At 56.5% G+C, this 69,127-nt stretch overlaps 2 protein-coding genes and 1 long non-coding RNA gene across 12 annotated transcripts; 1 reads left to right on the top strand and 2 right to left on the bottom strand.

Moving 5' to 3' along the window:
- Window positions 1-11,745: 11,745 nt before the first annotated feature.
- On the bottom strand, window positions 11,746-22,759 carry LOC147912504 (uncharacterized). The gene is made up of 3 exons (XR_015549683.1): window positions 21,214-22,759; window positions 20,849-20,949; window positions 11,746-20,139 (listed from the first exon to the last, which is right to left on the bottom strand). It is a non-coding gene; the product is annotated as an uncharacterized LOC147912504 (long non-coding RNA).
- An 862-nt stretch (window positions 22,760-23,621) lies between these two features.
- On the top strand, window positions 23,622-35,454 carry RNH1 (ribonuclease/angiogenin inhibitor 1). Of its 8 annotated transcripts, none has more exons than XM_087422376.1 (10): window positions 23,622-23,787; window positions 29,467-29,568; window positions 30,984-31,154; window positions 31,627-31,797; window positions 32,335-32,505; window positions 32,586-32,756; window positions 32,938-33,108; window positions 33,409-33,579; window positions 34,896-35,066; window positions 35,169-35,454. In XM_087422376.1, exons 2-10 carry the CDS (start codon window positions 29,483-29,485, stop codon window positions 35,254-35,256), a joined length of 1,371 nt encoding a protein of 456 aa, XP_087278502.1. In that variant the 5' UTR covers window positions 23,622-23,787; window positions 29,467-29,482; the 3' UTR covers window positions 35,257-35,454. The 8 variants fall into 8 exon arrangements, with proteins under 8 accessions (XP_087278502.1, XP_087278497.1, XP_087278498.1 ...); XM_087422371.1 differs by lacking the exon at window positions 23,622-23,787 and adding an exon at window positions 23,836-24,241; XM_087422373.1 differs by lacking the exon at window positions 23,622-23,787 and adding an exon at window positions 27,178-27,225.
- A 1,685-nt stretch (window positions 35,455-37,139) lies between these two features.
- On the bottom strand, window positions 37,140-67,000 carry PTDSS2 (phosphatidylserine synthase 2). Of its 3 annotated transcripts, XM_004441100.3 has the most exons (12): window positions 66,810-67,000; window positions 60,139-60,240; window positions 51,689-51,771; window positions 47,245-47,312; window positions 40,948-41,082; window positions 40,291-40,341; window positions 39,717-39,830; window positions 39,342-39,460; window positions 38,798-38,912; window positions 38,578-38,723; window positions 38,297-38,482; window positions 37,140-38,059 (listed from the first exon to the last, which is right to left on the bottom strand). In XM_004441100.3, exons 1-12 carry the CDS (start codon window positions 66,983-66,985, stop codon window positions 37,885-37,887), a joined length of 1,470 nt encoding a protein of 489 aa, XP_004441157.2. In that variant the 5' UTR covers window positions 66,986-67,000; the 3' UTR covers window positions 37,140-37,884. The 3 variants fall into 3 exon arrangements, with proteins under 3 accessions (XP_004441157.2, XP_087278506.1, XP_087278507.1); XM_087422380.1 differs by lacking the exon at window positions 40,291-40,341; XM_087422381.1 differs by lacking the exons at window positions 40,291-40,341; window positions 40,948-41,082.
- Window positions 67,001-69,127: the final 2,127 nt, after the last annotated feature.

The raw sequence follows: 69,127 nt of genomic DNA, 5'->3' as shown, positions 1-69,127 counted from the left end.
ACCACCTCACTCCAGACTCTGCCTCCCATTCACACTGCCCCCTCCTCTCTGTGTCTGTCTCTGCCTCTCTCTTATGAGGACACTTGTGATGGCATTTAGGGTCTACCTGGCTCATCTGTATAGTCTCCCCATCTCAAGATCCTTTACTTAATTCTATCTGCAAAGACTGTTTTTCAAAATAAGGCAACATTCACTCTTTTGTTGTGTAAGGTAATACTCACATATTCCAGGGATGGACATGGACGCATATTTTGGGGGCCACCATTCAGCCCACTGCAGTCTATCCTCTGGCCTCCAAACACTCACATTTGTCCCATGTGCACAGTACACTCACCCCATCCCAGCACCCCACTGTCCCAGCCCATCACAGCGTCACATCAGGTCTGACGTTTCATCTAAACATCAGCAGCTTGAGAATCTCAAATCTCATCAACAAAATCATCGGCATCAAGTAGGGGAGATACTTGGGTGGGATCCATCCTGGGGCAAATTTCCCCTTCACCTTGGACCAGTGAAAGGAGAAAATAAATTGTCTGCTTCCAGAGCACAATGGTGGGACCCCCACAAGTCAACAGTATGGACATTCTCCCTCTGAAAGGGAGGATGGAAGGCAGGCAGCTGAGTGGCTCTGTGGGCCTGTTTCCTGCTTGGGGAACTTTGGAAATCCCACAGCCTCTCTTACTACGTCCTGCTTGATTCCCTCAGTCTGGGCAGCAGTGATTCTGCTGACCAGTGTTCAGAAACCCTCATGGGTCTCCCATGGCCACCGTCTGTGTTGGTAGCATCTGGACCACGTGATGACCCTGACCTCCAGGCCCACACGTCTGACCATCCCTGGATACCTCCACTGTGACGTCCTGTGGAGACTGTGAATGTGCTTGTCCTTGTCCCTCCAGACTTCTCGTTCCTCCTGTGACAGGCAGGAGTACATAATGACCCTTGTGACCCTCATCCTCCTGTAACCTCCTCTTGAGCATGGGCAGAACCTGTGATTACGATGAGCTATCACCCCTGTGATTTGTCTACTCTACAGCAAAAGAGCTGTTTGCAGGTGTAATTAAGGCCCCTAATCAGTTGAGTTTCTTCAAAAGGGAGATTATCGTGGGTGGGCCTACCCTAATCAGGTGAGCTCTTAAAAAGGGATTCTAGATGCTGGAGACAGAAGAAATCAGAGAGACGCACTCCCGCAGGCCTGGAAGGAGTCAACAGCCACATCGTGGACAGTCCATGGGGCTCACACCTCAAGGAACTGTGGGTGGCCTCTAGCAGCTGAGGAAGGTCACTGGCTGACTGTTCACATGAAAATGGGAAACTCAAGCCTGCAATCATAGGAACTTCATCCTTCAAACACACTGAACGGGCTTGGGAGAGGTCCCAAGTCCCAGAAGTCCCCAAGTGCAGCTGCCACCTAGCCTGCAGCCTCGTGACGCCCGAGGAGGGGACCCAGCTTTGCTGTGCCCGGACTTCAGACCTGCAGAAACTGTGATGACGAGCGAGTGTTGTTTCAAGCCTCCAAGTTTGTGGTAGTTCGTTACACAGCAATTGAAAACTAATACCCCTCCTCTTAGTGTTACCGATCAGGACCTGCTGCCCAATGGGCACGGAAGCCAACACTATGGCCCTGGGTTTTGAGAGAAGAAAGAGCTTCATTGGGTGGCTGACCAGCAAGGAGACAGGAGGCAGAGCTCCAGTCTGTCTCCTGAGCTGAAGTGGGGACAGACCTTTAAGGAGTTGGCAGTGGGAGTGGTCATGCAAGACACTAGCTTGGAGGAATCTGATTGGAGGGTGGGAGGGTAAGGGTCTTGTAAGTCTGATGCGCTACAGATCGAGGGGCCCCTCGCCTTAGGTTCCCCGTTCCACTTTCTCTTCACGTTGAGTCCCCTGGTTGGGGACCTTTTGGTTCCCGGGCGGCTGGAGGTCGTCTGAGGACGAGGTTTCCATCTTCTGAGCGTCCTCCAGCTGCATGACTTGCAGTTTTTGCTCGTTGCCCTGCAACACGACTTCAATACATCGTCACTGATACAATAGGAGCCAACAGGGCCAGTACAATTGGTCTCTGATGGTTACATTAGCATCAAGTGTTCCATGACCAGCACCTTCCACTCAGCCACCCGGACCCCAGCCTCGTCCCATCCCGCCCTCATCTGACCAAATGCCAGTCCTGTAAGGTCAGCTCCCTCGTTATCTGTTTGTTCCACAGTATCAGTTGAGGCTTTCAATGACCCCCCACGTCCCAGATGGACTTCCCGAAACTCCAGACACCCCTGCTTAGGGTCGTCTGACGGCTCTTGCGCTTTCATTGGAAAGACCACAGTCCTCTGCAGGGAGTGCCTGGCCGGCCCCCCACAGCTCTTCACTCCACTCGTCGCCCTCCATGAGCCATGATGTTCTCGATGCTGCGTGTGTGTGTAGCGGGGTGGGCAGCATGCTGAGCACAGGTGCGGATCAGACACGCAATCATCACCACAACACTGCGGTGGACACCCACACCTCCCCGTTTACAGACGAGGAGAGGGAGATGCCCAGAGGACATGTTAGAGGTCCAGAGGCCACACAGTGTCTGTGCTGACTCCGCGTGCCAGGGAGTGTGTCCGTGCCCTTGGCGTCCTCTCCCCTGAGCCCCACATGCCCCCACCCAACTCTGTACCTGAGGACACCCTCTCCCCACCCCCAGCAGGGGCTCCCCCTCTCCTCCAGACGGCCTGGGCTTCTCTCTGCGAGTCTCCTTCGCGCTGTCCTGTGGGGGTCATGCACTCCCCGCTCTGCAGGGACTCTGTAACCAGGACTGGAGCAGGGCCTGCGCACAGTAGGTCTGCCAGTGTAGGAGTGAATGAGTGAGTGCACGGAGCAAGATGCTCGGGGAGGCAAAGACATGGATCTCATTCATTAGATAAAAGAAATTCACCAGGAGGACATGTCTTGTGCAGAGGGAATGTGTTTATTGAAGGATTTCACAGTGCCCAGTTTGGACCAAAACATGCAATGAAAAGGAGTGGGAGTGACTGAAGAGCTGGAGGGGCAGGAGGGCCCTGGTGGGGCGTCGGGGGAGTGGAGTGAGGTGCTCAGAAGCTGCGAGGTGGGGAGTGAGGAGCAGGGCTCACCTTCAGGTGGTGCTGGAGGGGGTGGGCCTTCCATCACCAGGGATGGGCCTGACTGCATGCCCTCCTTTAACTGTCTTCATCTGTAGCCGTGCTGAACATGCAGCTCTGGAGACAAGGAAAGAATGTCCTGGAGGATATGATGACGTTACAGCTTCAGGGCTAAGACACGCAGCCGGGGACACATCCTGAGAAATCTGAAAGTGGGGAATTGCCCGTGTCCATACCCAGAGCCTCAGATCTTGCATTGGCAGCAAAAGGGGGATCAGCAGCTGGAGCCACAGCCTGCAGAACAGCCACAGCAGCCCATGGTCCTGGTTGTTGAGGGTGGAGCAGGTCAGAGGAGCAGGTGGAGAGGAGAGGTGTTCAGGTGTGGAGCCTGTGCATGTGTGAGCAGTGCATGTTGTGTGTGCAAATGTGCACGTTAATGTGTGCACGTGTGTGCTATGTGTGCAAATGTGCACATGTGATGTGTGCACATGTGTGTATATGAGGAGGTGCGTGCTGTGTGTGTGCAAATGTGCATGTGTGAAATGTGCACGTGTGTGAGCAGGCACATGCTGTGTGTGTGAATGTGCACATGGGAATGTGTCCACATGTAGACGTTTGTGCGCACGTGTGTGCAGGTGTGCACGTGTGAATGTGTGCACTGTGTGAGCAGGTGTGCACTGTGTGTGAACGCGCACGTGTGATGTGTGCATGCGCGTGTGAGCAGGTGCATGCTGTGTGAGTGCGCACGTGTGTGTGTGTCCTGGTGTGTGTCCAGCTCCTCCTCTGCACCCGGCTGACCCGCCCGTGAGCACACAGCATCTCATCACGGTCACCCCCTCAGGATGTGCTGGAGATGCAGACGGAGGGTCTGGAGGGCACAGGCCCCATCCTGAAGCTCGCCCACTGGCCAGGAGTGAGGCAGGCAGTGTGTGCGGTGCCAGGTTGGCCCAGCAGGGCAGGAAACAACACACCTCCCCATCACTCACGTCTTGTCCGACCCTCCTCACTGGCGGGGGGCTCTGAGACTCAGAGGATGAACCCTGCCCGAGGCCACACGATGGGAAGTGCAGGAGCCAGGTGTGAGCCAGGTGGCGAGGGGGACAGTCGGGGCCAGGGCCGGCTGACCAGGCCCTGGAGGTGGAGGTGGTGAGGGGGCGGGGTGAGAAGTCACCAGTCGGCCTTCAGCTCCTGCCCTCGGGAGGTCAGGTGGGCCTTCCTGTTCCGCCATCTCCCCTCTGCAGTCACGCGGCCACTGGAAATGAAACAGAGGAGCAGCGGGATGAACTGGTGGCTGCGGCCGGTCCTGCCAGCCCACGGCCCTCCCTCTGCACAGCCCCGATCCGCAGGGACTGGTGGGGTGGTGACGGCCCCAGGTCCTCACTGTCCTGGGCCCAGGCACGCGGTCCCTCAGGGACGAGGGGCGGCCCTGCTCAGGCCTCCCCCAGGGCTGTGCCAGCAGCAGATCCCCCTCGGCCGCCACCCTCGCGCCTCCTTCTGCTCTCGCCCTTTAACCTTTAGCCTGGCTCCGGCACAGACTGTGACCCAGAGACCCCCAGTCACATGTCCATCATGTCATGCCCTGCTCAGGACGGCCATCGGCTTCCCCATCCAGACGAGACCCTCAGGTGGCAGAGAAGCCCCTGCCCTGTCCCCCCGTGGGAGGAGGGGGATCCCTGCCCACCTGTGGTCTTGGCCAGGCCCTCCCGGTTGCCCCCCAAAGCTGCAAGCCCCCACGTCCCCTGCTCTGGTTGTCTCTTGAGCACTTAACACCGTGCAGCGCCCATTTATTGCGCCGGTGTCCACTGTTTCCTGAAGTTCCCGTGGGCAGGGTGGCGTCTCTTCTGGTCTCCACACCCTGAACTGCTTCTGGACACACAGCAGAAGCCCCCAAATAAAAATAAGTTTACAAACATCTGACTCCAGGGCATTCTGGTGCCGGCCTTTGGGGGAATAAAGACCTGTGGTCTCAGGCACAGGCTGCCCTGCCCGAGGCACCTCACCCACGCAGGCCGCCACTCGGACCCCGGGATCTGCGAGCCCCTCCAATGCTGGGGACCTGGGGAGCCCGTCCCATCAGGGGCGGGGGAGGCGGCGTCCATGACAACCCCCAGGGACCCTCTGAGTCGAGCCGGCCACGGAGGCCCACGGGACAGTGGCCCTGAGACCAGAGCGGGGCTCGCCTGTCCCCCCGACTCTGCCCTGCCCACCTGGCTGCACAGTGTCCTGCACCCAGCAGACGGCACAGAGCCGCAGCCTGGGACCACGCTGAGACGAAGCTGGGCAGAGGGGCCCGGAGCGGCCCCTGTGACCCACTGGGCACAGACGGGACCCTCACGGGCAGACGGAGCTGGCCCTCCCACTGACCCCACCTCATGGCTCATGACTCGTCCTGTGACTTTGCTTCTGCCGGACAATGGAGAACCGTCACTGGACCAGCCTCTCCCTGGGACCCTTGTTGGTTGATGGAGGGGCTCCTCCCTGGGCCCCGTGGTCGGGCATCTGACCCTCAGTCCAGAAATGAAGGTGGAGGCTGCACGGCGGGGGCCTCCCCAGACCCGGGCCCAGAGGAGCCCCAGCCCCGTGGCCTCCAGGCTCCGGCCACTGCCCGGGCTCCGCTGAGAAGCCGCCTCTCAGGACTGACCTCAGGGCCTCGAGTTCCAGGGGAGGCGTCACCCAGCTCCACGCGCAGGGCGGCCTGCGGGGACAACCGACCCCGAAGAGAAGTCTGGGAGCTCCAGAGGGTGGCGCTGAGCAGAGGGGAGGAGGGGCCGCGCGGCAGCTTTGACCCAGCAATCTGACGCCCAGGACCCCGCTGAGGAGACTGTCCAGAACAGGGCAGGAGCCGTGTGCAGGCAGATGCTTTAGAAGCCGATGGTGCAGGTGCAGGTTTCAGGGCGACCACAAACAACGTGGATGGACGTCCACCTTCAGACCAGGACGCTGGGAAGCTCGGGACCAAGCTGCTCGATGGGAAGAGGCCGGGAGGGGAGGAACTCGAGCATGGACGAGGCAGGGCGGAGCTCCCTGTGTTTTCTTCTAGGAGTGCACGCGTCTGGGTCTCACGCCAAAGCCCTGAGTGAGTCCGCGCTGGTTCGTGGTGGGAACGGTGTGTGACGAGGGGCCGCATTCGCTCTCCCGCGTGCACACGTCCAGTTTCCAGCACCGTTGTTGAGAGACCGTCCTTTCCCCGCTGGCTGGGCTCAGCTCCCTCGTCGAAAATCAGTTGATCGCATACGTGTGGGTTTCCTCCTAGGCCCTCGATTCTGCTCCACTGGCCTGTGTCTGTCTCTATGCCAGCGCCACACTGTTTTAATTGCTGTAGCTTCGTAGGAGAGTTTGAAACCAGGCAGTGGATGCCTCCAGCTGTGTTCTTCCTTCTCAAGACGGCTTTGGCTGTTCGGGCTCCTTTGTGGCTCCATACAAATTTAAGGATTGTTTTTCTATTTCTGTAAAATGCCATTGTGATTTTGATAGTGGTTGCATTGAATCTGTAGATCACTTTGGGTAGTATGGACATTTAACAACATTAAGTCTTCCAATCCATGAGCACAAGATATCTTTCCATTTATTTGTGTCTTCCTCAATTTCTTTTGTCAATGTCTTGAAGTTTTCAGCCCACAAGTATTTTGTTTTCTTGGTTAAGTTTATTCCTAAGTATTTTATTCTTTTTGATGCTATTGTAAATGGGATTATTTTCTTAATTTCCTTTTTGGATAGTTCGCTGTTGATGTGCAGAAAGGCACCAGATTTGTATATGTCAATCTTGTATCCTGCTACTTTACTGAAGTCATTTATTAGATCTAACAGACTTTGTGGAGTCTTTAGGGTTTTCTACTTATAAGATCATGTCCTCTGCAAACAGAGATAATTTTACTGCTTCCTTTCCAATTTGGATGCCTTCTATTTCCTTTTATTGCCCAATTGCTCTGGCTGGGGCTTCCAGTACTAAACTGAATAGGAGTGGAGAGAGTGGGCATCCTTGCCTTCGTGACATCAGTCTTGGTGATGATTTTTGGATTTGACACCAAAAGCAAAGGCAACAAAAGCAAAAATAGACAAGGGGGTGTACATCAAACTAAAAAGCTTCTGCAAACAAAGGAAACTATCAACAGAGTGAAAAGGCAACTTACAGAAAGAGAGCAAATATTTGCAAACTGTAGAACTGATAAGTGGGTCACATCCAAAATATATGACGGACTCCTACAACTCAATAGCAAAAGACCCACAAATAATCCAATTTAAAAAATGGGCAAAAGACCTGAATAGACATTTCTCCAAAGAAGACATACAGATGGCCAGCAGGTACCTGAAAAGATGCTCAGCATCACTAATCATCAGGGACATGAAAATCAAAACCACACTGAGATGTCACCTCACACCTGTCAGAGCGGCTGTTATCAAAACCAGAAAACAACAAGTGCTGGCGAGGACATGGAGAAAGGGAGCCCGCGTGCACCGCTGGTGGGAAGGTGAGTCGGTGCAGCCACTGTGGGAAACAGTATGGGGAGTCCTCAAAAAATTGAAAGTACAATGAAGACAGGACCTGGAAATCCCACTTCTGGGTATTCATCCAAAAGAGCTGAAGGAGGGTCTCGACCAGGCGTCTCCCTCCACGTTCACTGCAGTGATGCTCACAGAAGCCGAGACGTGGAAACAACTCACACGCCTGTCGACAGAGGAATGGACACAGAAAACGAGGTCTTACACACAGCGGGACGTCGTCAGCCTTGAGCAGAAAGGAGGTGCTGCCGCGTGTGACAGGTGGATGCCCCTCGAGGACACGGTGCTGAGTGCAGTGAGCCCATCACAGAAGGACAGGACTCTCCCATTCCACTCCCAAAGGTACATGGGGTCGTCACCATCACAGGAGCAGAGGGTGGGCAGTGGGAGCCTGGGGCTGGGTAGGGCGGGGGTCGTCCAGCAGGCACAGGGTCTCAGCCATGCAGGACGAGCACGCTCAGGAGACGTGCTGCCCACCATCCTGCCTGAGGTTCACAACTCTGTATCGTGCACGTAAAACGCATTAAGAGGGGAGATCTCAGGTGTTCTCATCACAATGAAACAAGGAAGAGAGAGAAAAGGCAAGGTGACAGGACGCACAGAGCAGGACGATGAAAACGACCCCGACACACGAGCGATCACAGTAGCTGTGCGGGGACCGATGCCCTGGCTGAGAGCGGGGATTTTACGCAGGGCGAGATGAAGTAAGTTCCACCTGAAGCTGTTTGTGACGAGCACACCTGAACGTGGGACCCGGGGGACGGTGGCCGTGGAGGAGGACGTGCTGGCAAGGAGAGCCCGAGCGGACCTGGCGGCAGAGCCGGCGTCGGGGACACGCGCTGTCTGGAGACGCGCTTCCCCGGGAGGCGAGGGCCCCACACCATGTGCATCCACAGCCTCAGCACACACGCACACCGACAACCGAGGGGCGAGTGTCTGACGACAGGAGAGGCTGGGGGACGTCCTGCACGTCGTGGGCAGTGAGTCACACAGAACTGGGTGGAGCCACGGACGGCGTGAACATCACGGGACTCACTCAGCCGGGTGACACACACAGAACGCCACCTCCACGTTAGAGGCTGCCTGTGCGTTTCACGTATGCGTGCGACCGTCACGGAAACTGATCAGACACCAGGGAAGAAGCCATCTCAGCAAACACTCGAGAATCAGGACCATCTGGACACCCCTTGAGCACAGTGCCATTGAGAGAAGAGCCATTTATGAAAAGATAACTAAAAACCCAGAGTTCTCCCACCCTCCCGCACTGGCCTCATCCAGGGATTGACCCAGAAGCCCATCCCAGCCTCTCCCTGCAGGGGCGTCAGGAGCCTGGGGAGGGTGTGAGGAGAGGGCACAGGCTTTGTGGGCTCAGGGCACGGGGGTCTGCACTGGGGTCAGCTGGACATCTGGGGTGGAGAGGGCTCAGCCCAAGCCCAGCCTGCGTCTCAGTCCCGTCCTGCCGACACCGGTGCTCTAGGGCCAGGAGGGCAGGGCCTGTCCAGGGCGGCACCTGCACTCAGCTGCGCCCCTTGTCCTGCTGCACATGACACAGAGGCTGGCCACTCAGGCCTGCAGCCAAGACCTCCTGCTGGGCTCTGCTTGGGGCCTCTGAAACCCGGAGGCATGTGTGGCCTTGTGGCTGGGCTGCCAGACTTCCCAGGGACAGAGGGAGCAGCTCCTCCTCCAGGAACCCCATGGAGCCCTTTGAGAGGTGGGAGCCAGGGGCTCAGTGCTGTTATCCCAGCTTACAGGTGGGGGAGGCCTGGGAGGCGGTTCTCCCAGAGTGTCCCAGCCCACGGCCAGCCCAAGCCAGGAAGCAGCTGGCCTGGGTGGGGGAAGGCACCCGCCTGTATGGACCCTTCCCTGGTAAGGGGGTGGGGGTGGCTGGCATCCTCGTCCAGCACCATGTAGTCTGAAGAAACTCCAGAAAGCTTCCTAGAGGAGAGGGCGTTGCAGTGCTGGGTGGCAGGGCTGTCAGAGCCATGAGGCACCCCTCTGCATGGGCCTGTGATCTTAACAAAGCGTTACGAGAATGTATTTTCTGATATTTGTAAAGAAAACTATGGAATCAAACCTTTAAATGTTTGTAAAACTTTTCAAAAACATGTGTAGCCCAAAATATGTATATTTAGTGGGAAGTGCTTTCTTGGGTATTTCCAGCACCCAGAACAGGGACTGGCTATGAGATGCCCTCAATAAATCCTTATTGATGATGGAAAAAACCCACCACCAAATAGTTCACGGGTCTAAGAAGAACCACAAAGGGAACTACAAATACTCAGAAAAGACGACACTTAGCAGCCCTCAGGGTGCAGCTAGAGTGCGTTCCAGGAGAACGTAGAGGGTCCTGCTGCAACTGAGAGACAGAGACACGACACCTCCGTGAGCGGGCGTCACGAAGGAAGTCACACGGGGGGCAGATCACGGAGCGGAGGGGAGGCCGAGGCAGAGAGGAGAGCACAGGGGCCACGGGGGTGGCAGGGCCGGGCTGTCCTTCCAAAAGGCCGGGAGCAGACGACGCTTCGGCTCACAAGAGAGCACGTGAGCGCGTCCACACACAGGCAGACGACACGGGCCTCCGGGCAAGGCCGGCTCCCTAAGACACTGAGAGGCTCCGCCACTAGGGGTCCTGCTGTCCTCACACACAGGTCCCTTTGCACACGTGTGAGCACACGTGTCTGCAGGAACCACCGAAGCAGTGGGACAACCGCGTCACGGGACGACGGAACCTGTGCACTTGCCGTTCTGGCTGACATCCCGTCCACAGTGCCCCTCGCCGCTGCCCCAACAGCGAGTCCTCGCAGCCCCCGCTCCATTGACCTGGCAGGAAGACGACAGCCCACACGGTGCTGGTCTCCGCCGACCTTCCGTGGAGAGTGAGGGCATCTCGTCACGTGCACAAAGTCAGCCATGGTTGCTGGCTCCCGGCCATGTGGTTGTTCGAGTGTGACGCCCACCAGGCAGCTGGACACCGGGATCCTGGGGAGAGCGAGGTGGGAGAAACGGTTTTGGGAGGCTTTGCGATGTGGGTGATGTTTAAACTACAAGCCAGGACTCGAAGGGCCGCAGGCCAGGCGGCCAAGAGGAGGACGGGACTCAGGGTGGGGGCGTGGTGAGGAGAGGGGTGCAAGCCGGCGGGGGGGGCACCTCCCAACAGGGGAAAATCCAGAGGTGCTGAGGCTACTCACTGGAAGCCCCTTTCGGCCCAGCCCCCTCCCCAGAGGGGCCAGAAGTTTCCAGAGATGTTCTACGCACGGGGATGTACACCCACGCATGTGTTTGCACACGTGGCGGCATGTGCACACCCTCAGGGGCGTCCGCTCCTGAGGACCAGCACAGGGAGGCCGGCCTGACTCCTGGGTGGCGATTTCCCCAGCTGCCGGCCGCCTTCTCGACGCTGCTCCCGGCTTGGGGCAACACTACAGCCCAGGACCGCGGCTCCTCAGGAGACGCCTGCTGCTTCTCCACCCCGACACCAAGCCCGGCAGAAGCCGGGACGCCACCAGAGGCCCCTGTGCAGAGGCCGCGACCTCGCCCACGACTGCCGATTTTCTGACACTAGAATAGTAGACAGTGCCAATAAAACCAACAGAACGCCCTACCCTGTCCTCAGAGACAAGAGGGGGTCCTCGTCCCTGCCCATGGAGCCGTGTGGCCCTCACGTGGCCTCTGGGGAGAGACACACAGAGGGTCCGGGACCACCACCGGGAGAGCCCTGGCTCTCAGGACGTGCTCGAGGCCCAGCTGGACGGGTGTCCTGGGCGGCAGGCACTGGCTCCCCGTGTGCAGAGGGTCAGTGCAGCCGGTCAGCAGGATTCCCTCCTCAGGTCACACCCGCTCCCTCTCTCTCTCCGTCTCTACCTGTCTCTCTCACTCGTCTCTCTGTCTCTGTCTGTCTTTACTCCACTAGCTCCTAGATTATGTTCAAATTCCTCACTCTGGCCTTCAAGGCCCGTGTCACCTGATCCTGTTGCTTATGTCCACCCTCACCGTCCACTCCAAGGCTGTGGAGCCCCACCACATTGTTACCACACATCACGACTAACACTGCACCGTGAATCACACACGGTGCCGTGTTCTGAGCCTCCACCTGGCAGTGCATGGACCTCACTTTCTTCCTGTCAACTTAAAAAGCAAATTTGCCTGTTAGTTTATCTCAAAAGGAGTTTATTCAGGAATAGCCCAAAGAATTGCAATTCAGGATGTACATGTTATGGCGAACCATAGACAAATCCAGAGAACAAAGGAGAGGAGCTGCTTTTATTGAGAAAAGGGGGGAAAGGGAGGGGCTCTTCTTAAAGAAAGTCCACTGGGGGAGAGTGACAGATCACGGCAGCAACAGCTTCTCATTGGCTGGACTGTGGCATTTCTCATTGGCTGGGCTATGGAGTTTCTCATTGGCTGGGTTGTTGCCGGGTGGGGAGAGAAGCTTCCTTCAGTAGGAAAGTAGTTGTACTTCCTGTCTGAGATGCAAGTGTCCTTCTCTTCCTGTTTGGTGACACTGACAATGTGTGATGGGTGTGACAGCTCCCCCTACAGGCCTTCCCGCCTCCAGTTTAGTTAATGTTTCTTTCATTAATTTCCACATTTTTCCCTTCTGATCAAGATCTTTCTCTGAAAGCATCATTGATCAGCAGTCAGGTTCTCTGCTCGTAGTAGTCTTGTCCCTCAGTTCCAGGAAGGACCTTTTCCAGTTGTCATGTCCCATGCTGGAGGGACAGTACATGGGGGTTGGAGACCATTCTGCCACATTTGAGAAACGAGGAAGGTTAGGAGGGAGAACTCTCAGGCATTTCTTATTCAAAGTCTATATTTCTCTGAGGTCGCAGGCGTTGGAGATCATCTTGAAGTGCTGAGCCAGCATCACCTTATTGAGCACGTCATTTTCACAGAGGTTTGAGGCAATAGGTACAGAACTTTATAACAAGTATACAGAGTAGGATTAAGAGCAATACTATAAGCCCAGTTGCAGGATGGTTCTAAACCAGGAGCCCAGACCTGAAGGTAACCAGCTGGACAAAGCAAAAGACAGTGGGTTGTTAGGTGCAATTAGTTGTAGCCAATGTGCCTGCTCTCTAATCTTATGTAATTAGGTTTCTATTTCCCCAGAGGCATTTACCCATGTGCACCAGGAGGTGTTCACCACTGCACAGACACCTCCTTGCTTAGTAAGTAGGTAATCAAGGGCTATATGATTATCCAAAACTACCTTGACCAATGAGTTAAGTGACCATTGCTGAGTTGAAATTGCTTTGGCTGTGGAGTCGGCCAACTCTTTTAGTGTCAGGGAGAGATTCCTGAACATTTGTTTGTCAGCACTCACTCTGATCCATGGGAAGAAAGCTCGTCCCATGGAGGCAAACCCAGAGTCACGTTTGCCTCCTGGAAGTTCTCGTTTAGAGCGACTATGGAGATTCAATGGGAGAGACCAATCAGAGGTCTCTGTTTGGTTATGCAGAGAGAACAGGACAGTGAATATGGCAAGGGCACACTGTCCTTGTATTCTCCGGCTGTCAAGGCAATGAGTTGTGCAAGCATAAAGGCCATTACTGAAACCTCCACAGCTGAACAGTGGAGACACCAGATCACACTGACCTAGTGAAGGTATAACCAGGGGGTGCACATAAGGCCTCTGCATAAGTGGGGGTATCTATGGACTCACTCATTGGCAGAGAGGTGTTAACGTTATCTAACCAAGGCTCAGATATTATGTTGTTACACACTGAGAGGTTGCCTAAATATATGGGTATATCAAGAAATTTACAGATGGCCTGATTTATAATGGTGGCCCCAAAGAATTTTTCATACAAATATTTAGAAGACCTTGTTTTCCCCTCCCAAGGCTGGGTCAAATTAAAGCAAGGAACAAGTTTAGGCAGGCTTAGCACCCTGAGTTGATAAAATGGGCCAGAAGCTCAATTTAGACAAACAGCAGCCTCTGGAATCCCAGTGAAATTGCTTATTGGGTGCACCACGGGGTCATTACTGTCTTGGACAGACCGAGGTTTCTCATGGCAAATCCAGCAATCAGAGAGGTTCCCCCTTTCACAAGGGATTGGAAAACACAAACAAGGGCATTGTCCTTCCAGGAGAGAGAGGGAGAAGATAAAGTAAGAAACAACAGTGGGAAGAGGGTACACAGGCCTGGTCCCATCATCTGGGGAAAGCTGCCTGCCTCGGATGTTGGCTGCCTCTCTTCCTGGTCAGTGTGATCTGGTGTCTCCACTGTTTGTTCAGGACCAGATGTCAGGTGGAACCTTCTTCAGCTGTGAGAGGTGCACCCAAGGCTCGCGTCCCTGAAGCTTGCCTGCCATCTGGGTAGTGAGGAGAGCCTAGTATAGTCCCCTCCAAGGAGATCTCAAGGGCAGTAAAATTGGAAACGTTAGCTTGCAGAGCTGCAGCCAGACACTTAAGAAAACTGGGATCCAGTTTAGGATCAGTCCAGCTTACACATATAACAAAACCTTAAAGACAATTAATAGGACTAAAATTTAATATCTACAAAGGTACAAACATAATTTCTCTCTCTACAATTACCCCCAATTTTATTAAAGATAATCATAGTTAAAACTAATTTGTTTGTATTAAACTTGGTATGATAAATGCAGCAAGAAAGGGTGATTGACCATACAAGCTTTCTTTCCTTTTTTTTAAGATTGCTTTGCTGGAACCTTGTAAGCAAGGTACTAGGCTGACTTTTCCAAGCAATCCTCAAAGTTATGTCATTTTTGAGTCCATGTACGTCTCTCTTGAAAATGAAAATTTGGTCAAAGCCTTCGTAATAGTAGCCAATATTTCCAATTGTGTCCTGTGATAAAGAGAACAGATTCTCACTGAATTTATGAAAATACATATATTGTCATGAAAAGAATACTTAAGAGTTGCCAAATTCTGGAGGGATCAGGTAGGGAGAAAAAGATAAATGTTTCAACCCCTGTTGCAAAGATACGCTTTGCCAAATTGCTGTAAGTTATAAGTAGCTTAAAGGAGAGAATAAAAAGGGGTCTTTTACATCTGGAAAAGAAAACATTAAAGCAATCAGTCTTCCACTCGAGTTCCAGAAATTTCCATCCAGTGTTATGATCTTAAAGTCATCAAAACCTGTATTCCAGACTACTTATTAAAGACCTTCCCATGAATCTCTTTGAAGATGAAACATATTTGTAAAAGCATCAGAGTAAAACAGTAACTGTCTGTAAATGACAAAACACTTTTTAGAAAAGGTGATGGGTAAATGCAATTGACAAGGAAATTTGGGTAGTTTTAGTGGCATACATTTCTAGATAGCAACTAGAACTACAAGTGATAATGTTATATCTATTTTACCAAAGTAAAATTAAAGATTTCAAAGGCAAATACAAAAGATTAAACAGTTGTGAGCAAAACTTAGCTCTTTTAAGAAGACTCAGTTTTCCTAAGTAATTAAAAACTTGATTTAAAAAACAACACAGGAAATTATTTTGATAAAACACAAAATCCCTGTTTTCTAGGCATATTATTTAAAAGGTAAAAAAGCTTTCACAATCTGTTACCAAAAGCAGACCAATAGCCCCCCAAAACCTTGTCCTTTTAACAAAAAAGAAAGCTGAATTTTAATTTTGCATCAGCTTACTTTTGATATTAAACTCATTCATTCCAATCTTGGCCAGTCCTGACCACATATAACATTCCTTTCCCAAGATTCCTTTCCACAAACCTTCTACAACTTTTTTTAAACATTCAAATTTTGTCCTTTGTTTTCCCTTGACAAAAATACATTTCCATTCCTCATACTTTTTCTTAGCAAAAACACACATTCTACTTTCCTTGCATACAGAGTTATCTCCCTTATTATTTCTAGTAGCTTTAAACAATTGTGAACAGTCTGTACCTAGCAAATTTATAAATACATTTCATAACTCCTAGAAGTCTATTTTCCACATGGTAACGTTTCCCATGTGGCACAAAACATGTTTACCAATAGGCCCAAATATCTTTAGTTTTCCTGCAACAGGAAGCCAAAACTAGGTAAACCTATTTTTAATCATGTTTCACTGTTTTATCTTATCTGGAAATTATCTAGATATTTAATGACTAACCATCATTTAGTTTAACTTAGCAAAACTCTAAAGTTTCAAGTCACCAAAAAGATTTGGGGAAGCTGTTTTCAAGCACACACTGATAACTCGGAAGACATACCTATTTTAATTAAAACCTAGCTTAAATTAGCTTTATTTACCAAAGATTATCCCAGATCCTCTGAACTTGAAAAACGTTTGGATTAGTTTATTATATCTCTGAGAGTTTTGCAAATACTCAGTTCATAAGAACGCTTGATTTTCTTTAAGGCAATTGAATAAAGCTGTTTTACAAGTTAATTTTGGCAATACCATCCAGAGGTAAAATACACATATATACCACATATCTATAGCATACAGACACAGACATACGTAACATGCAGGTAGACACAGACAGAGATCTCACAGCTGTTATTTTAAAACTTTAGCTATGTCTCAGGTAAAATAATATACAGCTCAAAAGAACAGTTGGATCCAAATTGTGTTTCTGGCATATAGACTAAGTTAAGATTACCTGCTCAGATGGCCAAAGAGTTTTTTTTCCCCTAAGGATTTTTATTTGAATGCTGTCAAATTCTAGAATTATTTCTCCCTTTTGAGCAGGATGGGTAACTTACCAAGAAGCATCAGCAAACAGACAGGCAGAAATAGAAAGCAAGTCTAGGGTAACTGCTATTTAAATTTTTCCTTCTAGTTGTTTATTTGCTCCAGTTAACTTAGAAATAGCAATTAGGGCCCCACGGCATAGCAGTTAACTGTATACGCTCTGCTGCTGGCGGGCCAGGTTCGGATCCCGGGTGCGCACCGAGGCACCACTTGTCAGGCCATGCAGTGGCGGCGTCCCATATAAAGTGGAGGAAGATGGGCACAGATGTTAGACCAGGGCCAGTCTTCCTCAGCAAAAAGAGGAGCATTGGCATGGATGTTAGCTCAGGGCTGATCTTCCTCACACACACACACAAAAAAACTGGCCAGGGTCCCTAAAGAAGGGCTGCCCTTAGAGCATTTAGATGATGGGAACCCATTTGTCAAATTTTTCCAAGAACAAAAGAAAACTCCTAGCTAGCCTGCTTCCAAAAGGAACCTAACCCTTTCAGTGCACTACCGTAAGGAAAATAACTGAGGACAAAGCCTTTCACCATCCCGAACAAAGTTGGAGAGCTCAAAACGCAAGGAGAGTGGAGCTCGGGACCCGAGTGGAGACTCGCCACACTGAACGTAGTCGGGAACTCACAGAAGCAATGTGTACGAGGGGCTCAGCTCGGGCGTCTCACTCAAGTCCAGGGTCGCTGTCTCTCGAGGTCGCCTCCTTCAGATCCCACTGTTGACACCATTTGAATGTCAACTTCAAAATAAAATAGCCAGTTACCTTACCAGCAAATGAGTTTATTTGAGAACAGCCAGGGCAATTGCAATTCAGAACACGCAAGCTATGGCAAAACCAGAGGCAAGTCCAGAGAACAAAGAGGGTTTTCTTTTATAGAGAAAAAGGGGGAGTGGGGAGGGGCTGTTCTAGATGAAAGTTCACTGGGTGAGAGTGAGAGCTCAGGGGGGCAACAGCTGCTCGTTGGCTAAGCTGGTCGCCGGGCAGGAAGAAGTTCCTCCCCCCTCCTGCTGGAGCAGTAAGGCAGCAGCCAACTTCCTGTTGTAGATGCAGGTCCCCCTCCTGCTGTTTGAGGTGACTGAGGACAAGCGTAGGGCGTGAGAGCTCCCTCTGCAGACCTTCTCGACTCCAAGTTTACCTGAGGTCTCCTTTATTAATTTCCACAAGAAAAACAAACCTGACCTGGCTGTATGATATTTGTATTACACTGCCCCAATGTGAATAAACATGGTTTTCAAGCACAAAAGTACTCACCCAAATCGGCCACATGGAGGACCAAAGAGCAAGTCTCAACAAATGCCAAAGGTTTGACATCACAGAGGGTCTGTTCCTTGAGCACAGTGGATGTAAGCCAGAAACCAATTTTTTAAAAATCCTGGGGCCAGACCGGTGGCGCAAGCGATTAAGTGCGCGCGCTCCGCTGCAGCGGCCCAGGTTTCACCGGTTCATATCCCGGGTGTGCACCGGCGCACCGCTTGGCAAGCCATGCCGTGGCGGTGTCCCATATAAAGTGGAGGAAGATGAGCATGGATGTTAGCCCACGGCCTGTCTTCCTCAGCAACAAAAAAAAAAAAAAAAAAAAAAAAAGAGGATTGGCAGATGTTAGCTCAGGGCCGATCTTCCTCACACACAAAAAATAAATAGAAAAATAAAAATCCCTATTAAAAAGGATTAAAAACTAAATAGTTCATTGGTCAAAGAAGGAATCACAACAGAAACTAGAAAATATTTTGAACTTAATGTTAAAGAAAAAAACCACAAGTCCAAACTTGTAGGAAGTAGCTGAAAGGGAATTTTTATCATCTTAGATGCATACATGGGAACAGGAAAACATCAGTGACCTAAGCATACATCTCAAGAGTTGACAGTAAGAAGTTAAGCCCCCGCATATTAGAAGAAAATACAAAATAAAGAAGAGAAACTAGTGAAATAGGAAAAAAATACAAAAGTGAGGATCAATAAAGCCAAACATTAGTTCTTTGTAAAGACGAATAAAACTGATAAGGTTGTTGAAGATAAAAAAAGAGAGAAGCTATAAATAACCAATATCTGGACTGAAAAAGGGGAAATCACTACAGATCCTAGAGACATTAAAAAAGAAACAGCAGGGCCGGCCCCGTGGCTTAGCAGTTAAGTGCGTGCGCTCCGATACTGGCAGCCCAGGTTCGGATCCCGGGTGCGCACCGACGCACCGCTTCTCTGGCCATGCTGAGGCCGCATCCCACATACAGCAACTAGAAGGATGTGCAGCTGTGACATACAACTATCTACTGGGGCTTTGGGGAAAATAAATAAATAAAATTATATATAAAAAAAGAAACAGGATATTATGCAAAACTTTATGCCCCAAAATTTGAAAATATAGTGCAAATTGACAAATTTCTAGAAAAACACAACTTACAAAAACCAGCACTGGAAGAAATAGAAAAATCTGAATAGTTCTAGAATTACAAAAGAAATGGAATACACGAGGTAAAAACTTCCTACAAAGAAAACAAAGAATTCATTGGTGGACTCTACCAAACATTTAAGGAATAATTAACACCAATATTACACAAACTTTCCCAAAAGAAAACGGGGAAACACTTCCCAGCCAGGAGGCCACCACAGCCTTGGTACCCACACTACTAGAGCTGAACCCTATGACTCAGCAATCCCACTCCCAGGTACGCACCCAAGAGAAACGCTCACACACACCCAGCAAAGGACACGCACAACAGTGTTCCCAGCAGAGCTGTGTGAAGCCGAGACCTGGGAACGCCCCGCTGAGCATCGAGACAGAACGGGTAAGGAAAGCATGGAACAACCGTGCAGCAGAGAGAACACAGCGCCGACAGTGAACAGACCACTGTCCCTCTCACAGTGCTCAGCAAAGAAAAGAACATATAATATAATTCCACTTATATAAAGCTCACAAACAGGCAGAAGGAGTCTATAGAATTAGAGGTCAGAAGAGCAGTTCTCTCGAACCTCTGTGCCTTTGCACATGCCTTCCCCCATGCCCCGGGAACTCAAGTAGCTCCTGTATCAAGGTGCCTCCCAGGCCTCATCAAGATGCCTGACCAAGGCCACCATAGTGCCCACAGTGCCCACACTGTGCAGCTCCTGTGGGTGGGCTGCTGTCTCAAACACCACTTAGTTCCAGAGGCTAACTCAGTGTCTGACCTGAGGCCCTTGGAGGAACATCTTATTTTTGTAGCATCCCCACACAGGAGGGAAGAGAACGTCGCCCCTGGGCCAAGACCAACGTGGAACTCAGGACTCCAGAAGCGTGCACCATCTCTTGACTGGCCCGCTTCCTCATGGTCTGACTGAAATCGCAACTTCAAGTCAAGACCTTCTCACTCGAGGTGAGGAGCCCAGATCTCCCTACACCTGCCACACTGTGAACGTCCTGCCACGTGGCAGGCTTCACCCATGAATCAGAGGGCGCTCTACTTTCCAAACCTTGGGATGACACTCAGTTGGCCATCTCTAGCGTCACTTAAACAAACTATCAACAATATAACCAGTCACATATGAACCCAGAGCAGCCACTGGTCAGGTTTAATCCTCAAACCCTTGCTACTTCATCCTCCATGTTTTCCACTTCACCTGGGTGCTGTCTGTGAAGATCCCAGGTGCTCTGTACTTACACTATGCACACTTCTCTGTATGTATCTTAAATTTCAATAAAAAAGGAATATAGGGGGCCGGCCCCATGGTGTAGCAGTAAGTATACGTGCTCCGCTGCTGGCTGCCGAGGTTCTGATCCTGGGTGCGCTTGTCAGGCCATGCTGTGGCAGCGTCCCATATAAAGCAGAGGAAGATGGGCACAGATGTTAGCCCAGAGCCAGTCTTTCGCAGCAAAAAAGAGGAGGATTGGCATGGATGTTAACTCAGCGCTGATCTTCCTCACAAAAAAAAGCAAAAAAAGGAATATATTTACAAAAGTAGAGCAGGACAGGGACTTCCACCCAAAGACGCCCTGGGCGGCATCTCTCCCACGTGTCTGACCAGTCCACCTGTAGCACTGGGGTCTCTGTAGACGGTGTCTCATAAACATGGACTGGGGTTTCTCTCTTCAGCCCCTCACCCTATTCCTGTTTCCTGAGACCCTATGTCAGGACACTGACAAGCACTGAGGAAGAGGCAGGAACAACCCAAAGGCTCTCTATTTCAGGAAACGTGTAGTTAGACGGGGCCGGAGGAATAAGGGAAGGGGCAAGGAACTCACATCTACTAGGTGCCTGTTTGGAACTGGATCAGGAAGACAAAGCACTGCCCAGCACGCCAGGACCTTCGAGAAGTGGGCAAGAATGGTCACCTCTGGGGGGGAGGGCAATACAAAACTGGAGGTGGGGGGACTTCTGTACACTCCAGATCCCCCGTCAGGTGAACTGGGTCGGTTTAAAAACAACGATAAGGACATAACTGGGTGAATCAGGTAAGTTCAAAAATATGTATAAAGACATGACTTCCAGTGAATCCTACGTGGCCCCCTCTGTGGCCAGTGTCCTGTCTGGGCGGGATGTGGCCACATGGATGGTGGTCACCTGCGTGCTCGGCTTCGTGGGGTGTCTCAAAGTTGACGAGCGCCTTCCCCCACGTTTTCTCACCGGTCCCCAGAGCAGCCAAGTCCTCGTATCTCCATGGGGTGTCACAAAGGGGCCCAAACAGCTTCAGGGCCAAACGTTTATTTTGAATTGTTTTCTTCACCCTTACGAGAATTGCAAGAAACAAACCTAAGAGGTTATGGCATAGAAAAGAATGAAATGAAAGTACAACATTTTAGCAGCTTTCCTAAGATCTAATTCTTGTGGTGGGGAAGGGAGCCCGCCCAGGAGTCAGGCCAGCAGAGGCCTTCCAGTGACCTGCGATGCATTCGAAACCCCACAGCCAGATTCTAAGTCAAAAGCAGCTACTTTTTCCAGTGCACACTTTGCATAAACAATATTCAGATCCAGGTGCACTGAGCATTTACCTGCATCCCAGCACTGAATCTTCACTGCCTGGAGGGAGGTACTTGGTGGGCCTGGTGTACAGATGAAAATGATCAAGCTTAGACGCTCAAAAGATCGGCCTCTGGTCACCACAGAGTGAAGGTCACACTCAGGTCAGCTGGTTCCAGGCCCTGCACCTTCCCAGTGCTCAGCCACCTCCTTTAAAGACAGTCAGAAGAGCAGTTTAATAAAATGGTAAGGAACAACTCTGCCGTGCAGTCCCCTTATCTGCAGACCTCATCTGCCAAAACATCAATTCTGAGAATTGGGGACTGGCGCACAACTTAACGTTTGTTGAATAAGCACCAAAAATATAAGTCACAACGTTTATGCGCTAAAGTTCATAATGTTTATTCACCTGAGAACATCTCAAACCCATGCGCAGATTCCAACAAGCCTTGACTGCTGTTTCCCATTAAACACAAAGAAATAAACTAACATAGAGATAAGAAGTCTGGGTCTATCCGGCATCAGCACATACTCAAGATATCACATGAGCACACTGTATTTCAGCAAAGGAATCAAAGACATTGCTCATGATTTCTTCTGCCTCCTCTCAACAACCCTCCTCTCTACCACGTTTGGGGCATCTGTGACCGCCTGCCACCTGGAGTATTGCCCCACACATAGCTCCAGGCAGCAGGCCTCGGCCTGGCTCATCCCTTCCTCCTCCGAGGCACCCGCCGTGGCGCCAGCCCACAGAAGTATCTCCCAAACGGTTTGCTGAAGTTAGTTTTAGAAGAGTCACTCAAGGTCAGTACACTTTGTCTAAAGAACAAGAAAGTGAATACTGTAATTAAACAATTTCTATCAAAATTGTTAAAATGAAATTTCAGCACTTAAAGAAGTAAGTCCGCAAGAAAAGTCAGTTTTTTCTTCAACAACCTCCCATCCCTTTTGCTCCAGCAGGAACTGGCGCTCCTGGGGACAGGGCTTCCCATAAGGCCCTCTCAAGTGTGGCTGGTTCCTCCCCGTGCTGCTTACTGCCAGACCAGTCTTCCCCTCCTCGGTAAAACTCCCACCTTTCCATTTTATGTCCTTCGCCGAGCACCACTGGCGTCAGCCTGTGGACGCCAGGCCACGCCCCTCATCAGGTAACCCTCCTAGGCTGGCCTCCCCGTCCCACGTTTCCCCCACCAGGGATTTCCTCTGTTCTGCTCAGCGTTGAATCCCGGCACCTAGAACACAGCCGGGCACAAAGGAGTTAATAACTATCCTCGAATGAACGCACTCAGGCGAGACTCTGAACTATTTCCGTTAATTGACAATGTTAGACGCATGAAGCACTACCCATAGACCACAAATGGGGCCTTAATGAATAACGTGGCCACCCTCGTTCCTATAACTTCATCCATCTACGTATACTCTCCAGCTGTACGACCAGGTCGGTGCTCGGCAGGGACTGCTGTGCAGAAACTTGGGAGCCAGACTTCGCTCCAAGTCACCGAGCCGAGCCCCCTGACAGCCACGCCAACGTCACGGCCAGACGACTTCACGCCCTCACGGTGCCCAACGTCCGAGGCCCGCCCACGGAGCGCGCCCGCCAACCACGCTTCCCAGCCCGCCCAGACCACCGCTCCTCCCCGCCGCCACGTGGGCGCGAGGAGTCCGCCCCCAGAGGCCGCGCCCGCCCCGTTGGCCACGCCCATGCCTACCCGGCCCCGCCTTCCAGCCACGCCCCCCGCCGGCTCGGCCCCGCCCCACCGCCCGTCCCAACGATGCAGCCAGACCTCGCCCCGCCCCCGCGCGCCAGGCCCCGACCCCGCCCTCCCACCCAGGCCCCGCCCCACCGCCAGTCCAAACGCGGCAGCCAGACCTCGCCCCCCCCCCGCGCTCCAGGGCCCGCCCCACCACCGGTCCCGGCAGGACAGCCAGACCTCGCCCGCCAGGCCCCGCCCCCGCCCTCCGGGCCCCGCCCCCCCGCCGGTCCTGACACGGCAGCCAGACCTCGCCCGCCAGGCCCCGCCCCCACCCCTCCAGTCCCGCCCCCGCTCTCTCTGCCGGAAGTGCGCCGTCTCCCTCCGGTCTCCAGGCCAGTGACAGTCCATCGTCGTGTCGAGGTCAGCCCTCACCGGCGGCGGCTGTGGTCGGGCCGCCTATGGACGCGCGGGGGCGATACTGCGGCCATGCTGCCCGGGGGAGAAACGTGCTCGTGAGGCGGGACGTGGGGGCGTGGGCCCGGGGGCGGGGCCCCGGGGGCGGGGCCGAGCGGGCCGAGGCAGCAGCGCCGCCTGGAGGCCGTCGGCGCGCCCCGAGGACGTCACAGCACCGAGAGCGCCCCCGCGCGTGCGCACAGCTCCGGCCCTTCTCCCGAGGCACGCTGGGAGGCGCGGCGCGGCGCGCTGGTCTGCGCCTGCGTGGTCCGCTCTGGGTGGCTGTGTCCGCGCGAGTGCGGGGTTCTCCCTGACCCCTGGTCCATTGGCGCCCAGCAAGCTGCAGAAGCAGAGGCTGGCCCAGCCACACTTTCTTCCCCAAATTGAGTAACCTTTGGCCTATTGCCGCAAAGAACCGAGCCCCAGGAAGGACGGCCCTGGCAGAGAGGAGTCGCCCAGGGGGTATTGGGGAAACGGGGGGATGGGGTCTCCATGACGTACGACCAGAGGTGGAGGGACACTCGCACGTGCTTCCAGTGGCCACCCCTCCGAGAGTGCCCGGGAAGAAGCACACCGCAGGCCGGGTGATGACGCGGAGCCCAGTCAGAGGAGCCCTGGGAGGTCACCTGAGAGGCCTGGGGGAGCTGGGTGGGCGACTCCCGGGGGCAAGAGGAGAGGGTGACTGGAACAGCGCCTCGTGGGCCGCGGGCTCAGGGTGGTCTCAGGGTTGGCTGAGATGTGCAGGGGGGTCCAGGCACTTTGCGCTATTGGGCTGGCACCTGTCGGTGCCCACGCGGTGCGGAGACACGCGTGCGGGAAAGCTGGTGGACTTCTGCAGCGTTTCCGGAGGGCAGTTGGGCGGCATCTTGGAACCAGGCCGGCCCCCCTCTAGGATGGGTACCAGGAAGATAACCAGGTGAGACGAAATGTCGGCCTGTAAGACGGGTTGAGTAAATGGAATACATTCAGAGGCTGGCACACAATGTGGGGTTCACTGCAAGTTAGCTTGTATACATTGTATACGGATCTGTTCTTGAGAGGAAAATGTTATAGCAGCTCCATAATGCGTTCGTCTCCTATTGCGGTAACAATTACCACAGATTCCTTATTTCACAGTTCTGGAGGTTGGAAGTCTGAAATGGGCCTTAGGGGGTTAAAATCGGAGTATCCACAGGGCGGGCTCCTTCCGGAGGCTCCAGGGGAGAATCTACTTCTTGGCCTTTTCCAGTTTCTAGAAGCTGCCTTCCTCCATCTTGAAAGCGCAACCACTCCAACCTCATGGTCACGTCTCCTTGCTGATTTTGACCCTTTCACCTCCCTCTTATAGGGCCCCTCATGATTACATTGGTCCTATCCGGGTAATCTAGGACAGTCTCCCCATCTTAAGACCCTTAGCTTAGTCACATCTGCAAAGATCCCTTTGCCATGGAAGGTAACTATTGACAGGTTTGGGGATTAGGACGTGGACACCTTTGGGGGCCATTATTCTGCCTAACATTCCTAATATCTGATTTTTTATTTTTTAAAAATGTGTATTGTGTGTACAGAGTGGGTAGGAGCACGTGAACAGATAGAGCAGTTGTCTCTAGAAGATGGGCATTCTAGCGCTCTTCATTTTCTTTTCTCTGTCTTCTGGTTTTTCTACAAAGAGCACATAATGCTCATGTGACAAAAATCACAATAACGTTGACTGTACCTCCGGTACACCCAGGGGCCCCTCTCCCCCCTCGCCCCTCTGCCTCACCCACCCTCACCCACCCTCAGGCTGCAGCAGCCTCTGTGGGAAACCCAGGACCTCGCTCATTTCTTGTGTCGAGGGGGAGGAGAGCTGCTGGCTGTCTTCATTCGACAACTTGACACCTTGAACCCGCTTCGGGGGGAGCTCATGGGTGGGGTTGTCTGGACCTTAGTGGTCTGTCCCTGCGAAGCCACTGGGCTCTCCAGGGCTGCGTTGGTGGCCCGACCCCCTTGTCCATTGGCACCCAGCAAGCTACACAAGCAGGAATCAGCCCAGCCAAATATCCCCAAATTGAGTAACCCTCCACTTTATTCCCCCAAAGAACCGGCCCCCGTTGCAGCAGATAACTCGCTACTCTCTTGTCGCCATCTGCACTGTGCTGCTCCCTGGCGGCCGCCAGGATTAGGCCAGGTCGGCAGTGAGCAGTGTGTGAAACATTCAGCCCACCTGTGGGCAGCCACCATAGCCTCAGGCCTCTGCTACCCATGGCCTGCTCTTGCCTGGGAGGGGACATGCCTGACGTCTGCCCTGACCCTCCAGCACTCCTGATTCCCTTTTATTCTGCATTATTTTTGCCCCTTGGCACTATCCACATTCTAAATACTATTAATTTCCTTTTTTTTTTCCCCGGGGAGGAGATTCGCCCTAAGCTAACATCTATTGCCAATCTTCCTCATTTTTTCTTCTCCCCCCCCCCATCAAAGCCCCAGTATATAGTTGTGTATAGTTGTAAGTTCTGTTTCTTCTGTGTGAGCCGCCACCACAGCATGGCTACTGACAGATGAGTGGTGTGGTTCCACACCCAGGAACTGAACCTGGGCTGCCAAAGCGGAGCTCGCCAAATTTGAACTGCTAGGCCATCAGGGCTGCCTCACTATTAATTTGCTTTTTTTTTTTTTTTCTGTGAGGAGGATTGGCTGTAAGCTAACATCCCTTGCCAATCTCTGAGGAAAATTGTCCCTGAGCTAACATCCGTGCCTGTCTTCCTCTATTTTGTACATGGAATGCCACCGCAGCATGGCTTGATGAGCAGTGTGTAGGTCCATGCCTGGGATTCGAACCTGTGCACCCTGGGCTGCCAAAGCAGAGCACATGAACTTAAGCACTAGGCCACTGGGGCAGCCCTACTATTAATTTGCTTTTTAATTTCATGTGTCCCCTTGAGCTCCTAGAGGGCTGAGACCTTTGCCCTGCTTGCTCACTGATGTGGCCCAAGCGCCTAGAACAGTGCCCGGCACACAATAGGTGTTCAGTAAGTGCCGGCTGAATTGAGGAATGCTGTGCAATGCGAGCACGTGGAGCACCCTGTTCTAATACGTGCACATGGCAGCGAGGGGCGCTCTTGGACGGACACCCACAGCCGTGTGCTGGGAGCCCGCAGACGCCCGCAGGGCCGCGTGCTGTCTCCCCGTCATTTTGGAAGTTCGGGACTGGTGCCCTGTGTCTCGTTCTGTGTGTCTAATAAACTTCACAACTCCGCAGTCCTCCCTGTCAGCAGCGGGGTTTTAACTGGCGGAGAGCGGGTGTCTTAAATTACTCAACCACCTCCCACTGATGGACGTGAGGCTTCTCGAGGAGTGCAGGTTACAGAATACTGCGAAGGGACGTTCTGACCGTGTCCGCTAGACTTCTCTGCGAACGTCCCCTGATCCGTACGGGGAAACGGGTGCGTGCGTGTTTCACGTGGGCCTAGTCGCGTCCCCAGAGCCGACTGATGACAGTCGCACCCGTGTCATCACAGCCACACATGGTGTCATTCTGCCACCTCCCTGTCCGGTGCGACGGGGAGAGGCTCGGGCGTCTCCCGTCGGCGCACTGGGGGCGGGGCAGGGCAGGGCAGGGTCCCAGTGGGGTGGGGTGGGCCTCCCGGCGCCTTGTTCTGGAGGCGGAGTTGAAAGGCTCGTCTGGGCCACAACGTGGGAAGTCACGCGGGGTCGCCGAGTTGCACCTGGGGCTGAGCGGAAAGCGGCGCACGGCTCAGAGAAGCCGCAGGGCCGGGCCCAGCGGGGATGCAGGGCGGCCCCTCCCCGCCCCCAGGCCGTAGCCCCGCCCTCCCAGCGGGCAGGCCCCGCCCCCTCACAGGTCCCGCCCCCAGGACGAGCCCCGCCCCCGCCCCGGCGGAAGCGTCGGGGCGGCGGCGGCGGCGGCGGCGGCTGCGCGAGGTGAGGTCCGGGGGCCCTGAGGGGCGGACTCGGGGGTCCTCTCGCGTGTCCTCTGGGGTCCCTCCCGGGCCCGGCCGCGTGGCGGGGTCCCCGCGGCCCGAGCGCCCATCCCCGCCGCTCCGCGGCTCGCGGAGGTGACCGCGTGCAGGGCGGCCTGGCGAGAGGCAAGTGACCCCCGTGAAGGCCCGGTGCCGATCCCGAAGGTGGGGAAGGACCCGGCTCCTGCTCTCCGGGGCGGGCCTGCTGAGCGGCCCGTTCTCGCCCTGAAAGCATTAATTAGGCGCCACTGTGCAGATGCTGGACGCTGGGGTGCAGCCGGCCGGTGGGGCGGGGTCCTGGAACAGGGACCCTAACCAGGCTTGTGCGGAAGGCTGCCCACTCGGCACCTTTCGGGGCCTGTTACCCGTTTTCGTGGGGTTCTTAAAGGGATCGGTGCCCCACAGGTCAAGTGGCGTCCTCCTGGTCCCAAGGCCCCGCCAAGGGGACACCCCGGGGTCTGCTCAAGCCTTCGGGGGTGCTCGGCGTGCCCTCCTGTCCTGTCTGAACCTCAGATCGCCTCAGGAGGGCCGGGCCCTTCCGTCACTGGATTCGGGCGAGGACGCAACCTCGGCAGCAGGTCGGGCTGAGGTCCTCAGGTGGTCCTGCCCCGGAGGGCCCGCGTCAGCAGCCCTGAACTCCCCCTCCGGGTCCCCTCCAGCGATGACGGGGACTGAGTCACGGTCCGGGCGACCACGCCCTGGGCTCCCGGGCAGGGCAGGCCCGGTGCCTCCGTGGGACGGTCGTGACTCGCTCTCGCCCGGCTCCTCAGCGGCCCGCGCCCTGGCCGTGCTGGTGGCTCAAGGGGCTCCTCTGCTCAGCAGGAGGAGAACAGAGCCGCCGCCTGTGCCGGCCCGCCCTCCACTCTGGGCTCAGAACCGCCCCGGGAGGGGCGGCCGCCGTCAGGCAGACACACTCGAGGGGGGCAGTGTTGTCGGGAAGCTGGGGGCTTCGGGGACGGGAACCTCAGCCTCCCGTGGGGCTGAGTCATCCTGATTGGCTAAGCCTTCCTCCAGGGCAGCTCGCCTCGCCGCGGTTCCAGGCTGCATCCTTCCTGCGCTTTCTGTCGCTCTTGAATGAAACCGAGCTCCCTGCCCAGTCTCAGCGTCATGGCTGCCCTCGGGCTCCTCTCCTGCTGGGCCCCTTCAGGGCCTGGGGCACACCCTTCCGGTCAGCGCCCACCTGGGGCTCTGGTTTCCCATTTCGTCAGGCTCTGACCTTGTCCCGGGTGGGGTTTCAGGGCCTGTGCCCTGCTCTCGTCCCAGACCTGCTGGCTAAAGGCCTTACTTTTTTTTCAGTCCGCCTGATGGCCTGGCTTCTCCGTGGGCTGGTCCCTGGGTTGACCCAGGTGGGGCAGAGGATGTGCCCTGGCCTGTCCTGAGTCCCCAGCTCCCAGTAAGGGATCATGGAAGCAGGCACCCCAAGTGGCCACCTATGAAGGCACCACCCAGTGTGCAGGCCGCTGGGCCTGGGGTCCCCAACCCACCTGCTGTGTTCTGTCTAGGGCCCCCGTGGCGGGCCCCCTCGAGGAACTGTTAGCTGACCACAGAACCCGTTCCTCCTACCCAGCTGCTTCAAGGCGGTGAGGCCCAGGCTTCTCGCGTCCTGGGGGGGGGTCTCTGGCTTTGTGGATGGCCTGGCCAGGTGGGGCTGTGGCGCTGCCTGCCCAGCACAGCCCTCTTGTTCTCAGAGGGGAAGATAGGCTGAGCAGGAGGAAGGGTTTCCACAGCACTGCACAAATGCTGCCCCTGTGCTTCCCGAACCAGGGTCTCCACACCTCATCCAGGCCCACAGACCCCCCCCCCCCCATCCCTGCCCAGGCAGACAGGAGGCGGGTCCTGGCTCGCTAACTGGCAGGAGGTGCCCGTGAAGGCTGGGTGTGGGAGGCTGGGAGGTGAGAGTGGCCTCTGCCCCCATAGCCACGTCCCTGCGCACCGCGGTCCGTGGTGGCCTTTGCCAGGGTGTCCAGTGGGCACAGCCCCCCGCTCTGCTCGCCCCCGGTTCTGCTCCTGGAGGCTGAGGCGGATAAAGGTGCTGGAGAAAGGAAGCAAGCAGGCCCTGGCCAGGGGAGTGGCTGTGGCTTCTCCTGAAACGTCAGCCCCTTGGGGTCCCACGTGGACTTTCCCCGTCTGCCGGACCTCTGGCCTGTCGGACCTTGAGAGAGTTTGGCTGAAACGTGCTCCTCCTGCTCTCCCTTCTGTCTAGAAACCTTCACCCCACCATGAGTCTCGATATCCAGTGTGAGCAGCTGAGCGACTCGCGGTGGACGGAGCTGCTGCCGCTGATCCAGCAGTACGAGGTGGTCAGGTAGAAGGCCTGCCAAGCCCCTGCGGGAGGTGTGGCCGGCTGGGGGCCGCGGTGGGCTGGGGGTGGCGGGCTCCCACGGTGTCCAGCTCTGCTCCTGCGGCCGACACCCACAAGTGGGTGTGGTGTGCCCTGGAAGCGCTTTATTTATGGACAGGCAGTGTACATTTTTCTGATTTTCACGTGGCAGGAAATGTTAGTCTTGTACTTTTTTCCAGCCGTTTGACCACTTAAATCTGTTCCTGGCTCAGGATGGGTGGGCTGGGTTTGGGTGGAGGCTCTGAGGGCAGGTGGGCAGACCTCCGGGCCCAGGGTCTTCAGCTCGACTCCTTCCTTTGGGAAGGCGGTGGCCCCACTGGGCTCTGTGGAGGTGCTGCTACCCCACACAGGGCCCCTCAGCCCTCTGCCCACTCCCCCTGCGTCAGTGTCCCGCTGCCTGGGGCACCCAGCTCAGCCCGCTTGACTCAGACTTCAGGTTTTTCATGTGCCCTTTCCTGTGCCAGGTCCCTGCAGGATCCCACGTGGCACAGATCCTCACGTTTCCTTGGCCCTCTCGTCTGTGAGAGGCCCGTCTCCCTCCTTGTCCTTGGCCATCTGACTCGAGTCTGCTCGTGCTCTGAAGGTCCCCCAGGTCTCCTCGTGCTGAGACACACGTTTTTGGCAACACAGAGATGATGTTGTGTCCTGCCTGGCCTGTCATATTGTGGGGGGTGTGACAGTGACGGCACCATATGGTCCCCCTGACGGTCACCATGCCCATCTGTGCCTGCCAGGCCTCCCCCGGCCTCCACTGGGAAGTGACTGTTTCCCGTTGGAGGTGACAGACGTCCTGGTGAGAGATCTCACAGCTCTGCCTGCACCGTGTCTGCTCAGGCCCTCGCCTGCCGATGTTATGTCCATCAGGGGTCTCGCCAAAACAGTTATCCCTGGGCCTTTGCCTAATTGGGATTTTCAGTTTCTTCATTCCTTCCACATTTATTGATTGTCGTTCTTCTGTGAGCAAGAGCTGGCTTTCCTCCCACCTGCACTGACTGGACGTTTGCTTATTCTGCATGGATTTGGTCCCAGCTGTAACCTGGTGCCTGTCTCGTGGCTCGGTCGTCCACGATGGCCGTGGCCCCGCAGGCTGCTGTGTCCTGGAGGCCACGTCCTCCCCCAGCACAGCCTCGCAGCTGGGCCTCAGGCAGGTCTGCTCTCCTTCCTGGAGGCAGAGGGAGCTCTGCGCACGTCTGTGGGCAGACCTCCGTCTGTGGGCAGTCTGTGCCGGTGCCGTTTACAAAAGTTTCACAAGAAGATCCACACGCTTTTTCTGGTTCATTTTAAGTTGTGCTGGCCGTGACCCACCTTGTTGAGTTCTTGTCCTACTGCTGGGTCACAGCCTGCTGGGTGAAATGACCGTCCACGTGTCCCGTCCACAGGCTGGATGACTGTGGCCTCACGGAGGCGCGGTGCAAGGACATCAGCTCTGCTGTCCAGGCCAACCCCTCCCTGACGGAGCTCAGCCTTCGCACCAATAAACTGGGCGATGCCGGCGTGCACCTGGTGCTGCAGGGCCTGCAGAGCCCCACCTGCAAGATCCAGAAGCTTAGGTGAGAGGCAGGATCCAGGCGGGCTTGGGTCTGAACCTGCCCGGGCGGCCCAGGGACGTGGGGACTTGCGGGCGGCAGGAGGGCAGGAGGTGGCAGCAGGTGTCTGGCCTTCAGCCAGAGGCCCTGGAGCCTGGGGGCCCCTCCCTCCTCCCCCCAGGCCTCTGCTCCCACTACAGCCCAGTTTCCTGTGCAGACACAGCTTCCTCTGGGTCCTGAGGCACTCTGAGCCCACTCGCAGCCCCTCCCATGCATCCCCTCCTGCCCTCTGCCCTCAGCCTGCAGACCCCAGAGCCCCGACCAGAGGAGGAGCAGGCAAGGCCATCCTGCAGGGCTGGGCTGGTGGCCTCCCCGTGGGCATGGGAGTGCTCTGTGTCTGCCTTGCCCAGGCTCCTACAGACAAAGGGGCAGCTTCTCTAGTGTGGGGGCCACGCCTGGCTCGTGAGGTCCCTGCTGATGGCTGGTTGTGTTCCAGCCTCCAGAACTGCTGCCTGACAGAGGCCGGCTGTGGGGTCCTGCCCAGCATGCTGCGCTCGGTGCCCACCCTGCGTGAGCTGCACCTCAACGACAACCCGCTGGGGGACACGGGCCTGCAGCTACTCTGTGAGGGGCTCCTGCACCCCCAGTGCCACCTCGAGAAGCTGCAGTGAGTGTGTGCCCTGCCCGGGGGTCCCCGCGATGCCTGCCTTCCCACCCGGGCACCCCCCGCCCCCACACCTAGCTGTCTCGTGGGCTTTGGTCAAGCGCCTCCCCCAGCACATCGGCTGCAGGGACCTTTGGGGAGGGGGCTCTCGGGGACCTGCAGATGCTCCTCCTCCGTGACACTGGGGCTCTGGCCCTCAGAGAGGAGCTGGCAGCTGGCCTGTGACCCGCATGTGAGTGCAGGGTTGCCCAGCCACCATGAGCCTGCAGGTGGGCTCAGTGATGAGGGAAGGAAACTGAGCCAGAAAGACCCCGCTCAGGAGGCTGGGCGTCCTCCTGAATCCAGTGAACCCGGAGCTTGGGGTGGGGCTTGTGGTCAGTGGACGGTTTCCAGGAGGCCCCGGGCACTCGCTCACTGCCCCTCCGTCCTCCCCCCTCCGTGGGCCTCAGCCCGGGTGGGAGAGGAGACCCAGACAGGTGCCCCTCGGCCGGGACGCCTTCCTGCAGGTGAGGGGCTGACTGCCCACCCGCCCATCCCCAGGCTGGAGTACTGCAACCTGACGGCCGCCAGCTGCGGGCCTCTGGCCTCGGTGCTCAGGGCCAAGCAGGACTTCAAGGAGCTCATGGTGAGCAACAACGACATCGGCGAGGCAGGTGTACGGGTGCTGTGTCAGGGCCTGGCGGACTCCACCTGCCCACTGGAGACACTCAAGTAAGCATGGGGCTGGGGCTGGGGGTGTGGCGCTGCGGGTGGGGTGCTCCCCAGCTCCCATGGCGCCTCCTGTGCCCTAGGCTGGAGAACTGCGGCCTCACGCCAGCCAACTGCAAGGACCTCTGTGGCATCGTGGCCTCCAAGGCTTCACTGCGCGAGCTGGACCTGGGCAGCAACAAGCTGGGTGATGCGGGCATCGCGGAGCTGTGCCCTGGGCTGCTGAGCCCCAGCTCCCAGCTCAAGACCCTGTGGTGAGTCAGTCTGTGGGCGTGGGGCGCAGGGTTTGAGCGGCTCTGACTGCCGAGGCGCCGGCCCCTCCCCGCTCCCTCCAGGGCTGTGGCCGTGGGTGAGGGGCCTGCAGAACAGCTGGGTGGGGGGTGTCCAAGAACGTAGCTGTGCTGGCGTCCCCATGCAGTGACGCGTCCCCTGCAGGCTCTGGGAGTGTGACATCACTGCCGCGGGCTGCAGAGACCTGTGCCGCGTCCTCAGGGCCAAGGAGAGCCTGAAGGAGCTCAGCCTTGCCGGCAACGCGCTGGGTGACGAGGGCGCCCGGCTGCTGTGCGAGAGCCTGCTGGCGCCCCGATGCCGGCTCGAGTCCCTGTGGTGAGTGCGGGCCAGGCGGCAGAGCATCAGGACGCCCGAGGGGACCCCGTGTGAGGAGGGAGCTGGGCCAGGCTGGAGCCCTGGAGGCCCGGGAGGGAGGTGCCTCATCCTCTGCCACACCCGAGGACAAGAGGCAGGTGGCTGCAAAGGGGGAGGGCGCCAGGCTTCCTTGGAGGGTGGGGAGGGCGCCGAGGTTGAGCTGCCCAGAAGCCAGGGGGCGCTTCGGGGGGCCATGCTCGAGTCCATGGGGCCTCCAGGGCACCCCAGAGGCGTGGCTGCAGGCCTGCTCTGTCCCCACAGGGTGAAGTCCTGCAGCCTCACGGCTGCCTGCTGCCACCACTTCAGCGCGATGCTGGCCCACAACAGGTGTCTCCTGGAGCTGCAGGTGAGCAGCAACAAGCTAGGGGACGCCGGCATCCAGGAGCTCTGTCAGGGCCTGGGCCAGCCTGGCAGCACGCTGCGGGTGCTCTGGTGAGTGTGCGCGAGTGTGCGTGCGCATGTGACTGAGGGTGTGCGCGTCCGCCTGCGGGGCCGCACCATGCTGGCTCGGTTCTCATCCCCAGGGATCAGGACGGAGGTCCCGGCCCGACTGGGTTGTCCCCCTTCCTCCGTGTGGTTTCCCCAGGGCCTTCCAGGTTTCTTTTCTTTTCTTAACTCTCGTCTAGTGGCTTCCGGAACGGGTCCTGGAGGCGGTGATTCCTGGAGCCTGTGTGCGTGTCTGCGCATATGTGTGTCTGTGCGTGTGCGCCTCAGCCCCAAGCCTCTGCGGCACCTGCCTGCTGCGTCCGTGGTGCTGTGGTCTGGGGCACTGTGCTCTGGGCACCTCTTCTGAGGGATGCGTGCTTTGTGCCCTTGAGTGTTTTCTAACCCCTTTCCGTCTCCTGGACAGAAGCGCTCGGGGATGGTCCTCGGGGATGGTCGTTGGGTCTCCTCTCCATTTGCTTTTCTCTGGGTCCTTGTGTCTCCGGCCTGTGGACTCAGCCTCTCGTTTCTGCCATCGGGCGTCTCGTCTGTTCTCTGCTGGGCCTCTCGGGCGGCTCTCCTGGGTGCGGGTTGGAGCCCACAGGGGTCCTCCAGCTCCCTGCTGCCAGGGCTGTGGGGGTGCTCTGGAGCCAGGCGAGGAGAGGGGCTGTGGATCGAGGGCCCTGTAGACGCGGGGCCTGGCGTGGCTCCTCGATGTTGTCTTGGCATCGTCATCCTGGGGGCCCCTTGGCTGGCGTCACCCCTTCCCTGGTGGGAGCGGGTGAAGGGCCAGCCCATCCGTCTTCGTGTCTGTGGCCTATACCTGTGGCCTTCCTCCTGGAAGCCTTCCTGCATTCGGTCCTCTTGTGCCCTCCACTCCCTCCGCTCTCCCTTTGGTGCCCCCAGGTGGAGAGGAGGTGGGGTGGGTGTGAGGCCCTCTGGGTGGACAGCCGCCTCCGCTGTCTCCTCTTGTCCACCACGTCCCCTACACTGCTCCTTCCCAAAGGCCGTCTGGTGCCCTAAGTCCAGGGTGTGCTCGTCTCAGGTGTCGGTGACCACTGTGCCACTGAGGGCAGCTCTGCGTGTGCCTCCCGTCTTCAGGGGGGACATCTGCCCGGGGCCAACCATAAGTTCAGGGCCACAGACACCGTGAGAAACTCACACGCCACGGCTGAGATTTGGGGAACAGCCCTGACCCTGGTGATCTGCAGATATTTCAGGGTCCGTGGGCATGGCGGCCTGTGGACCCCCCGCCATCCCACAGGCCCAGGTCACTGAGCCGGTCAGCGGCACCCTGTCCTGACTCCACCCTGCCCTCTGCCCAGGCTGGGGGACTGTGACGTGAGCAACGGCGGCTGCAGCAGCCTGGCCTCGCTCCTGCTGGCCAACCGCAGCCTGCGCGAGCTGGACCTGAGCAACAACGGCCTGGGGGACCCAGGCCTCCTGCAGCTGCTGCAGACCCTCGAGCAGCCCGGCTGCGCCCTGGAGCAGCTGGTGTAAGTGACACTTAGGGCGGCCTGGCGGGCTGCGGCTCAGGCCAACTGGGGAGGACGGCTGGGCGGGCGGCACAAGGCCCACACCCCCCTCTTCCCACACAGCCTCTATGACATCTACTGGACGCAGGCGCTGGAGGACCGCCTGCGGGCCCTGGAGGAGAGCAAGCCGGGCCTGAGACTCATCTCCTGAGGCCCTGCCCCGCTCCCGAAGCCCCGCTCCTGAAGCCCCCACCTGTTGACGCTCCCAGACAGCCCCGCCTCGGCTACCCGCCCCCGGCCTCTCGCTCTGGCTGCTCCAGCTCTAACTGAAGAGAAGTGCTCAAATCTACTTACTTCCATGAGGAAATTCTGGACACTTTGTAACTATTAAAGCACTTTTTTGGCAGGAGGGTCCCTGTCCTTCGTGGGGTCCCCGTGAGGGGCGTGCGTATTGAGGTGTGATGCTTTCCTGAGCGCTCTCTTGCTGCCCAGAATCACCACAAACTCAGCAGCTTAGAGCCGCAGGCCCTGGCAGGGGCGTGCCCGCTGGGCCCTCTGCGCAGGGTTGCAGGCTGCGCTGGCGTCGGGGGGCCGTGCTTCCCAGGTCGCTGGCAGATCCTGCTCCGGCAGCCCCTGGAGGCCCCGCCCCACAGGCCTTCGCCTCCTGTGTCTGTAGGGACCAGGTCTCAGGTGACCTGCCGTGTTCTGTCCTTGGAAGTGAGGAGCCGGGCTCGCCTTGGCCAGCAGCTCCGCTGACGGCCTCCCCCTCTGGACTGGAGGCCTGTGGGAGCTGCTCCCGCGCCGTCCGCGCCTGCAGCCTTGGCCCCCGAATGCTCTCCCGGCAGAGCCCAGAGCCCTCTGGACGGTAGGGCAGGGTCCACCCTCGTCTGGCTGGCCTCATCTTGCCGTGGGCGGCTAGCGTAGGGTGACCTGCCCCGACCGGCACCATCACGGGGGTGCCACTCAGTGGGGCCGCGGGACACGCGGCAGCTTCCAAAGGCTCTGGTACCTGGACAGCAGCGGCGGCGCATTGCTATAAAGCCCCTCCATACACCCCAGGATCTTGGTTTCTACTGCGATCCCCAACCAGAGGTAACCAGGGCTCCTCGGAGAAAGAGGCAACCCCAGGTCTGGGGAGGAAACGCACAGCCAGCCCCAAGTGTCTGGCTGAGAACCATGTTCCTGCTGAGACCAGCGGGGCTGCCAGCGCCGACCTGGGCCAGAGGAGCAAGGGTCACCACCACTGAGGAGTAGGGAGGCACTGTGACCCTGAGTGACTGTGCGAGAGGCACTATCGCCACCTGCCCAATGACACCGCTCATCTCGGGTGTGAGCTGTGGGTGGGGCGGGGGTCCTGACCCCAGATCAGGGCACAAGCAGTGAGGAGAGCAGAACCAGCCTCTGGCTGGGGTGCTGAGGCCCTGTGACCCCCAACAGTGCCTGGTCGAGCTAGGACACCCCTGGTGAGGGCGGCCACGGGACAAGGCCTGTGCTGTCAACGGCAGGGCCACGGGAACTGCGGGTGGACAGAACTTAGAGGAACCCTGAGAAACGTGATGAGTCCACGAGAGACTGACGGGAACTGCCCACGAGCGAGTGTGGCTGCACAGGCGCTGCGTCCCCGAGCCCACGCGGGGCAGGGGTGGGGGTGGGGTGGAGGTTCTACCCCTGCAGCTGACACCCCGAGGTTCAGCCAGGCTGGGGGACCTGGGTGGGGGGGCACACAAGGGCCCCACTCCCACCTCTTGAGGTCTGCAAGCCTCCCAAAGGGCAGTTGAGGAGTGTGTGTGTGTGTGTGTGCCCAGAACTTCAGGGCACTCGTGTGTGTGTCTCTCTGTGTGTGTGTGTGTGTGTACGCCCTCATGGTGGCTAACCAACCGCGCCCCAACCGGAACCAGCTCCCAGGGCCGGCCTGTGGGGATAAACGTGGCAGGGTGGGAGTCCAGGTGACCCTCATGCCTGATGGGTCGTCTGCCCAGGACGAGCGTCCAGGCCAAGCAGCTCCCACCCACAGGCCTTCTCACCCTCTGGACAGTGTCTGAGGCGGGCAAGGGGCCTGGCGGAGGTCAGGGGTCAGCAAAGAGGATGCGGAGCTGCAGACCTTCATCGTCACTTTATTTGTTCTGTCTGCTCGTGGAGATGACCTTCCGCTCAGGCCACACAGACCAACGACCCCTCCTCCCGACCGTGGGCACCGGACCTCAAGAGTTTCTGACATGACGCCCCTCGAGAGGCCAGTCTGGTGACCTCGGACCCCACCCACACGCCCTCCAGGTCAGTCAGATTAGACAAAGGCTCTTGAAGACACAGCTCGGGGCTGCCCACCTGGATGCGCCCCTTCTCAGCCTTTGCACGCGCCACCCAGGGGCTTGACGGGGCCAGCATGGACATCCCAGGGCCTCAGAGTGGCCAGGGGCCCACGGAGTGGAGAAAGGGGCAGTGCGACACCTCTGCCCAGTTCCGGGCGTCTGGGCCCGAGGGCTTGGTGTGGGCCCACAGGCCAGCGGGCTGCCCGCACATTAAGGGGAAGGGCAGGGCCTCGCTCCACCGGGACTAGCCGGCCCACGGCGAGACCTGCAACACCTGCCAGTCCGAGAGAAGCCTCAGGAACCAGGAGCACAGAGTACACGTGCACACACGTGTTCAGATGCCACATGCACAAGCCCGGGAAGGGGACCCCCTTCACCCCCTCCTCTCAGTGCCCTGCTGTGTGCACGGGAGAAAAGGAAGATAAAACTGCGAGGCCAAGGCCCGCAGGGAGGCTCCTGGTGGGAACCCCATGGAGGATGAAGGGGACGGCAGGCCTGGGCGCCCAGTGGGTCCAAGGCACAGCGTCAGTTCAGAGCCGGCGCCCCTCCCTCTCGGCCTCCCCGGGTCCCGGGGGGTCGTCCGGCCCAGGCAGGGGGTCGTCCAGCCCAGGCAGGTGACCATCCATGTTGCCAATGTCTCTGCCCTGGTCGCCTCTGCTCTGCTGCTTCTGCCGCCGGGTCTCCTTGTACCTCAGGGTGATGTCCCTGGGGGCAGGGGGGCCACGTCACCACCAGCTGGCCCGAGGAGGTCCCAGGAGCCGGGGCTCCAGGAGAGCTGAGGGGCCGCCCCGCGTGGGGAAGCTCGCACAGCCGTGGGCAGGGACCGGAGGGCCAGCAGGGGAAGACAGAAACCGCGCGGGACCCAGACGCCAGGCAGACCCGACCCGGGAGACTGGCACCCGTGGGGCCATCAGGTGCCTGTCCGCAGGGACACGTGCTCACCGCAGGAAGAAGCGCCAGGCGGTCCAGGTGAGCAGGAGCACGGAGCCGAGCACCCAGCACTGGGCGACGTAGAAGGGCAGCGAGAGCGTGAGCGTGTGCGGGTCGTACTTGACCACGATGAGCAGCTCCGTGGCCGTGATGGCCGCCACCAGCCAGGCCTGCTGGCCCAGCTTCTTGTGGAGCTTCCTGCAGAGGGCGAGCGCCAGGCTGAGGGCGTGTGCACCAGGGCGAGGGGCGGCACAGGCCCTTCGCCCCCGCCCCGCCCCCCACGCAGCCCTCACGGGTCGTCCATGAAGTCGTAGATCTCCCGCATGGCCACGCCACCCACGTTCACAAAGAAGACCAGCCGCAGGAGGACCAGGTAGTGCTCGGGAGGCAGCCACAGCACGAACTTCAGGTAGAAGGTGTTCAGCTCTGCCAACAGAAACTGGGGGACAGAGGAGGGTGGGGGCGAGGCTGGCTGCCCGGGAGCCACGCGCGCACGGGGCCGGCCGGCCTTACCACTAGGATGATGCCGCACACGGCCAGCCAGCGGCGCAGGCTGGAGGCGGGCTTCCACTCGAAGCGGACCCAGCTGTAGGGCGTGAACTGGAAGACGATCCGCTTCATCTTCCCCCTAGAACCACGCAGCGTGTCAGCCCGAGGCCTGCGCCACCCTCACGGGACCTTGCCAGGTGCTCTGAGCACGGGGTAGCGCCCTGGCCGTGGGTCCTCGCCCCCTCCGGGCACCCGTGATGGATGGGAGAGGAGACGCCACTCCCTGGCGCCCCCATATCTTTTCCTGGACTGCTGCTTTCTTTTAAATCCCAAAGTACAACAGACAGAGTGCCTGCAGCCACTTTGTAAGAAAGGCCAGGAGGGGAGGAGGAGCCAGTTGGACGGACACACGGCCACCCTGCGGGTCTTGGCGGGGTTCCCCCAGGCAGCCCAGGGACGAGTCCCAGGTGGAGATTACAGGAGGGAAAATCCTCGTGGGGCGCCCCTCCCAAAAGGCGCAGCAGATGGAGCCCAACCGGGACCTCGGGGGCCACCTGACGCAACGTACTTGTAGGTCGGGATGTTCCAGAGACCCTGCCACTTGTATGTCTTCAGGGACAGCCACTCAAGGGTCTTCATGCCGCAGTAGATGCCCAGCCCATTGCAGACAAGCACGTCCATGATCCACTGCGAGGGTAGCGAGGCGGGAGGTGGGTGCCATGGACCCCCAGCCCTGTCCTGCCTTGTCTGAGGGGACCCTGTGCCCATGTCCTCCCCGCAAGGGCGGCCTGGGCCTCAGGACACAGGGGGCCTCCAAACAAGCCAGACGCTTCAGTGACGGGCCCTAGGCTGAGGCCCAGGAGGGGTGCCCAGTGGAGGCGGTACCTGTCCCCACACGACCCGGCGGCACCCACGTGACCCCCCCGCGAGCCCCGGCACCTACGTGGTCCCACCAGCACTCGCTGAAATTGGGCAGCTGGTGCTCCAGGCTGTACTCCAGGAACTCGAACATCACGCTCACGATCATGCACATCCACCAGTCGCGGATCATCAGGGTCTGCAGGTGTGGCAGAGCATCAGCCCTTCCTGCCCCGGCCCACCTCCCTGAGGGGACAGAGGCCATGCAGCGGCCTCTACTTCAGACTTTCAGACACCTCTCAGGCGTCCACACGTGTGCCCAGGGCCTGAGGGTGTGTGGGGCCCATGCTCACCCTCACCCAGGAGCAGTGGCCAGAGGCCTCACGGTGGGGGTCTCATTGTTTTCATTGGCCACCACAACACCCTGGACAAGCGTGGGTCAGGGCCGGGACCTGGAGCTCCCAAGTGGCTCACAGACCCTCTGGACAGCTGGCGTGTCCTGCAGTGCAGCCCCTGGGCCCTCGCCCACCACACTCAGATCACTCAGACCCTCGAACTGTGGCTGCAAGAAAGACCCAGAGCACAGGGTCTCTGTGCTCTGTGGGTTTCGGGCGGGCCCGAAAACCAGGGTGTCCCCTGTGACAACGAGGTCGCCTCACCTTCAGGTACCAGCCAAGAAAATGCGCAGGCACGAAGCCATCCAGCTTGTCCTGTGGGTGACAGGACGCAGGCCTCGTGCATGGCCCCAGCCCCATGTGCAGTCCCCACCCTCCACGCGGCCCCTCACAGCCCTGCCTGGGACCAGGTCATGTGGACATCCCACTTGTCTCAGGCCCCAGAACCCCCTCTCCCTTGGGAGCCCTGCCCTCCCCGACGCACATCACTGCACTGGCTCCCACCCCCTCAGCCCCTCTGGGCAGCGCCCGCCAGCCACGAGGGACAAGGCTGGGCTGCGTGCACCTGCTGCCGTGGGCACGTGCAGACAACACAGCCTAACCCCTGAGGAGAGCAGGTGCCCCTCCACGGGCCCCCAAAACCAACCGGGCCGAGAGCAGGCGTCTACCCTGGGAGGCAGGGCTCGCCCCCACCGCCAGATGGGAGCAGCCCCATGTGTGGCTGCACAGCCCTCGGTGCCTGCACCTGCTCCAAGGGGGCTGAGCCTGAGGGGAGCCCCGGGGCAGGCAGGAGGGGGCCGGGCCTGCCAGGCCCACGCTGCCCCACCCCATCCATCTGCAGGGTGACTCGGGCTCCAGAAACATCCATGACTGGGCAGCGCCTGGAGGGCCTGTTCACCACTGTACTCCCATCGGCCTCACCCAGATGTTGTGGAAGGGGTCGCTCTCGTTGTCTGCGTCGTAGATGAGGCAGTTCCCCCCGTAGTCCCTCTCCGGCAGCGGGACCCCCAGCCTGGGGTCGACGTACTTCAGAAACTGGCGGCCGTCCTCAACGGTCTGCAAGGCCGGCGCCCCCATTAGTGCGGCCAGACGTGGGCACCCAGGTCTGTTACCAACACCTCGAGATGCACACGTGGGACGGGGCTTGTGGTGTGGACGACACCTCCACTGGCTGTGAGGGTGAGCACCCATCTCAGCAGCCTCCCCCTACTCAGGGCCCCAAGCCCCCCAGCCCAGCGCCACGTGGGGTCACAGCTGTGCCTCCGAAGGAGGGGTGGGGTGGGGGTGCAGAGCAGGGGTCTTGCTACCTCCCCCTCCCCACATCCGTTCAGGGCCCAAACCCTCCAGGAATCGCCCTCCGTGACATGCCACACGACGTGGGGCAGCCTCCCAGACACGCTGACACCAACACTAGCCAAACCTCCTCCTGGCCTCAGGACAAAGGAGGCTCTGGGACTGACCGACGGACGAGGACATCCCCCGAGCAGGCGCAGCCTCACTCCTCCCTCTGGGCCCCATCCAGCCACCAGCTGGGGCCCCAGGACCTCATGATCCTGCCCTGAGTCCCAGCCAAGGGACCAAGCGGGGAGGAGCTGGGGTGACGCGACCTCATCCGTGATGAGTGGGCAGACCACACACTGACCTGCATCCTGCCACGTGACTGAGGCCAGCGTGCTAGACAGACGCACGGCCGTTCCTGCAAGGTCCCCGCCTTGGGGTCTTTGGAGGCGACCCTGTGACGGTGACGTCGCTGGTAACTGAAAGTACCCCACGTCTGCCTTAGTAACCACAGACCTGGGGGTCAATGGGGACGCACCAACCCCGCGGGGTCCTGACCAGGGAGCCAGGGCAACTGGGGCCCAGATTCTGGGACAGTCGACCCCATGAGACTGAAAACCCGCACAGTCTGTCTCAGGGTGTCTGAGGGCCGACAGCTCCAGTCCCAGCCGAGGCCCCTGCTCAGATAAGCCCGTGGGTCAGGGCCGTGAGCCACCACTCCAGCAGAGGCCAGCGGGCCCTGACCCTCGGCCCTTCCCTGCTGATCTGGCTCCCTGGAGAGGGATGCTGGGCAGGAGGGCCTGACAGAGAATGAGGAGAATCAGCTGTATTTACAGGTATCTGCAGACACACCGGCTGTACATGTCTCCGTGCTGCTGGCTGAGGCCCAGAAGCCACGACACCCGGGGGCAAGGAGCACCCCCGCCCAGATCTTGGTTCCTCAGACCGTTCTCCCGTGAAGGAACCAGGGCCCCCTGGAGAAGCGGCTGGTTCAGGGCCGGGGCCGGAGATGCCCAAGGTGGGCCTGGAGCTCTTCCAGCGCCAGAAAGGAAGTGCTCCCCAAAAAGTACATTGAGGGGTATGCCAGAGGGACATGGGGACCAACTGAAAGAGCTCCCTGTGGAGTAGCATCAGTGACGTAGGGACTGTAACCCAAAGCACAGCACAGACGCCACGGTCCACACCGACATAAACAAGTGACTGACCACAGGAGCAGGTGGTGGGGAGGAGACGTGTCTTCTCCAGGCAGAACTCCAGGTGACACGCAGACGCTCCCCGTCAGCAGAGAAGTGCCCCTCGTCCCCCTCGAGAGCGGGCTGTGCAGAGGGACCTTCCCTCAGAGCACAGCATGGAGGGGACCTGGCAGACACGCCTCAGCCGGGGACGGAGGTCGGCATTGACAGTGATGACATGTTGATCGCAGGAACTCTGACCCCAGTCAAGTCATGAGAAAACACCACACAAATCCCAAGTAATCCTGACACCAAAACCAGGAAAACCACAGACAACATCTCTTACGAGTGTGGTTGCAAAAATCCCCAACAAAACACTAGAAACCAAATCCAGCAGAATGTAAAAAGGGTTAGACACAAGTGAGGACCAAGTGAGATTCATCCCAGGAATGCTGAGCTGGCTCAGAATAAGAAAATGAATCAATGTAATACATCACGTTAATAAAGGGAAAAAACCAAACGATCATCCCACTGGATGTGGAAAAGGCATCTGACAAAACCCAACATCCTTTCATGGTAAAAACACCCAACAAATGAGGATGAGAGGGGAACTTCCCCATCTGATAAGGGGCGTCTACAAAAAACCCAGAGGGATCGCATACTTGATGGTGACGCACCGAGTGCCTCGACAGGGTCAGGGACCTGTCCAGTCTAGTCGACGTGGGACGGGAGGCTCTCGCCGGGCAGTGAGGCAGGAACAAGACTGAGACACAGGCTGGGAAGGAAGAAATGAAACTCCTTCTGCAGATGACACGGCCCTGTGCACAGAAAACCCCCGGGAACCCAGCGAACGAGAGCAATGCCGTGGAACTCGTCGGTGCAGCAAGGGGCAAGACACAGATCAACACAGAAGTCACTGTATTTCTATTCCCCAGTACTGAGCAAACCAGAAGTGAACCTGAGAACAAGTCCACTCACAGCAGCATCAAAGAGAATAAAACACTCAGGAATAAACGTAACAGAAGAAATGAAACGAGATTCTGAAAACCACCAAACGTTGCTGAAAGGAATCTTAGACCCAAATGAACGGGAATCCTGTGTTTGCGGATGAGCTAGATGAACAGTCCAAGTGATGTGCAGCTTCAGTGCAGTCCCCGTGGGAACCCCACCAGCTCTCTTCACAGAAATGGAAGAGGGATCCCAAAACTCATATGGAGACACATGAGACATGGAAGAGTCAAAACCATCTTGAAAAAGAGGAATCAAGTGGGCAGACGCACACTTTCCGATCCCAAATAACACCTGAGGCCATTCCACTGACCACGACCAGTCCTCCTCCCAACGGCCTAGGCCACCAAACAGGGACGTCCGGGAGCTGTGCCCAGGCCAGAGGGCCTGAGGACCCCAGGGGCCAAACAGAGAGAATGTGGAAAACTCTGGATTTTGATTAATGATGATGTATTGATATTGGTTAATTGTAACAAATGAGTCATATTAATGTAAGATGCTCATAACAGGAAACTGGGTGTAGGATTTACAGGAACTCTCTGTACTAACTTCACAGTTTTGTGACTGAAAATAAAGGGTTTAGGGCCGGCCCCGTGGCTTAGCGGTTAAGTGCACGCACTCCGCTACTGGCGGCCCGGGTTCGGATCCCGGGCGCGCACCGACACACCGCTTCTCCGGCCATGCTGAGGCCTTGTCCCACATACAGCAACTAGAAGGACGTGCAACTATGACATACAACTATCTACTGGGGCTTTGGGGGGCGGGGCGGGGAAGGAGGAGGATTGGCAATAGATGTTAGCTCAGAGCCGGTCTTCCTCAGCAAAAAAGAGGAGGATTAGCATGGATGTTAGCTCAGGGCTGATCTTCCTCCACAAAAATAAATAAATAAATAAATAAAAATTAAAAAAGAGAAAAATAAATAAAGGGTTTATTTTAAATAAATAAATAAAATGAAGTCTTGACCATGAAGAAAATCAAAACAAAAGCGAGTCTCCCAAGAAAACATAGAAATGGCCAATAAGCACATGAAAAGATGCTCAACGTCACTAGCCATCAGGAAAATGCAATGAAAACCATAGAGACACCACCTGACCACTTCACACCCATTAGGATGGCTATCGCCAAAAAAAAAGGGAAAAGAACAAGTGTTGGTGAGGACGTGGAGAAACTGGACCCTTGTGCACTGCTGGTGGGAGTGTAAAACGGTGCAGCCGCCATGGGGAACAGTCCGGCAGCTCCTCTAAATGTTCAACATAGAATTACCATGTGACCCAGCGATCCCACTCCCAGGTATGCACCCAAAAGAACAGGCAGGGACCCAACAGGTATTTGCACACCCATAGTGACAGCATTATTCACAACAGCCAAATGGTGAAAACGACCCAAGTGTCCATGGAAGGATGATGGATAAACAAAATGTAGTCTATCTACACAATGGAATATTATTCAGCCCTAAAAAGGAAGGAATTCTGACACCTGCTACCACATGGATGAACTTTGAGGACATTATGCTGAGTGAAGTAAGACAATCACAGAAGGACAAATACCATCTGATTCCACTCATATGAGGTCCCCAGAGTCGTCAAATTCACAGAGACAGAAAGTAGGACGGTGGGCGCCAGGGGCTGGGGAGGGGGAATCAGTGTTTAATGGGGACCGAGTCTCAGTTTGGGAAGATAGATAGTTCTGGAGATGGTGGTGGTGGTGGCTGCACAACAGTGTGAATGTGCTTAATGCCCCTGAACTGTGCGCTTAAGAATGGTTAAGATGGTAAATTTTATGTTATGTGTTTTTTACTATAATTAAGAATTTTTAAAAATGCACTGTAATAAAACTTGGAAAAACTACACAGAATTCTACATACACACATGTGCCTGTGTGTGCAAGCGTGCACGTAGAACCAGAGAAGCGTGATGAGCTCTGTGGGTTGTATCAGTGTCAATTTCCTGGTTTGATACTGTCCTGTATTTATGCAAAATATTACCACCGAGGAACAGGGTGGTAAGGACACACAGGACCTCCTTCTACAGTTTTTTACAACTTCTTGTGAATCTATATTTCAAAACAAAATGTGAAAAAATCTCAACACAGAAGAGAGATCTAAACCTAAAATATAAAACCATGGAAGTTTCAGAAAAAATACAGGAGAAAATCTTAACCTGGTCTTAAGAGAAACCATAGACGTGACACCACAATCAATCCATAAAAGAAATGGAGAGTGCCACCGTCAATGATGGAAGGACACCACTCGTCCAGAAGCGGCCTGCATCAGGACCACGGGCACACGTCGCCTGGCGATGGGGACAGTCGTGAGAAAGGCAGCACAGGCATGTACATGGAAAGCTGCCACAACTCAACACTACGAAAACCACCCAGTTTTCAAAAAGGGAAAAAATGAACACTTCACCAAAGAGGATATTTGCATGGCTCATAAACGCAGGAGAAGTGGGTCAACATCATTAGCCATTCTAGAAACGCAAATGAAAACCATAAGATACCACTACACACCCATTAGAACGGCTAAAATAAAGATTTCTGGCAGCTCCCGGTGCTGACTGGGACGTGAGAGAGCTGTGGCACGGCTGCTCTGGGAGCACTTCCGCAGCTCCTTAAAAAGCTAAACATTCGCCTGGCGCAGGGCGCAGCAGTCCCACCCGGGGGCCCCCTGAAGAGAGAGGAGCCCAGGGCCACAGAGAGGCCTGCACAGGGTCAGAGCAGCCCTGCCCAGAGACCCTCCCACGTCCTTCTACATGCGGAGGGGACAACACCACTGTCCCGGCACCGTGGGGCAGCCAAGAGGAGCGGAATGTGGGTGGACCACAGGGTCACACACTGCACAATCCGGTTCATGGGAGATTCGTGAAAACAAAACTGCGGTGACGGAGGCAGCACAGTCAGCGGTTGCCAGGGGCGGGGAGACGGTATGACTACCCAGGGGTAACGAGGGAGTTTTGGGGGCGACGGAATCGTTCTGTGTCCTAATTGTGGTGTTTAGACAAACAGGAGTTAAAATTCACAGAATGGTACACCTGCCCTAAAATGGTAAGTTACCCCGTGATGCTAATACCCAGCCACACTGATGGGGTCTTGAGACTGTGGAGAGGAAGGCACCTGGGAACTAAAGATCACCATCCAAACACACTGCATTGAGCAGAACAGGAGGATTAATAAAACAGACATTCGCAGCCACTTACCTGGGTCCCGGATTTACTAAGGAGATGAGTCCCGCCTCCCCCGACAGCGGGCAGAGTGTGCCGGGAGGGGAGTACTCGAGGCGACACCTGGTCCACCAGAAATCACAACCACCCCGTAACAACTGGCCCTGGGCCTCCTTAAACACCCAGAGCACAGGGGCATGGGGTCAGGTGTGCTCCTCCCCTGGGTTTGGCCCCTTGCTGACTTGGGAGCTCCTGCAGCTCAAAGCACAGACTGCCTGCAGGTCCATCCACTTGCCTTGCCCCGGTTTGCCCCTGGCCTATCAGGGCAGGGCCCACACAGCATTGCCTGCACCCCGAGGTCCAGGCCGCTGCACTCCACACTTACAACAGAGGCTCTGCTGAAAGGCGACGGCTACTCTTCCCACCAATGGACCCTTCTGAGGGTCCCCACAGCCTCTGCCCACTCTGATTGGTCCTGCCTCTTCCCACCAAAGCTCGGGAGGGGCTGACGTGCAAAGCCTTCTCTGTCACCTGTCACTCACCACCTGGGACCACACCACCACCTGACTTCCCACAGTGCATCAACCAAGGAAACCGCTTACCTGGAAGAGTATGAAGATGAGGAACAGCTCGTAGACCACACTCACACAGAGCCAAAACCTCCAGTAAGCTAGAGACAGAGGACACAGAGCGTTAGGGGGCCAGCCCGTGGACACCGCAGAGTCCCGCCCCCACGTGCCTCCCGGACCCGTGGCGTCTCCTCCAGGCCCCCGGCTCCCTGTAGAGACTTCATCAGGAGAGATCTAACTCAGAAGTGAGCACTGGAATGTTCTGGAGTGTTTTTTCCTTCCTTTTCTTCCATTCCAGTCCTTCAATCCTTCCTCTTTTTCTTGTCCGCTGCAGCGGCACAGAAGGCGCATGGACTGCTGGACAGCAGCAGTGACCACAAACATCCCTGTCCTGTGACCTTCCTCGTGACAGAAGTCTGCAGGCGGATTTTGATGGATGTCTTTTATCACGTTAAGAAAATCGTCTTATTCCAGTATGCTACGTTTTTACGATAAATGTGAAACTTTATTCTTCTGTATTTAAGAGGATCACCTTTTCTCTTTCGTGTTAACGTGATAGATTACATTAACACATTTTCCAGTGTTAAACCATCCCTGAATTCCTGGGACAAACCCAATTTGGGCATGAGGATTTCTTTTAGGGAACTGTCTTCACTTTCAATCAGCACACGTAAGAACCTGTCCCTCTGGTGGCTGCAGTTAACAGTACAGATTATATACTTGGAAGCTGCTAAGAGAGTCGATCTTAAATGTTCTCACCACTAAAAAAGTTGTAATTATGTGAGGTGACAGAGCTGTTAACTAACCTGACTGTGGTGATCATTCTGCAACACATACAATATCAAACCATCACACGTACATCAAACTTACACAATGTTATATGTCAATTATATCTCAGTCAAGCTGGAAAGAATGTGTTCCTCAAAACTCCTTTTGTTAGCCAGGACTCCTCTCTCTCCACCACCTGCTTTCTACACTCCAACAGAAAGCTCGGTTTTTTGCTGGGAGGGGAAGTCTACAGCTATTCTAAAAAGCAAGCCTATCTTTTACCTCCCATGAATCTTGATAATCCTGTTTAATAAACACCTAAGATATCTGCTTTCCCTATGCTCATGTCTGTAAAAAAAAAAAAAAATCACCAGCCTTTTTTTTTTTTTTTCCGGTGAGGAAGATTGTTGCTGAGCTAACATCTGTGCCCATCTTCCTCTACTTTATATGGGACGCCGCCACAGCATGGTTTGATAAGCAGTGCATAGGTCCGCGCCCGGGATCCGAACCTGCGAACTCTGGGCCACAGAAACAGAGCACGTGAACTTAACCACTATGCCACTGGGCCAGCCCCACCAGCCTACTTTTAAAAACTAATTCACCTCAAATAAAAAAGGTAGTACTTGCAAACATTTAAGAGCCTCTGGACTGGGAGACCCAAGGCTGGGCCACGGCCGTTCCAGGGAACTCTTGGGTTCATCTGCAGCCTGCCCCGTGACCTGCCCCATGCTCTCGAGCCCCTGGCTCTGGCGGAGACCGTGGGAGGACGGGCAGTTGGAGGGGCCTGACATGCCAGGAGGGCTGAGTGCCCAGCTGCCAGGCCCCCCGAGCTGAGTCCCTGGGCAGCAGCTCCTGCACAGGTGTGCACACACAAGGCCCTAGGGCCAACCCAGCACCTAATCCTCGTGCCAGGAAGAGAGCCACAAAGGCTGAAGAAAAACCAACCTTGCACAGGCAGGAAGTACGAACGTGGTGAGTTCTAAGCAAGTTTGCTAACGTTCGCTGGATGCTGGGTATAAACAGCTGAAGGGACCAACTTATTCCTCAAGCCCCCGAGGATGCAGAAAGCCTGGGAAACGCGCCGCCGCACCAGCAGCCGCAGGGCTTGTGGTGATGTGACTCGGGTGTGGTGACGTGACTCAGGCGCCTCCCCCGCAAGGGCCCCGTGGCGGGGGGAGGGCCCGCCCGCAGGTGCCCCTAGGAGAGCGCTCCTGTGAAGCACAGTCTCCAACGGGCCTTGCAGACCTGTCCGAAACTGAACCTGTCTTCCCCCGAGGCTGCCTGACATCGGGGGCCTGCACCCTGCCTGGCCAGAAAAGTGGGCAACCTCAGAAACCCGGTCATTCTCACCCTGCAGGGCCCACAAGGCCCCCGACATCCCACAGGCCCGCCCCTACTTCCACTCCCGCGCTCCTGTTTGAACCCACCCCACTCTCCTGAAGCTGGTTTCCCTGATGCAGTAGCCGCACCCCCCCAACACTCCTATTTTCTTGCTGAACATGAAACCTGCCCCCTCAACAGCACTGGCAATCTGATTGACTCCAGCTTCTGCAGGGAGCCGCCGCTGAAAATAAACACCACGAGGGGAAGAGGCCCTTTAACGGGCCAGTCTCCTCTGGAATTGCTGCCTGAGACCTCCAGTTTCCAGAGAAAGCCACTCCCCAGCCCGCCAAGCTCAGTCTGCTCCCTCAGCGGGGCCCAGAGGAGGCCAGGGGCCGGTAGCACCTCCCGTTGGAGCCAGACAACCCTGCCCACTGTCCTCTCAACGTGCTGCCCAGCGCTGGTCGCAGACTCACTTCAAATGCACTCTGATTTGAGACGCTGGAGAACTTCCCGCCCACCACTAGGTTAACAAGACATCTGGAAGCAGGAGCCCCGGGATGAAGACTGGCACGGAAGCACCAAGTTCACGCAAAGGAACTCAACTAAAAGGCAGGCAGAGCAGAGCTCAGAACACAGACTCAGAGACCACCGTGCCACCCTCTCAGAGGAGAGGCTGGTCTAGCCCTCCCACAGCGCAAAGGAACCACAGTGGACGCTTTCAGACGAAGATGACCGGCATCCTGCCGGGTGACCTGAAGCCGGAGCCCCAGGACTGGACAGAGCCGAGGGTCCCCCAGAGCCCAGGGGCCAAATGCCGGGACAAGCAGCTGCCGGCTGGCCAGTCTGGCCCCAGGCCGGACCCTGTCTTTCCCGCTCACGGCTGCGTCTAGGCCCAGCGCCCACGAGGGATTTGCTGTGCCTTCAACCGCGGACGAACATCAGCTGCGTTTTCAGCAGCTCTTACCTTTCCTTCCAAAACAACCCAACACTTAACTGCACCTGGTTTTCCACCAAGATTTTTGGTGGGTTTTGCACTGTTCTCTCCCCCACTGCTCTGATTAGGAGCCCAGACCTTTCTGAGGCAAGACGGGATGTGCCCAGACGACTGAGCAGGCGGAGGAGGTCCTGCAGCCCCAGAGCTGGGGGCCCGGTCCCTCCCCACCCCTCCCGTGGGCTGTGCCCTCCAGCTTGGGACACTCCCCACCGCCCCACGGACAGGGACCACGCAGGTGACCAGCATCGACGTCCCCACTAGGCACTAAAGCGGCAGAGCACTGAGGCCGCGCTCAACCGCGGCACTCACTCAGCCCTGGGCAGACACGGCCCTTCCAGGGGGCAGTTCCACAGCATCTCTCAGGCCCTGTAACTCCCCACTTCGACTCCTAGACTTTGTTACGTGAACAGTCAGAGACGTACACACAGCGGGATGTGCAAGAGTTCACTGCACCTGATTTATTGCAGCAAGCTGGAAGCCCCGAACATACAACCCCACGGGACTTTAAGTAACCTGTAGTATGCTGACATGGCGGTTGAACCCGCAGCCATGAAAACCCGGCTCTCAAATACACAGTTCACAAGGAAATGCTCGCGTCACAGCCGCAGTGCAGGACGCCGACACGGCGCGGCCCTGTTCTCCGTACAGCGATGTGTGTGCACGCACACACACACACATCGGAACTTAATGGGGCTTCTTTCCTGAGTGGTTTTATTTCTACTTAAAAATATTTTTGTATTTTCCCAACTTTCTACAATACACACCCCTATTGAGACAGAAAAGAAACACGGTACTAAGTAGAGACCCCTCAGGAAAACCGACCACCCCCTACCCCCAGAGCCGGCCCCTGGGTGAGGCTGGAGCCCTGGACACGCTGGGGCCCGAGGGCAGGCCCGGGGGCGGCCAAGCAGCGTTCTCCAGCTCTGAGGTCCAGGGGTTGTGAGAAGTCCCCATAACTTGGGGAGTGGGGGACAGAGACGGGAAAACTCGCCACAGGAGGCACCCAGTGAGCTCCCCCACAGCAGGCGGGCACCTCACAGCCAAGGGCAGAGCCAGCAGCTCGAGCCCACACCAACCCCACGGCCGGTCCTGGGGCACCCCAGCCTGCAGGGACAACCCCCCTACGAGAGGGAGGGCAGGAGGAGCAGAAGGGCATGGACAGCTGCAGGACAGGGAGCAGCGGGACACCGAGGGTCTGAAGGACCAGGTGGCTGGAAGCAGAACTTACGGGTCTCTCTGAAACGCACCCCACACCCTCCTCGGCTGACAAGTGTGCCCTGGCCGGCCAGGAGGGGCAAGGAGAGGGGAGGACACACCCAGCAGCACAGACACAGCGACCGCTCAGAACAGAGCTGCTACGCGGGCACACACAGAGAAAAAAACGGAAGTTACCTGGATGAGGTCTGGAAAATGGCCCGTCTTTAGCTTGTGTGACTCCAAAACATAAGAAAACCAAAATACTGGCCACAATACCTCTGCAAATAAAGAACAAACAGCCCCTCAGTGTGCGGCAGCGCGTGCCAAGTCGGCTTCTCCAGGCAGGAGGTGAGAGGAGGGAGGGGCGAGGGACCCCAGGACGCCCACTACAGGTGATGCCCGACCCCCAGGTGGGGGCAGGGCAGGAGGAAGCTGGGACCCGGGGGGCAGGGCTGCCCGGCCAACTCCACCACCCCAGCCTCAGCAGCCCCCGGATCAGTTCTGGGCCCCCAGAGGCAGCACCACCCCCGGGGAGAAGCCTTCCAGTGGGGGCTAAGAGTTATTTATACCATAAAGTGTTACACCACTAATAGGCACGTCACACTTTAAAAATCACCTAAAATTCCATCCATGACAATCCAGGATTCACTAAAGCCCCCCTAAGATGAGAAGACGTTAGGATAACCTTTCTGCTCCAGGACGTGGACCCCCAGCAGGTGCCACCAGATAGCTCTCCTGTCCCATTGGGACCACCTCCCCCAACCCCAACAGGCCTGCTGTCCTTCACAGGAAGACAGGGTGAGTCCTGAGACTATAATCATACACACACACAGCCCGGGACGACGGAGCAGGCTGAGCCAGAGAGAACCGGCTCAGGTAGGGAGGCCCAGACAGCAGTATTCACATGGCATGCACATGTCCACACCTGTGACCAAAGCCTGGACCGAGACACGCCCACCCTCCCCGTGCCACTCCGCTGCTCCAGAGGGTTGTGGTGCGCCCGCCCGCCCACCTGCCAGCACGGCGTCTGAGAGTGCAGCGCCGCCCGCCCTTCCCACTGCTGACAGTCACACCGAGAGGACCCCACACTTTGCCATTGGCGGGCCTGGCTGCTGTACCAGAAGCTGCCGTGCACAAGCACACGTGCTGACGCGGGACAGACGGAGGCCGGATGCAGTCTGTCGACAGACTTTCAGTCTGAAAACACCTTCCCCTCTGCCCACCAAGAGCACCCGGGTCTCGAGGGCAGGCAAAGGTGAGGCCGAGCCCACAGGGAGGCCAGCAGGTGCTCAAGGGCCGAGGGGTGCAAAATGCCGCCCGGCAGCCCTCTGCAGTCCTGCCTACCCCACACCACGGCCAGGAGTGGGGCTGAGGGCCCTGCTTGCCCCGAGCAAAGCTGGGACCACGGTCTGGTCATTCGTGGTGCAGGACCCACAGCCCCGTCACAGGCACGGACACAGAGGGTCAGCGAGGTGCCTACCTGCCTGAGGCCTCCCAGTGGTCAGTGGTGGGTGTGGACGTGACGAGCATGTGCGGGGCTGCCTGCAGAGCAGCACCGAGTCACCCTTGCAGTGACAGGTGAAGAGACCACTAAACACCCTCCCGCCCCGAAGAGAGAGAAGTGGGCGTCACCGAGAGATGGCCTCAGAGCTGCGGGTGAGCACACGGAGAGTCACGGCAAGAAAAGAACTAAGGAGATGCGATCCCAGGGCGCCTGTGCCCATGGTGCCGGGCAACCGTCCCTCGCCAGGTCAGCCTCATGCCTCCATCCTCAGTTACGCGTCCACTGTAGCGTTAAGATCACCTGGGAAGGTTAGTCAGTCAGGAGAAGGACGTACTTTTAAAGGAAAGCAAATAAATTACATTTTAAAACAAACTTTTAATTTTAGAGCAGAAAAGCTGCAAAGACAGCAGTGAATTCCCATATTCCCCACAGCCGGTTCCCCCTATTCTTAACACCTCACATTAGTATGGTTCATTACTCACACTTAATGAACCAATACTGACACATGAACTACAGTCCCTGGTTTTTCCCATTTCCCGTGTTCCCCTCATGTCCCTTTTCTGCCCGAGGATCTGCCCAGGTTCCACACGACATGTACTCGTCACGTCTCCTTGGGCCTCTCTGGCTGTGATGGGTCCTCGGCAGTCCCTTGTTTTAGATAACCCAGACAGTTTTGAGGAGGACTGGTCAGGGATTTTGTAGGATCCCTTCATGAAGGCTGTCTGCTGTTTTTTAGGATTAGATTAGGGTTATAGGTTTGGGGGAGTAAGATTGCAGAGCGAAAGGACCATTTCCATGTTGATGCCGACCTCCGACCTCCGTCCCCAGCTGAGGCGTGTCTGCCAGGTCCCCTCCATGCTGTGCTCTGGGGGAAGGTCCCTCTGCACAGCCCGCTCTCGAGGGGGGCGAGGGGTGCTCCTCTCCTGACGGGGAGCGTCTGCGTGTCATCTGGAGTTCTGCCTGAAGAAGACAAGTCTCCTCCCCACCACCTGCTCCTGTGGTCAGTCACTTGTTTATGTCTGTGTGGACGGTGGCATCTGTGCTGTGCTTTGGGTTACAGTCCCTACGTCACTGATGCTGCTCCACAGGGAGCTCTTTCAGTTGGCCCCCGTGTCCCTCTGGCATACCCTTCAATGCACTTTTTGGGGAGCACTTCCTTTCTGGCGCTGGAAGAGCACCAGGCCCACCTTGGGCATCTCCTGCCTGGGCCCTGAACCAGCCGCTTCTCCAAGGGGCCCTGGTTCCTTCATGGGAGGACGGTCTGAGGAACCAAGATCTGGGCGAGGGTGCTCCTTGCCCCTGGGTGTTGTGGCTTCTCGGCCTCAGCCGGCAGAGCAATGAGATGTATGTGTGTACTGACTGTGTACGTACACACATATGGTAAATACTTCTGCGTGTAACCATCTGTACCTGCACTAGGCTAAACCTGCGTTCTCACTCACGTCTCCCACCGTCTATGCCTGTGGACCAGCCTCCCCTTGCTCACCTGTAACCTCCTCTCCAGCAGTGAGATCCCTGGCCCCACCATCCGTCCACTGAACTGTCCAGTCCCAGCTCTCACGTACAGCAGGAACACACTCGGGGCCTGGGCCTGTGGGGAACGCCGTCGTCGGCTGAGCGCAGTGCTTGTGTGTGGTTCCCGCCTTCAGTCTCACAGACTCCGCTCATTTCCAGAGTGACCGAGGTCGGCCCCTCCCCAGCCCCTCAGTGAGGTGGCTGCACACGTCTGTAACTCAGATTCCTTCTCCTGTCACAGCCGCACCCTTCCCGGATCCCCGACCTCCTACACCACGTTTCACGACTTCACACATTAGGTTTGCTCCATGTTGTTCACGTCTCTGGATGTGGACAAAGGCCTGGGGTCGCGTGTCTGCTGTTACAGCTCCATACACAGCAGCTTCAACACCTAAAACATCCACGCTTCTCCGTGTCATTCTCCCCTCCTCCGGAACCACTGGTCTTTTAGACAGTCTCCCCCTTTGCCAGAATGTCAGAGTGGGAACCGTACAGTACGTGGCCGTTTCAGACTGGCTTCTTTCACTTCGCAACATGCATTTACGTTTCATCTACGTCTTCGTGGCCTGATAGCTCATTCCTTCTTATCGCTGAATGATTTTCCATTGAGTTTATCTATTCACCAACTGAAGGGCATCCTGGCTGTTCCAAGTTTTGGTGATTACGAATAAAACTGCTCTCAAGATCCAGTTTTTATGTGGACGTAAGTTTTCAACTCATTTGGGTAGGTACCTAGGAGCACAGCTGCTGGATCACATGGTGAGAGCACACGCAGCTCTGTAAGAGATGGTCTGACTGTCTCCCGAAGTGGCCACACCATTCTGCTACCCCGCCAGCAGGCAGTGCGAGTTCCTGTTGCTCCACAGCCCCCCAACATTTGATGTTGTTCCCTGTTCTCACGTGAGCCACTCATCCACGTGCGAGTGGCATTTCTCTGTTTTAATCCGCGTCTCCCTGATGACAGATGTGCTGAGCTTCTTTTCAGGCCCTCACTTGCCGTCTCACTATCTTCTCTGCTGAGGGGCCTGTTCAGATCTTTGGCCCCGTTTTTAACTGTGTTGTTTGTTTTCTCATTATTGAGATTTAAGAGTTCTTTGCATATTTTGAATACAATTCCTTTATCAGATGTGCGTTCTGCAAATATTTCCTACCAGCCTGTGGCTTGTCTTTCCCTTGTCTTAACAGTGTGTTTTGCAGAGCAGAAGTTTTTAATTTTAATGAAGTCCAACTTATTAATTTTTTATTTCATGGATCACGCTTTTGGTGTTGCATCTAAAAAAGTCATCACCAAACTCAGGGTCACCAGATTTTCTCCTGTGTTTTCTTGAGAAGTTTTATATTTTACAGTTAGGTCTATAATCCATTTTGAGTTAAATACTGTGAAAAGTGTAAGGCCTAGATTCATTTTTTTCCGTGTGCATGTCTGGTTGTAAAAGCACCATTTGTTCAAAGACCACCCTCCACTGACTCGCCTTTGCCCCTTTGTCAAAGATGAGTTGACTGCATTTGTGTGGGTCTGTATCTGGGCTACTATTCTGTTCCACTGATCTATCTGTCTAGCCTTTTGCCAATACCACACTGTCCTGATCACTGTCGATTCAGAGTCAGCCTTGAAGCTGGGTGGTGTCAGTCCTCTGACTGTTCTTCTTCAGTACTGTGAATATATTTTCTATATATTATACATCTGCAAAACATATTAATTATATATTTATACTTATATATTTACACCTACATGTAAACGTCCCAAACGTCACCAACAGATAAATGGATCGATGAACTGTGTGGTGCGTCCACACAGCGGAACACTCCCCAGCAATGAAACAGAACAACGGCTGGCAGACACAACAACACATCGAGAGGAACAAGTTGGACAGGGTTCGAGGTGGACGCCTCCACGTAGGTGAAACTACGGCGACAGGTCAGTGGTCGCGGGGACCGGCGTGTGGAGGACTGACGGCAGGGCTCAGAGTTGCTCCACGTGGAGCTCCATTTGGTGGGGGCACACAGATGCACACACCCATGCAAACGCACTGAGCCCTACCTTTCATTTAGATACATGTAATACTAAATGACATATCAGTAAAGTTGACTTAAGAAGAAAAACAAAACTTACTCCCCCAAAGTGACAGACCTTCTTAGATCCATAAAAAGAACAACGGTACACAAGCCAAAATTGAAGGAAAACAAACAAATCAGGAAGATCGGCCCTGAGCTAACATCTGCCAATCCTCCTCTTTTTGCTGATGAAGACTGGCCCTGGGCTAACATCCATGCCCATCTTCCTCCACTTTATATGGGATGCCGCCACAGCACGGCTTGCCAAGTGGTGCGTCGGTGCGTGCCCGGGATCTGAACTGGCGAACCCTGGGCCACCGCAGCAGAGCACACACACTTAACCGCTTGCACCACCGGGCGAGGCCCCCTAAATTTTTAACATAATTATTAATTTTTTTAAATAAGTGTAACCTTTAGAAAGTATCTTCTGTACATGAAACCTATCCCTGAGGGCATCAAAAACTCTGACATAATACAAGTAAGTTGGGCCAGCAGCCTCCTCGAGACTCGGGGGGGGCTGGGCAGGGAGCTGCCCCAGAAGGGCCCCCTGTGAGCCCAGGCAGATGTGCTGACGAGGGGGGCGGGGCGGTGGGTCCGGCTGGGGTCTAAGTGGGGAGGATGGACTGAGGACTGAGGACAGATGAACTCATGCACACACGACACAAACGCACGAGAATGTCCTTGAAGAAGCAAGCAGAGCGACGGAGGCTGGGGCAATGGAGGTGCCCAGGGAGGAGCCGGGAGCAGGTTCCAGGCACCACCAGCAGAATCACAGGGCCAGGAGGGTAGCTCCTTCCGTGCCCTGAAGTGGGCCAAGAGGGCCAGAGACTGTGAGCTAAAAGACGCCCAGTGTCCCCAGAACACAGAACTTCAGAGCAGAGAAGCCAGGAGCCCTCAAATTCCTCCCCCGCTCCGCCTCTCTTTCAATGAACTGGCACAGGACTCCCGGATGGGGGGCCCAAGCACCTCTCGTGCTCCCTGTCCCAGCCTCTCATGTGCAGGGACAGCTCAGCAGAGAGGCCAGTGCAGAATGAAGAGGACTTACCCACACCGGTCCACAGCTGCTACCCTGGACATGGCCAACAAGCCCCCTTAACCTCGGGGTCTGATCCCACGGCCCCCTGGGTCTGGGTCAGAGGGCAGGGCCCGGGGCAGCGAGGCTTCGTGACTTCCCTGGCAGACGTCTGGTGAAGGAGAACCAACCCTGCCGTCGGGAGGCACTCCCATGGCCCACTGGCTGGGGGGGGGTCACAGTCTTCCTCACGACAATTCCTGCCCAGTGACGTCGCAACTGCTCAACTCTGGCCTAACTTCACAGCCGTATGGGGACACCTCTTGAGTGTGACCAAGCCCTGCTTTTTGGTACTCCTCGAGCAGCTGTGCCCAGCAGACGCCACAGACCCGCCACACACCTGCCACACCAGGTGCTGACGGCCAGATTCACAGAAAAGACCAAGTTCTACTCAAAAAGCCCCTCTAGGCAAGTGCAGGCCCCTACCAACAGCCTCACTGTCTCCCGTATCCACAGGGAGCCACTGCAGTGAGCTCAGCCCCAGGCCTCCCCACCGCCAGGGGCCAGGATGCAGCCCGAGCTCCCCACTCTACTGGATTCCGTCAGCACGCCCGCCCCGCTGTAACTGGCTCTGCCGGCGGCACAGTTGGGGGCTGGGAGGACTCGCCTGAGAGGGCGCAGCGGGGGCAGCAGGGGCATGGAGCAGCGGCACTGCCGGGACTCAGGGAAAGGAGGAAGAGCCAGCCAAGCCGACTGGGAGACGGCGTGGGAGAAGGGAGGGAACCCCCGAGTGTGGAGCCAGGAGCCAGGGCAGGAGACGCACCTCACAGCTGAGGGCGAGACGCGCGCTCCAGGAGCAGAGCCGAGTCCAGACTCCCGGCAGCTGCGGGGAAGAGCTGGGGTCTGAGGGTGGCATGGACAGGGAGCCGCCTCCTGGCGTCCTAACAGGCTGCTGACACCTGCACAGCACGTACCCGTGCTCACTCTGCACTCCCAGGCAGACGCTAACACCCTCATTCAACAAAAACGGGCTGGCTCCGGTGACGAAGGTCCCCAAGCCCCAGCCCCACCAACCAAAGCTGACGGGACGCCCTGGGCAGCACCAGGCACCCCGCCTCTGTCCCCTCCTCCTCCGGCCGCCCCACCAGAGCAAATGGGGCCTGGGCCCCAGGATTGGAAGAGCAACGGGGGCTTCGTGGGCCTGGAGAAGGAGAAGTGAGTCCATCCAATGTAGAAAACTCAAAGGACCGAGTCCTGAAACCAGCTTCTCCTCACACACTTCTGAGACTGGACCCGGGCAGAGGACACATAAGCCCTCAGCTAGCCCACCTCTAGAGACAACAGTGAAGACAGTCTACACTGCCTGACCTGAGGATGCTATCCTCCACCACTCAGGCGTCTGACATCTTAAAGTCGGTTTAAAGTTCTCAACAAGTGTCAGTATGAACAGAGCGTAGAAGAACGGTGCGACTGACAGGGACCACCCCTGGTCGTCACAAAGACCTGCACACCCCCAGACGCCCAGACTCAGTCTCTATGGTGTTGTGATTTATAACAAGAGATGTATATTTGGTCTTCATCCCACTTCTGACACAGAGCTCCTAAAACCCTTGGAATTTCCTGTGATGAGAGCAGAAAGGTGTCTTTGGTCATGTTAATGAGGTGACTTTTGGAACCCCCCCCCCCCAGGATGGGGCTGTTGCAGGAGAACCGACCATGTGGTTAGAGGACTGGAACTTTCAGCCTCCCCCACTACACCCCCCATCTCTGGGGAGGGGTGAGGGGCCATGGGTTGCCAGTGGCGATGATTTAATCAATTTTGCCCATGTGAAGAAACCCACAAGGATGGGGTTGGGAGAGCTCCCGGGCTGTTGAACACGTGGAGATTTGGGGAGTGAGGCACCCCAGGAGGGCGTGGAGGCTCCTCGCTCTTTCCCCACACCTTGCCCCTTACACTCTTCCATCTGGCTGTTCCTGAGTTACATCCTTTTATAATAAACCGGTGATCCAGTGAGTAAAATGTTTCTAAGTTCTGTGAGCCACTCAAGCAAATTAATCGAACCCGAGGAGGGGGTTGTGGGAACCTCTGATTCATAGCCGGTGGATCAGAAGCCCAGGTGACAACCAGGACTTGTGACTGGGGTCTGAAGCTGGGGGGAAGGCAGGCTTGTAGGATGGAGCCCTTTACCTGTGGGATCTGACGCCACCCAGACAGACAGTGTCAGAACTGAGTTGAATGGAAGGACACCCAGCTAGTGTCTGAGAATTGCTGGCTGGTGTGGGGGAACTCCCCAATGGAAATGCTGATGAGAACGTCCTCTCGGGCTCCATCCCTGGAACTGCTGTAGCATGTTCTTTCTCTCACACATGCACATGCAGCGTGAGCTGCAGGTCACACAGGAGACGGGACCGTCAAGGATCCCAGGGACAAGCGGAGAGGGGCAGAGAGGCAGACGTGGACGGCCTGAGGGCACGCGGCCCCGGGCCCGGCCAGCCCGAGGAGAGCAAGGAGCCCCCAGCCAGGCCAGGCGCCCGCACCGCCCGGGCGGGGCCAGTTACCTCTTGGTGTTGTAGGCCGTGTCCCGCGGGGTCTCCTCCAGCAGCGTCACGTAGCCCAGCACACAGGTGAGGATGCAGAGCACAGTCAGGGTGTGGGCCCGCCTGGAATCCAAACACGCAGACCATATCAGAGCACGGAAAGCATCACGACCACGTGCGGCATGCGCCCCCAAAGGAGAGCGCTCAGCCTTCAACCTCCAGTGGAGGAACACTGACTGACAGGGACCAGCTGGCGCCTCCCAGGCGGTCCTGCGTTCCCACATCAGCCTGTCAGTCGGAGCGGGAAGAGCCCCGCGCGCGTGGGGAGCAGACGGAACTCTGGAACGCTCAGGGCTGCTGCTCAGAGGACAGGAGGGCACATCCTGCCGCTGGTGCCCGGAGCAGGCGTCTGTTGAAGAGCGACTGGCAGTAGGTTAACATGGCACTTTTCACTGAGCAAGGTTATGCTGAGATGACTGGCCTCGTGACCCATGAAATGACGACGCCTGAGAGATTTGTGAGGACGACAGGCCAAGACAGGAAGAGCGGAGAGAAAGAGACACCAGGACCCAAAGCCAGAGGGGCACACTTACTTAAAACACCTGGCAGAGACGTGGCGCCCAGCTGGAGGGCAACAAGGGCTCCAGTCCCTTCTGTCCCCTCACTGGCTCAGCCTTCAGAGCCCTGACACGGGAGGAAGGCGGCAGCGCTCTCTGGCAGCTGGCGGACGTGCCTCACCTGGAAGCAGGGCCCACGGCCAGTCAGGTACCAGGGCTGCAGGGCAAGCAGACCAACGCTAAGACAGGCCCGCACGCTGCCCCACGACAGATGTTCACCCCGGCCCCCTCTGCATCTTAACGACTGCCTGCAAAGGGAGCCAGAGACCCAGCGCCTAGGTCCAAACAAGCAGGGTGACCTTGGAGAGATGATGTGACCTCATCTCTAAACCAGGATGCCTCCAACCTCGAAGAACATCATGAAGAGTACGTGAACACACATAAAGCACTGAGCCCTGGACCTGTCACCAAGTGTTAGCGCCCTGTCTCCTGTCAGAACTCCGTGAAAACGTAAATTATTACAAAGGAGAGCTGCACCATAAAGAAACGCAAAAGCAAGCCACAAACTGGGAGAAAATATTCACAATACATATATCTGACAAAGGACTTTGTATCCAGAATATATAAAGAACTCTTACACCTCAACAATAAAGACAAACAATCTAATGAAAAACAGACAGAAGTCTGAACAGACACTTCACAGAAAAAGACACAGGAGTGGCCAGGAGCACATGACAAGACATGCAGCACCACTGGTCACGGTGAGAGCAAATGAAGGCATAAGCACCACCACTAGGACGGCCGAGACAAAAAGACTGACAACACCAAGTGCTGGCGAGGATGTGGAGCAGATAAAACTTGCATACATCGCAGGTGGGACTGCAAAATTGTACAGACGCTTTGCAAAACAGTTTGGCAGTTTCTTAAAATGTTAAACATACATCCAACCCAGCCATTCACTGCCAAGTACTTACCCAAGAGGAACGAAAACATATGTCCATTCAAAGACTTGTATGTGAACATTTATTTACAATAACTGAGCCTGGAAGCCAACCAGATGCCTATCACAGGATGTGCGAACAGTGGAACATCCACATTGTGCTGAGCCACGGACACCGGCCACAGCACAGATGAACCTCAGAAACATGATGCTGACACAGGCCGGGCACAAAAGCACCCGCGTCTGCGTCCCCAGACGTGACACTCGAAAGAGGTGTCGACACAGCAGGGGGACTGGGAGTGGAGGCTGGGGCACAGCAGCCTTCCAGGAGATGAAATGTTACATGTGCCGACCCTGGTGGTCCGCACGGGTGTGTAAGTCAGTCAAGCACACACCCTTAAGGTGGGTGCACACACCCACCTTAAGGGTGTGTGTCACTGAACACAATCGCACTCGATTCAAATGATTTTTCAGGAAGCATGAGGGCAGAGTGGCACTTGAAGGCTGGACCGCAGCCAGAACCCCCCTGATGCCAGGCAGACTGCCCCTTTGTGTCTTCATCCTGATTATTCTTTCACATTTACCCGTCCATGTTAATTTAACATCATTTTGACAAACTAACACAAATAAACCTACTAGGATTCTGACTGGAATTGCACTGAACTTATAAACTAATGCGGGAAGAACTGATATGTGAGTGATACTGAGGACTCGCCCACTCAAAAGACATGGACTATCTCTCCACTTACTTAGGTGTTGTTTTACGCCCTTCAATTAAATTTTATTTTCTTTATGAAAAGAAAAAAGTTGTGTTTAAGTGGACAAGCCCAAATGAAGAAAGCAGAGACGTGTACTGCCGTCACATTTCACAATACTGGGCATTTAAAACAAGTAGAAGTAAAACTTCTTTAACTGTCTACTGTAATACTATTCAATATCAACCACCCTCTGCTTTAAATATATTCACATTTGAGCCCTAAGCCACGAGGGAACTTGCAGCTGAACTCCACATGGGGAATGCGGCAGAGCCGGAGGGACCCATGGAACAGCTACAGCACAGACCCAGGCCAGCTGCAAACACAAGTCACCCAACACCGAGGCTGAACGCAGATTTCCCACCAAAAACCACGAGGCCAGAGGAGGGGACACAACTTTTGAAGCACTGAGAAGAAAGGAACATTAAACCAGGATTCCGTGTCCAGCAAAAACATCCTCCAGGAATGAAGGCCAACTCAACATTCTCAAATGCAGGAACAAGGAGAACCCAGTGCCAGGAGACCTGCTCTAAAAGAACTGCTAAAGGAAGCTCTCCAGACAGAGGGACAGGGGACCGCCAGGAACAGAAGTGACAGAGAGGAGCCCGTGCTCCTCCTGAGCTCTTGACACGTCAGACGTCCGACCGAGAGCAGCCACTGTCATGCTGCCTGACGGGGACCAGCATGGCCACAGCCGGGAGGCTAGATGGGTCAACATGGACCTGACGTGGCAAAGCTGGTGCCCGGAAAGCTTAGGAATGTTCCCTGTACCGGGAGCAACTCAGAGCACCAGAGACACACTAAAAGCAACAGGTCGGCTGAAATGAGACATAACCAAACGGAGGCGGGAAAGGAAACGGAGACAGAGACCAGGAGCAGGACGGCAGCCGTGCACGCAAGCACTTCAGCAATGACGCGTGACCTCCTCAGACAGACTGTCACTCGAGGAATGCCGCTCAGCAAGAGCGTGTCAACACTGACGGATCCAGACACGTCGACTGAGAGCCGCCCCGGACAGCACTCCAGACTCCAGGCCTCCCTGTGCCCCTGGACACCAGAGCAGGGCTGCGGCTCCCCGCTCCACTCCCTGGTGCCCAGGAAGACAAACACACCCTTCGGTTTCACGGCTGATAGACAGCTTGGGTGAAGGCTTGGGTCCTGTGATCCAGGCCTAGGACGAGAGCGCTGTGAGTCCTGCGACTCCAGTCACTCAGCAATGGCGAGGGAGTGAGGACAGCTGGCTCCCTGCCACAAAGAATGGAAAATACCCGGCTGTCAGTCCCTCTCTTGAGATGACCACACTCATTATGCAGAGTGGGCAGGAAGGCAGGCCTGCAAAACCAATTAGAGAAGATACGAAGCTGTGGAAGAGAGACTGAGTGCATGACAACGCCTCGGCCAGGAAAGGCCAAGACCAGAGGGCCTCCCCAGGCCTCCAAGAGGCGCCTGGGACCACAACACTGACCGCCCGCCACCCAGCCTGCTGACCAGCAAGACCAAAAGGCACCAGCTGGCGAACTATGCTACCCAGATGTGGGCAAAGCTGATAAACCCCTAACCCACAGTGAGAAAGGCACTTTCCAGAACCTGGGGCACCTAAGATCACGTCCACACACCCTCACGGCTACTGTAAGATGTGCCGCTGACAGCAGAGCCCCGAGACTCACCAAGAGTGCTCCCCGGAGGCGGGGTGCTCTAAGGTACAAGCACAACAAGCACCCCCGTGTCACAACTGTCTGTCCCACCCTGGCCCGGGAGCCCTTCGGGGAGCCTGCCAATCCAGCCTCCCATCCCTAGGTGGCGTGTGGGGCAGCAGCCCTCCAGGGCATCGCGTCTCCAAGCGTCTCCCACACAATTTTCAGACAACGCGAGCTGACGCATCTTCCTCTGTGTGTGGTCCTAACACTTTACCTGGATATTTCCCACTGGGGACCACCAGGACTGGTGGAGGACCGGAGACCACCGCGACCGGTGGAAGAGGCAGCATCCTTGCCACCGAGGACCCCGTGGTCTTCATGCCCCTTCCCCTGGGCTCAGTCTGGGGGAGCCAGGTTGAGGGCTCCAAGGCTCAGGCAAACCCTGAACCCTAAATCCACACCCTGTGGCTGACAAAGAACAACAAAGAAACTCCTCGTTCACAGCCACCAGAACTAGCCTCCAAAGAAGCCTCGCCTCTGAAAACAAAACCCTAAAACGAGGTTTTGAATCCTGCAGAAGTTCCTTTGAGGAATTCTGAAACATAAAGTCATTTCCACAAATGTATGCTTTTTAGTCTTTATGTTAATTTTTTGTAACATTCATCATTAAAATACAAAATAAGAGTTTTTAAAATTCTAGCCCAGCAAGTCAGTGATGGGAGACTCAGAAGAAGCTAAGTGGCTAGGCTGTGCAGGTAAGAATAAGTAATGCTCACAGGCAGGCATATGGTTACCTGCCTTGAGGAAACGTGAAGCTCCTTCCCCCACAGGTGAGGGGGAGGCCCATGAGGCAGCAAGAACCTGCACACACCAGAGACGGTGTCTGTGCCGGCCAGGGCCCAGCACATCCCACACCTGCGGTGGAGGCCAGAGCCACCCACCAGGAGACCCCGAGGCAGACACCTGAGAACACCAGCCCTGTTGCAGCCCCTCCTGGAAAGCCTCCTGCCCCACAGGTAAGCTCAGCCACAGCAGGGTCTGTGTGCCCCACTCCCCAGTGACCAAGCCCCTGTGGGCAGGGACCCCAGGGCTGTGGGTCTGTGCTTCTAAAGAAACCAGCACACGCCTTTCCCAGCACAGGATGAGGCGTGTGCTCGCTGGCTTCTGCGGTGCTGCAACACGCAGCCTCCCTTCAGCCAGCACACGCGTGCCTTCTGAGCTTCCACGCTTGTGCCAGAACCTAAGCCACTTGTTTAGTTCTCTGCTGTATGCCCTAGAACAGTAACTGGCACCCAGGAGCCCCCAAAATATGTGCTGAACGAAGGGAAACAAGGAAAGCGAGCCCAGCCACCACACTCCAGGACCTCAGTCTCCAGTGGTCACCAACTGGGCTGTGGGAGGCTGGTCCCCACCCCCCCAGCAGGACAGCGGATGGAGAGGTCTGATCTACATACAGCACGTCCGGCAGGGTCCAACACTGCTCAGGTCACTAGCTCTGGGGCCACACCTCCCCTGACGAGGCACCCCATCCCTCTCTCCTTCACGATGGCTCAAGCGCGTTATCTCCCCAAAGCAGGGCTGGGCATCCACAGGGAAGACACCGACTTCGTCCAGATGCAGGGCCACCTCCCCCCACACCCACCTTCCTGCGTCTCTCCAGAGTCTGATACAAACCAGGACACCATTCAGTCCCATATGCACCTCCCCTGAGCTCTCCACCCTTGTGGCCCACCTTCCCCTGTAACATCCAAGCCCTATCAGGCTCTCCTCTTCCCTGACCAGGTCCCATAACTGTGCTTCCACATGCATTCCTCTCGCAAAAGACACGTCTGCCTCTCCTGTGAGCTTTCCTTGGGCTGAGGCCACATCAACTGCACCCCTGTCCCCCAGAGCCCCACAGAGGACTCAACTGCCCGCACTGTTAGTGGCTCAGCTGGACACGAACTGACCAGCAAAGAAAAAACAAGCCCCCTCCTCTCATGAAGCACACTTTCTAGCCTGAGAGGTTTGTTTCTCTAACAAATAAGGAGAGAGCAGCTCAGAAAGGAGAAGGGCTTGCCCAAGGTCACAGAGCCACGAGGTGGAGGAGCCCTGCCTGTCACATTCCTGTCCAGGGCTGCTTCCTGAACCCTCAAACAGAGAACTGCCAAACTCAGACTAAAGCCAGAGCATGAACCCTTCCAACAGAGGCTCCGGGAGGGCAGGAGCTGCTCCCGGGCCTCTCTGTCCCCCACCCCCATTAAGGCAGACTGGAGACAGCCTGACCCTGAGGCTTACTGGGACTCAGCTGTACAGGAGTCAAAGAGCTGGCCTGGCAAGGAGCAGGTAAAGAGAGAAATACCCTTTACTCGACCAACATTCACTCAAGTCCTGGCACGTGGTGAGTTGTTCATACTAGTTAATGTCATTGCTTGAGCTGGGGGCGCAGGACGTAATTTCATACACCACAGGCGCCGCGAAGAAACCAAAAGAACGTAACACCACGGAGAGCAGAGGCGAATTTTGGACAGACAGGTCAGAAAAAGCCTTTCTGAGGTGACTTTTGAGCCAAGTCCTCCCAGGATAAGGGGAGGGAGCGGAGCCAGACGTCTGCGGACAGCTCCGGGGCAGCGGTCGGAGATACGGGGGGACCGAAGGGAGACCGGGCTGGGGCCAGGGCGGAGGAGGATGGGAACCCCTTCACTCCCTCGCTCCCGGGCAGGGGTCGCAAATGCGGGGAGACCACGGGGAGGCCGAGCTGGGGCCCGTCCGGGGGTCTCGCGGGCACCCCCCGCCCCCGCCGGCCCGGGCGGACGCCCCTCACCAGAAGAAGGTGTTGGTGCCGTCGTCGTAGACCTCGGACTCCGTGCTGCGGCGGCCCGGCCCGGGCGCTCGGCCCGCGGGTGCGCCGTCCGGCGGCTCCTCCAGCGAGGCCTTGCCCGCGGGCACCGGGGACCCTGGCCGCGGCCCCCCGGCACCCCTGCGCTCGCCCCTCCGCATGGCTCCCCGGCCCGCCGCTCCGCCCCGCGCGCTGACCCCACGCACAACAGGTCACCGCGAGAGCGCGCCGCGCACGGCGCGGGGAGCGCCGGGAAGGGGTCGCGGCGCTCTCTCCGCGGGGTCTCCGGAGAGCAAGGGCGGAGCCGGCGAGGAAAGGGTGGGCGCTGCATTGTGGGGCTTGTAGTCCGGGCGCCCCGCGGGGCATGCTGGGCTTCGTGGTCCTGCCTTCCCGGGTTGCAAGCAGGGCTTGCTGGGAAGGATGCCGCCTGGTTGCTAGGTAGCCGGAGCCCGGGGGCGCTGCGGAGTAGCTTGTGCCCCGGGCCGCCGGAGCAGGGGCCACCGCAGACCCTCCTGCCGGGGCGGCCGGACCGAGTGCCTCCCTGCCGCGCGGAGCCCTGGCCCAGGCTCGGGACGTGGTCCCTGCTCTTATCTCCCTTTGGGGCGCTTCCCGACCCTATACCCCATATGCGATTGCCCAGATGCCGCCAGGAGCTCGAGGACTCTGGCCCACAGGGTCGTCCCTGTCAGTGGCAGTTCTTTAGCGGGATGTCGTGAAATTGGGCCGTCAGAATGGAGTGGACATGCGGATTTTGGTTGACTCAATTTGTTAACATAGACAGGGCTCCCCCAAAAAATATTCAGCCCTGAGACACTTTGAAAAACAGTCTGGCATCTCCTCCAGCCATAGAGTTACCATGTGACCCAGCAATTCTCCTCCTAGGTATTGTGAAAGATGGTGTGGAGCCTCTCAAAATAGAGCCAGAGCAGCCATTTCAGAGGAATGCCTCACACGTCTTGTTTATCTCCCAAACTGGACCAAACTGCCAACATTCCAAGAAGTCAGTAAGGACCTGAATATCCTGTGGGTAAGGACTGGTGGAACTGGACTTTGCTGATGACCTGAACGATAACCAATCTATGAAGTACAAGCCTACTTATCTAGGACCCACGAGGTATATACACAACAGAGATGAAAACGTATGTCCACACAACACTGTACCTAGATGTTCACAGCAGCATTATTCATAATAGCCGAAAGGGGGAAGCAACCTGATGTCCATCAACTGATGGATGTATACACAAAATGTAGTACATCCATACAATGGAAAATTATTTGGCCATGAAAAGGAATGAAGTTCAGGGCTGGCCCTGTGGCTTGGTGGTTAAGTGCGCGCGCTGCAATGCTGGCGGCCCGGGTTCGGATCCCAGGTGCGCATCGAGGCGCCACTTCTCCGTCCATCCTGAGGCCGAGTCCCACATGCCGCAACTAGAAGGATGTGCAGCTATGACATACAACTATCTGCTGGGGCTTTGGGGGGAAAAAATAAAATAAATAAAATCTTTAAAAAAAAAAAAAAAAGGAATGAAGTTCTGACACATGCTACAACATGGGTGAACCTTGAAAACATTATGCTAACTGAAAGAAGTCAGTTACAAAAGACTACATATTATATGGTCCATTTACATGAAATGTCCAGAGTAGGCAAATCCGTGGAGAGAGATTAGTGGTCACCACAGGCTGGGAAGGGGAACGAGAAGTGACTGCTAAAGGGTACTGGGTTTCTTCCCAGGACCATGAAAGTGTTCTAAAATTGTGATGGTAGTTGCACATATCTATGAATATACTAAAAACTACCAAACTGTACTCTCTAAATGGCTAGATTGTTTTTTTGTTTTTTTTGTGTGTGAGGAGATCAGCCCTGTGCTAACATCTGCCAATCCTCCCCTTTTTTTGCTGAGGAAGACTGGCCCTGGGCTAACATCCGTGCCCACCTTCCTCCACTTTATATGGGCCGCCGCCACAGCATGGCTTGCCAAGCAGTGCATCGGTGCATGCCCGGCGAAGCCCGGGCCGCCGTAGCAGAGCGCATGCACTTAACCACTTGCGCCACCGGACAGGCCCTAAATGGGTGGATTGTATGGTATGCATTGACCTTAAAAATAAAACAGCCAGGGGGCCGCCCAGTGGCTTAGCGGTTAAGTGTGCGCGCTCCGCTACTGGCGGCCTGGGTTCGGATCCCGGGCGTGCACCAACGCACTGCTTCTCCGGCCATGCTGAGGTGGCGTCTCACATACGGCAACACGAAGGATGTGCAGCTATGACATACAACTATCTACTGGGGCTTTGGGGAGAAAAAGGGA

The sequence above is a fragment of the Ceratotherium simum genome, chromosome 34, assembly GCF_057802395.1.
Source record: "Ceratotherium simum simum isolate JZ-2026a chromosome 34, ASM5780239v1, whole genome shotgun sequence".
Lineage (NCBI taxonomy): Eukaryota > Metazoa > Chordata > Mammalia > Perissodactyla > Rhinocerotidae > Ceratotherium > Ceratotherium simum.
Note: the sequence above shows the minus strand (reverse complement) of the source record. Positions and strands in the feature narration are given on the sequence as shown.

Excerpts from the sequence above, each read along its gene's own strand:
- RNH1 (XM_087422371.1), top strand. The coding sequence starts at position 23,913 with ATGACGCGGAGCCCAGTCAGAGGAGCCCTGGGAGGTCACCTGAGAGGC. Across the intron at positions 29,569-30,983 it reads CAGCAGTACGAGGTGGTCAG|GCTGGATGACTGTGGCCTCA; the intron begins GTAGAAGGCCTG and ends TCCCGTCCACAG. Across the intron at positions 33,109-33,408 it reads TGCCGGCTCGAGTCCCTGTG|GGTGAAGTCCTGCAGCCTCA; the intron begins GTGAGTGCGGGC and ends CTGTCCCCACAG.
- PTDSS2 (XM_004441100.3), bottom strand. The coding sequence starts at position 66,985 with ATGCGGAGGGGCGAGCGCAGGGGTGCCGGGGGGCCGCGGCCAGGGTCC. Across the intron at positions 47,313-51,688 it reads ATTTTCCAGACCTCATCCAG|CTTACTGGAGGTTTTGGCTC; the intron begins GTAACTTCCGTT and ends CTCTGTCTCTAG. Across the intron at positions 39,831-40,290 it reads TTCTTGGCTGGTACCTGAAG|ACCCTGATGATCCGCGACTG; the intron begins GTGAGGCGACCT and ends CCACACCTGCAG.